Below are 72,089 nucleotides of genomic sequence, written 5' to 3'. Positions count from 1 at the left end.
TGGAGCAGAAGCCGTGCCTGGGGAAGTGGGGGTCCCCAGCAGGGCTTCTGTCCTGGTGGACATTGATCATATCCTGCCTATTAGAGCAGGAGACCAGAAAAGAGGTTTGGAATAGAAGTGCCGCCCACACTGTGCTGCCTGACAGTCGGAGCTGGCTGGCAGGTGGCATGCTGGTCTTGAAGATATTTTTGAATCGGCTCATGGAATTCTGAATAGAAATCAAACGTGCGCACGTGAGTGCTTTGTCTCCCGGCGTCTCTGGCCCCCAACATTTCATCCACCATCGCGATTGTCAAAACATGTTGGGAATTTCTCTTGTCGTGACTTGCTTTGTTAAAGAGAGCGATCTCAATGCTTGTCATTTCACGTGCTCCAGTTCTCCTGTCCTCTCCCCTCCATCGTTGTGTCTCCAACAAAGCCATAACCAAGTCACACTGAATTAGTCAGCATTGGCTGCCAGCCCTGGAGCAGGACCTGCAAAGTCTCGTGACGCCAGCCTGCTGGGCACTGTCTCCAAGGCAACAGCGGTGCTCTCTCTCTCTCTCTCTCTCTCTCTCTCTCTCTCTCTCTCTCTCTCTCTCAGCTTAGGAGAATCTGGTCCTGATGTGGCTCTTCAGAGAGCCAGTGTTGGGTTGGGGGATGGTCTATGAATGAGGAGACTTTGCCTGGTTTGTTTATTTCTCCTCACTAAGAATGTCTCATTCACATTCATTTTTCCCCTCTCTGGCATAAACATTTCGATTGAACTGTTTCTAATGAGCAGTTAAAAGCATATTCAAAATGTACCACCAAGACACCAGTCTGAAATGCCCGGGCCCTTGTCTATATTAAAAAAAAAACAAAACAGATTCAGAATTCTCTCAGGAAAAGTCCTGATGAGGTTCACATGTAAAAAGAGGTGCAAATCTTCATCCCCAAGAACAAGGCTCCCCTGCAAGGCTCCTCCTGCTCTGTGGACTATAAAGTTTATTGTCCAAATCATGACACAAGTGGAAGAGGAAACTTCACACAATTAAGCCACATGACAGACATACACGGACCCTGCCATCCACCTGTTTTTTACTCTCCTCTGCCTCTCAGTGGGAACACTTTTGAACAAATGCTTTCTCAGCCAGTGGAGTTTGGAGACAGCTGAGCTCAGGTGATAAAAGACTCTCCTTTGGGCTGTGGGATGCGTTCTACTCAGGAAGGAACAGAGAGGGTGCCTCAGCAGCTCTGAGCATCAAACAGACAGAATGGAAAAAGCTTTGCCGTGCTGGCTCTAAGGAAGGAAGGCTGGCTTAGTCGGCAGGCTCAGCAGCATGGTGACTCTGTCTAGTAGAGAGTAGTCGTTTTGCTTTATGTCTGATCGGAGTCATATGAAGCAAACCCAATACAATAAATAAGACAAGAAATGTGTCGTCAATGACAAACTGTTTCCTAAACATTTGCTGAAGGTAGACATCAGCCAACCTGGGAAATATGTTTAGCTTTGACCAGTGATGTAAGAGAACCTGGGAGGGCTCTGTATAGGAGTCAGGGTTTTCTAGAGGAACAGAACTGATATAGAACAAATATATGTATGTATGTATGTATGTATGTATGTATATGTGTGTGTCACACACACATGATTATAATGGCTCACGGGCGATAGTCCAGCTAGTCCTAACAATGACTGTCTGTCATCAGAAGATCCAAGGATCCAGTAATTGTTCAGTGCACAAAGCTGGATGTCTTAGCTGGATGTCTTCAGTATGCACCAGAATCCCACAGAAGTAGCTCTAATGCCAACGAATGGATGGACTTGCCAGCAAGAGCGAGGGCAAGCAGGCAGAGAGCAAGTTACTTCTTCCATGTCTCTATGTAGACTGCCAACAGAAGGCATGGCCCAGATTAGAGGTGGATTTTCCCACCTCAAGAGATCTGGATTAAAAGTGGTTCTTCCCACCTTACACGATTTAACTGAGAAAAAAAAAAGTCCCTCACAAGTGTACTTGGGTTTTAGTTAATTCTGGATGTAGTCAAGGTAGCAACCAAGAATGGCTGTTACAGTGTGTTTTCACACTGTAAATTATACTGATCTCAGGTATAGACATGTGCTGTCTCTAACCTTGGGCTTCCTGGTAAAAATGATCTTACAACTCTTATAAATTACCCAAGAAATGTCCTTAGCTGTACCTGTCTTAGTCCAGGTTTTCATTGCTGTGAAGAGACACCATGAACAAGGCAACTCTTATGAAAGACAACATTTAGTTGGGGCTGGCTTACAGATTCAGAGGTTCAGCCCATTATCATTATGGCAGGAACATGGCAGCATCCAGGCAGCATCCAGGCAGCATCTAGGCAGACATGGTGCTGGAGGAGCTGAGAGATACATCTTGATCCAAAAGCATGCAAAAAGGAGGCTATCATCTACAGGCTTCCAGGAGGAGGGTCTTGAACTAGGAACCCTCAAAGCCCGCCTATATTGTGACACACTTCCTCCAACAAGACCACACCCATTTCAACAAGGTCATGCCTCCTAATGGTGCCACTTCCCATGGGCCAAGCAAATACAGACCACCACAGTGCCCAAACCAGAGTGAGGATCCAGGTCTACTCTACCCCAGGAGTTCTCATTTTACACGAGTCCTGGGTTCAATGCCCAGCACAGCATAAGCCCAGCATGCTGGTGCGTGCCTGTACTCTAACATTAGGAAACATAGAAAGGAGGACCAGAAGTCCAGGTCACCCTTCACCAAGCAGAGAGTTGGAGGGTACCTGGGATGTAGGAGATCCTGTCTGATAAGCAAGCAACATGCAAATGTAATGGAGATAGAATAATATGAACCCCAAGAAGCCAGACACAACCACTAAGAGTATTGGGTGAGCATCCTTCCACAGTTGCCCATGCGCTTTATTTACAGACAATTAGAAAAGGCAGCTGGCTGCATTTTCTGTACTGCGTTATGGACAGTTCTCCGTCTCACCCAATATACCCTAGCTGTCCGCGGGCCGCAGTGGCATTTCATAGTATCGTACAGTTCTACAAACTGAACTCCCAGCATCAGGCTTCTGGCTCCTCTCAAACCATTCCTGCCACGAGTGAGGATGCATGCTCATGCTGGAGTATACACGGACGGTCGGGTTGCGTGGGTTTGGAGGCGTCCCGCCATTGCTCACTCTGGTTTTGTTTATGGTTTGCTGGTGGGATGGACACACAATAAAAGGCAAAGGAGACACGTGCTCCTAATTGTCCTTCAGACAGGACCCTAAGCGACGGCTCCAAACTCCCTGCCAAGTTTTCTTACTTGTCACGTTGCAACAGTTAGAAGAAATGAAGCCAGTTTGTTGGATTGATTACTGAAGGTGTGTGTGTGTGTGTGTGTGTGTGTGTGTGAGAGAGAGAGAGAGAGAGAGAGAGAGAGAGAGAGAGAGAGAGAGAAATAGAGAGAGAGAGAGAGAGAGCAGTTATAAGGCAACTTATTTCTATTAGGATTTGTTATTTTCTTTTCAAAATGATGTTAACAATTCTATGAAAGACAGACTCTCTATTTATTTGTTTGTTTGAACCAATCAGTAAGTCATGGGAATTCAAGGTTCTTGAATGAGCACTTCTGGGGAGATGTTATTAGGAAGGTTTGGGGTTCATCAAACAGCTTGTCTGTCTTCTGATGGTCACAAATGGAAGTCAGGGGAGCAAGTGGCTTGCAAAGGTCCCCTTGGAGGGGGTGCCATTGAGCTTGCTGTATGATGGTGGTGATGGGTGGTCTGCTGGCTCTTTTCCCTCTCCCCACGACCCTGGAGGAGTCTGTGCTAAGGGCAGCCCTCAGACTGTAGTGAGTGTCAGGTCTGATGCTGTCCAGCCCTAGAGACAAAGGCCAGCTAGCTGTCAAGATAAAAACAGCTGTTGGAAGTGGAGTCTGGGAAAATATTCCAGTAAAGAATCCTGGGAATTCTCGTCTTACACGGGGGGAGGTCTGGAGGGGGTGATAAGAAGGGGAAAGAAGGCAGCCTGTACTAAACCCCAGGAGACAGCTGTATAGCTGGAACTTCCTCTATTCCAAGTACCTGTGCCTTCTCAGTGCAATGAGAAAATCATGGAGGAAATACCATAGACCACATATAAAGGGGGCTGATGTTTTGCTTCCTTCCAATGCCCCTCATGAGCTATCAGTGTCTGATTTGAGTGCTAGGACATGCTGGGGCACCATCTCTATGGTGCCCCTGGGAGTGAGTGCCTCAGTATGCACACATTGGGATAGGTTCTGAGGAACCCTCTTTTTTAGTTCTGCTGAGCACAGAAGAGATCAGCCTGAGTAGAGGTTACCCTCACCAAGTACAGAAATAGCCATTGTTGAGTCCAGAGAGAGGAAGCCATGAACTATACCGGTAAGCCATGGGAGATCTGACACTACCGGCTTGCCAGCAGGAAAGCTTGTAGGACTTTCACAGTTCTTAAGGCCTCAAAGTCAAATGGTATCTCTTCCCATCCATGTAGGAAAGTATTTTGAGTTAAAAGGAGCTAGAAATCCAAATTAACAGAGACAAGAATTTTTGAGCTTTTCTAAAAGATAAAGAGAATATATTTTACTTTCCTGACAAGGTTAAAAAAAAAATGAGCTCAAAGTCCAGGGAGATGGTTCTGGGGGTAGAGGCACTTTTGGCTGTGCGAGTCTGGTGACCTGGGTTAGAGCTCCAGAAACCATACAAAGGATGAGAGGGAATGATCTGCAAGGCCGTGCTCTGGGTGAGAGGAGCCCTGTTGAGAGAAGGAAGGCATCTGTCAGGCCAGGGTGAGCTGGTATGATGGTTTGTGTATGCTTGGGCTAGGGAGTGGCACTATTAGGAGGTGTGGCCTTGTTGGAGTTGGTGTGTTAATGTGGGCGTGGGTCTAGTATCCAAGTCCTAGCTGCCCGGAAGTGACTCTTCCACTAGCTGCCTTCAGGTGAAGCTGTTGAACTCTCAGCTCCTCCTGCACCATATTAGCCCGGATGCTGCCCTGCTCCTGCCTTGATGATAATGGACTGAACCTCTGAACCTGTAAGCCAGCCCCAATTAAATGTCCTTTATAAGACTTGCCTTGGTCATGGTGTCTGCTCACAGCAGTAAAACCCTAACTAAGACAGTTGGCGTTTGATGGGGCAGAAACAAGACTATTCTGCTGGAGCAGAGAAGGTCAGGGAGCCGTTCCTTCACTGGGGACGGCTGCCTCACGGTCATTCAAAGATCTTGAGTGATTCTAAGTTTGCCGTGATGCTCACCATGAATCTGTACCGAACGAAGCGCTTCCACTAAGTTTGGAACCATGTTGGTGACAGCCTGGAGAAAGGATTGGGATTAGGAGTCACCTGCTAGCACTGATCAAGGGCTCAAAAAAGGCTTCTAGCATCTGCCTAGAGGGGGGTGGGCAGTGAAAGCAGTCTGTCCTTCAGTAAGGAGAACCTGGAGAGACACCAGTGATAGCAGCCTCTTGCCTTGGCTTCGTTGTGTTAGGTGGCAAGTCATAAAGAGAGGGGTGTTCAGTTTGTTCTCCAGTGTGACTGGTCTGATGAGAGATAGACATCCCATTTGTGGGTGTGGAGGGGTAGAGGTCAGGGTTCTGATTGGAACTTCCTGAACTCCAGCTTTCGGGGCTTTGGGTGGCAGGCGGGGGAGGGGCCCATGTCAGTTTCTTATGGGGAAGAGCTAGTGACTCATCAAAGATTAATGATCATGAGGGGAGGGAGGGTGGGAGAGAAGGATGATGTGGATACAGAGAGAGCAGGAAAGGAGGGCGGAGCTGAACCGGCCATGTAGCACCCTCAGTGATTCTCTGAATCGACATCTCCCAGCGGGGTAAATGACGACAGTCCTCGGGCATTTCTTTCCGACCTTCCTTCTCCTTCCCTGCTGCTCCCAGGACTCTTGATTCTTGCCCTGAGACTATGGTAAGAGGAGGGAGGACACCCAGTACTCTGTCAGGCCAAGTGGGAGAGAAGCCAGACTTGTTCAACATCTGTCCCATCAATCTAGACATGATGCTCCTCCCAGAAGCTCCGAGGAAGCTGGAGGAGACAGAGGCAGCCACCCCCGGGTCACAGGAAGGCCTCTGTGAGTGAGACCCCATCAGGGATGAGAGAGATGGGAGGTCCAGTGTCTCAAGGGTAGGGTTGGAGTCTGCAGTGAACCTCGGAGTCTTGGTCAGTCAGGGAGTCTTAACGACAGTGATGCAAGTGATCTTGGGTTTCCTTTGGGGTCACTCCAAAGCAAGGCAGAAAAGGTAGCTTTCTTAGTTTAAAGAAGACTGAAATTCACTGCCCACTGTTTTCTTTCTGTTATTTTCCTAGTTTCTTGATGCCTGTAACCTCCTATTCTCTGGGACTGCTCCCAACAAAGGAAGATCTACATGCTTTGACTGTAAGAGAAACTAGAGAGGGAGAGAGCCATCCAGAGCCCAGACCTCTCTTTCTAGAGAACTGCAAAACTCCGAGGTGGAAGCAGCTGCCAGTCAAAGGTTAAATAAACATCACACAGATGGGAAGAGTTAGAGAGGGCTTGGGAATTTGCTGGGGTCAGAACCATGTCTTAAAGGGCACACAGAGTGAAGCAAAGGGCTCTATGCAGAGACTGGGTTTAGATCTCTAGCCTTGTTAGGACTGGACATAAAAGGAGCAAGATGAAGTGTTTCTGACATTGCTTTCATCCCTCTTCAAGTCCCAGTGGTTTGAACAAGCAGCAAACCCATTGGCATTTGGCTATAAATGGAACGTGTGCCCTCATCCTCAGTTACATTTAAGAGAGCATCACTGAGCACCCCAGCCTGCCTGGTTCTTAGCTCAGCACAAGGCTAGCACCGAGGCTAGTGTCGAGAGAGGAGAGAGCCTCAGTACGAACTCCAGGGCCATCACCCTGGGAACTCAGGCTAGCAGCACCCTGTTGGTCCCCTTTGGCCCCATGGCAGGTGCCTCATCTAAAAGCACAGCAAGCTGGTAAGTGGCTGGCTGTCGTCATCTGCTAGGCTGCCATAGGAAAACGTCATGGACCATGTGACTTGGGTAACAGCCACGTGTTTGCTTGAAGTCCTAGAGGCTTTAAGTCTGAGGCTAAAGGGAACTCATCTGTCTTTGCAGGCTTAGCCATCTTCCCAGCATGTCCTTGTGGAGGTCTGGATTAGAAACATCCCCCATGGTCTCATGTGTGCCAATACTTGGTCCCCTCGCTGGGGTGCTATTTGGAGAGGTCTTGGGACCTTTGGAAGGTGGTGTCTGCTCACCTCATGTTACACATGAGATACTACCTCCAACCCTCTTGCCACGATATAGACTAGAACCCCCAAATCCTGGAAAGGCTCAGAGAAAGGCACTTCCTGACAATCCAGCCACCAGCCTTGGCTGGCATGGCTGCTGCCTTTGGAATTCTGTAGACCTGTACCCAGTGATGGAGTTGGAACAAGAGCCACATGCTCACACACACATGCAATGGCACCCAGGTAGAGATCACAGGACAGCTAGCTGGGGTCAGTTGTCTTCTTCCACCATGTGCATTCCAGGAGTTGAACTCAGGTTGTTAAGCTTGGCAGCAGGCACCTTTACCCACTGAACCAGCTCGCCAGCCCACATGGATGGGTCTTGAAACTTTTACTATATACTTTGAATGTCTTTTTTTGTGACTGAATTATTCACATTTTCTTACCCTGGCCAAAGTCTTATGCCAAATGAATGGTAGAACCAAAGAGAGGAAGACCATGCCTCAGGGGCCCAGTAAGGAGTTAACAGAACCGTAGAAGAAGATAGAAGTGGGTATAACGTGTTTGGAGGGATACCAATTCAAACAGCATGGTCCCAGATCTAGGTCCAGTTGGACCTCAAAGAGGGGACAAGAGGCAAGATATGCTGGCACAGTCGCTCATCCTAACAGATGGGAGAGGGGTGACGGCTATGGTTGGAATGTGGTTTGTTCTCCAAATCTGTGTGCTTGAGGCTGAATGGTACGGAAGCCAGACATTGGGAGCAGATCTCCTGCCTGATAACCAGGTGGAGTATGGTTCCTTCCATTGCTGTGGGTAGATGGAAGGGGACCCTTCTAGTTTGTCCCTGTGTAGTGTGTTGGGAACTGTTGATGCAATAGCTCGCACACGTCAAAGCCAAGGAGAGCTCGCTTATTTCCCCCTGAGTCAGATTCGAGTGGCCAATGGCTCAAAAAAAGCAATTCAGGTCGTCCCAAAGACACAGTCTACTGTGGAAATGGTTATATGTGATTTTCTTACTTCCAAAACACGGGAAGCCAAAAAAATCAAGACAGTTATCAAATATACCAATGCCAACACAGTGTTGGTGCAGTGCAGCCCAGTGGGGAAACTCCGCCATTGATTGCAGACATGATTGTGGAAACAAGTGATCTGAAAGGATCCGTAAGTAATGGTCTAAGACCAGTCAAAGGGCTGGGCCGTGAATGGCATCAGAAGGGACTGAAGTAAGCCAAGAGAATCTAATCTGCAACATTCTAAGTCTTCATAATCATGAATTCTAATCAGTCATTTAGCTTCGTAGAATCTTCAACACAAACATGGTTACGTGCCTCCCCTCCTCCCCCCAACTGTGGTGATTTGAATATGCTTGGCTCAGGGAGTGGCACTATTCAGAGGTGTGGCCTTGTTTGAGTAGGTGTGGCCTTGTTTGAGTGGGTGTAGCCTTGTTGAAGGGGTGTGGCCTTGTTGGAGGAGGTGTGGCCTTGCTGGAGGAGGTGTGGCCTTGTTGGAGGAGGTGTGTTACAGGAGGTGGGGCTTGGGCTTTGGGGTTTCAGATGCTCAAGTCAGGCCATGTCTCACTCTGTCTTCCTGCTGCCTGTGGATCCAGACATAGAATTCTTGGTTTCTTCATGACAATAATGGACTGAACCCCTGAACCTGTTAGCCAACCCCAGTGAAATCTTTTCTTTTATAAGAGTTACTGTGGTCATGGTGTTAGGCCCTTGGATGTCTTGCCCCATGAGGGGAGATGGGATTGGAAAGAAAAACCTCCCCCCAACACTGCTGATCTCCTCAAAACTATCCGTAGGTGAGATACTGGATGAGAAGTAGTTACTGACGGTTTGGGCACTCATACCACAGGAAGCCAACAGTTTAACCTTGACGATCAGCCATTAACAATCCTTGTCTTAGGTAGTCCGTGGCCTTGTCTGCTGTTGGTAGTTCTTGATCAGACTCCTTCCCAGGCTTCAGTTTCTGTTTATAATGCTGGAAGTCCTCTGAGGACTGAGAGACAGAATTTCAGCTTTATCCCTCTTCTATGGGACATCGAGGAACAGAGAGGCCTCTCTGTTAACTCAGGACAGACCTCTGCCTACTTGATTTCCACTCACTGATATCCCAGAAGGACCAGCAGGAGCTTTGACATCTCCGTGCTTCCGTTCGCTCCTCTGCCTGTGTGGGTGGAAGGGCGCGATTTAGGTTTTTATCTTCCCACTGAGATAAATGATGCCATTCCCATTAGAAGGTAGCGGTGACTGCAATCAGCTTGGCTGGCAATAGCGTTCTTTTCTTTTATAGTAAAATCTGAACAGAGGGTAATCAGCGGCCCCCTAAACACCGAGCAGGGTTAGGAAATGAGTAGTCTGAGCCTTCACAGCTAGGTCGAAGATTAGATAATTAATTTTCTATTTTTGAGCATGATGAGCCTGTGAAGATAACAGTCCTTTTTTGAATGAAATCCGGACTCGATCTGTACACACAGAGGAGTCCATTTTGCCCACTCGCTTAAAACACCATTCACCAGTATATTATTCTGCTTTGGGACTCTTTATGACGCTAGGGCTATTTGTCTATTGCCATACCGAGTGCACTTGGAAACTATGGTAACTCACAAGGTACAGAGGCTCATTTCTGAAATCCACACTCAGGAGGCTGAGGGGTAAGACTGCCAAAAGTTTGAGGCAAGTCTCAGTCACAGAACGAGACCCTAGCTGACCAATACAAAAGGATGACAATTCTACAGTTTATTTTGATACCTTCCAGATCAAATTATCTAATCATTGTGTTTTCCACAAAGATCTTGGCTTCATGGTCCCTTCCTCCTTCCTTTTGACAACGGGCTTGAACCTAGGGCTTTGTGCATGTTATATAAATGCTCTACCACTGAGCAACAGCTTCAAGTTCTTTTCACCTGTTTTTGTTTGTTTGTTTCAATTTGAGATAGGTCTTACCAAGTTATCCAGGAGAGCCTTGAACTCACTCTACAGCCTAGGGAGGCCTTGAATTGGTGATATTCCTGCCTCTCAAGCAGTGGGATTACAGCTTGCATTACCAAGCCTGATAGAAATCAGGTGTGTGTGTGTGTGTGTGTGTGTGTGTGTGTGTGTGTGTTGCTAGGAATCGAACCCACAGCCTTCAGCCTGTCAGTAAGCTGTATAATATGTATATACAAGTATATGTATATGTAATATATATATTATATGTATATATATATGCTTTTCTAAAGCATAATTCACATACAAGAAGATCAGTTAAAAAATGCACCTAGTGAATATTTTTTATTTTTGACTCATGGATATCATGTGACTACCCTTCCAGTATAGCATATCACATTTCCATCATTAACAAAAAATAAAAAATAAAAATTCCTTCATGCTCTTTTGCCGTCAGCCTCTCCACAACCCTGGCTCCAGGCAGTCCTTGTTCTTTTTCCGGCTCCTATTCTATGAAAGAAATCGTACAGCACGTCGTCTTTTGTGCCTGGCTTTTTTCGGCAGCATGATGCTTTTTGAAACTGTAGGAATCACTCATTTTCTCCCTTTTACTGCTGGTGGCCGGCCACTCACGCTGGCGCGGGTACACACAGTCTGCTGGCCATTCACCTGATCATGGGAGTTGAGTCATTTCCAGTCTTTGTCCACCGTGATAGAAACTTCTCCAGCACAGGCTTCTGAGGAGACAGACACACTCATCGAGCAGCCTTGCTGGCTCGCATGGTCAAGTTTAACGTCATGGAAAATGTGTGGGTGCCTCAGTTTCTCTAGATCCTTACTGGTGTTTGTCAGTGTCACAGTTTTAATCGGTTCTGATAGCACTTCACAAGTGACAGATGATAAACATCTTTTCACGTGCTTGTCACCTGTACAGTTTTGTCAAAGTGTCTGTCCAAGTGCTTTGACCATTTCTCTTTAAGTTGCTATGTTTTTATTACTACTAGGTTCTTTTAAAAAAATTTATTGGATATTTTCTTTATTTACATTTCGAATGTTTTCCCCTTTCCAGGTTTCCCATCCTCCCTCCCCCTGCCTCTATGAGAGTGCTCCCCCAACGCACCCACTCACCCACTCCCGTCTTCCCTCCCTGACATTCCCCTACATTGGGGCATCGAACACCCTCAGGCCCAAGGGCCTTCCCTCCCACTTACTGCTAGGTTCTTATGTAAGTCTTTTGTCTAGTTTGTAATGTTCATACACAGAAAGTGTGTTATACTTCAAATGTTTGAGGCTATGCCTTAAGCTAGCCTAGCAGCTGACCTGGGCAGCATCGTCCATACAGTACTGGTTTTGCAGTTATGAAAGATGCAGGAGAAAGGGGGTCATGGGGTCCTATACTAAGGTTCCAGATAGCCACCAAGGCCAAGTAAGGTGTGGCAGTGTCAGATTCCCTGAAGGAACCCCTGCCACCCGGGGCTGTTGTGTTAAGCCATGAAGGTAATGTAAGTTACAGTGGAGACCTCAAGATGTTGGAGTCAGGGAATTCCGCCCAAGGACAGCTACAGGCAGAGTGGAGGCAGCCCAGGACAGAGGCAACACGTGCTGTAGATGGCAGAGCTGGAGGAGTGCAGCTGCCCAAGACCCCCGGAGCTCAGATGATTTCGCCACAGACCTCAGATGCTTGACCTGGGGCTGCGAGCTCTGGTGTTTGCCTTGCTCAGTTTGGTCTTGCTATGGCCTGATCATTCCATGCTGTGCCCACATGGAATGAGAATGTTTGCCCTGTGCCTTTCCACACTTGGGAATACATTGGTCTCCCAGTGTCTCATTTTGAAGGGTTTGCCTCAAGTCTCCTCAGAAGAGCTTTTGGCCTTTTCAGCAATGTTGAGACTGTTATCCACTGTGGGGACTTTTTAAGTTGGGTTGAATGCGATTCGTATTGAGATGACCATGGGCCACGGAGCCAGGGGTCGGGGGTTGTGTTTTGAATGTGTCTCATGTATTTGCACACTTGATCTCTGTGTGGCCTTGCTTTAGAAGGCTGTGGAATCTTTAGGGGGTGGAATCTCACTGGAGAGGGTAAGTGAGCGGGGGCAGACCTTGAAGTTTCAGAACCCAGCACACTTCTAGGCTGCTCTCTGTTTCTGGTCCTCCTGATATATGAGGAGAAGATGAGGCCCAGTGGCAGTCCTGCCTCCAGGGAGCCTCCTGCCAGCATACTTTTCATTCCATGACAGACTGTATGTTCTCGAACTTAGTAATTCTTCCTCCTTGGAGTTGCTTCTTTTTAATTAGTTATTGTGTGCACATGATGTCTGTATGTAGATCTGTATCATGTCATGGTGTATATATGGAGGTCAGGGCAACTCCGTGGGATACGTTTGCTTTTTTCACCTTCGTGTGCGTCTTGAGGATCAAACTCAGGTGGCTGGGCTTAATGGCAAACATCTTTACCTGCTGAGCCGTCTTTCTGGCTCTGTCCTTCCTTCCTTCCTTCCTTCCTTCCTTCCTTCCTTCCTTCCTTCCTTCCTCCCTTCCTCCCTTCCTCCCTTCCTCCCTTCCTTCTTTCCTTCCTCCTTCTTTCCTTCTTCCTTCCTTTCTTCTTCCTTCCTTTCTTCTTTTTTCTCCTCCTTTCTTCTTCCTTCCTTCCTTCTTTCCTTCCTCCCTCCTTTCCTTCTTCCTTTCTTTCTTCTTCCTTCCTTTCTTCTTCCTTCCTTCCTTCTTTCTTTCCTCCCTCCCTTCCTCCCTCCCTCCCTCCCTCCCTTCCTTCCTTCCTTCCTTCCTTCCTTTCCTTCTTCCTCCTTCATTCCTTCTTCCTCCTCTTCCTTCCTTCCTTCCTCCTCCTTCCTTCCCTCTTCCTCTTCCTTCCTTCCTTCCTTCCTTCCTTCCTTCCTTCCTTCCTTCCTTCCTTTCTATTTCATTTTTTTATTAATGTGTATTTTGTTTGCATGCACTTCTACCATATTTGCCTAGCACCCACAGAAGCCAGAAGGGGGCATCCAATCCCCTAGAACAGGAGTTACAGATGGGTGTGAGTTACCTTTAGGTGCTGAGAATTGAACCTGGGTCCTCCAGAAGAGCATCCGGTGCTCCTCACCTCTGCACTCATCTCTCCAGCTCCCTGAGTTGTCCTTTTTTGGTCACAGCAATAAGGAAACTGAAAAATCCAGTCAGCTTTTCTCTTCCTTTCCAGCTTACCCATCATCCCTTCAGCTTTTCACAGAGTGGAGACTGTTGATGTCGGTGAGGTCCAAACCAACTGTCTGGTTTATCTTTGGTGTTTTGCCTAAGAACTCTTTACCTGAGCCATGCTCACAGATATTTTCTTCCCTGCTTTCTCTAAGTATGTCGAGAGTTTCCTGTTCTTGAGTTAATGATCGACCTGCATCAGGTGTGAGGTTTGGGGTAGGTGAACTATTCCTGTTGTGGCTGCTGGTGGTGGCCCAGCTGCTCCAACACCATTCTTGGGTGGGCTGGCCCTCGCTCATCTGCTCTCACTCCTGGCTCCTGTGGGAGTCTGTGTCTAGGTCCCCGGTTTCATTCTGGCTTTGCCATGGAGAGGTAGATGCAGCAGAGTATAGTTGAGTCACGTCTTAGGACTCAGCTGGTAGCAGGCACTCAGTCTTCCACCTCTGGGTCTTTGCTGCCCATGTGCATCACAGCACCACAGCGCAGCAGCTTCAGGAGGCCGAGGACTCGGTGTTTCTTCTTCTATGTGGGCCACATGGCCCTCTGCCTAGCAGGGACCCAAGATTTGTTGCCTAAAATGAATAAGGGTTCACTGGCTGCATGCAGCCTGCATTCTAAAGGAGTCACAAGAGAAAGTTCTTTGCTCCCATGGCGACTATTTCACAAATGAGGGGCCGAGACGTTTTTCTATGCTGCGCTGGTGGGGAGTTTTTTTTTTCCCCTCTCTTTTCTTTTTTGTATGGCACAGTTCTAGAGAAAACAGATAGTCCTGGGCTGCATTTCCTCCCCCTCCATCAAAATGAACTAATTATGTTAAGTCCTATGGGGAAAATAATATATTTTTGTACCTAAATTTACCTATTCTATTCTATTTAAAATGCTGTGAAAGGCAGAGTAGGCACTGCTTCCACAGCCAGGCATCTCTGAGGCATTCTGTGGGATGGGGGTGGCCGGGTTCTGGCCTTTGTTAGGAAACGGTCCCTATGAGGTCGCCCTTGCAGCTGTGATGCGTGTTCCTGCTAAAGAATTGATAAGAAACCATCCCTGACCTTCTGTGGGTCATGAAAGCAGCAAAATAAGGTGGGTTTGGAGAGAGAGAGAAAAAGAGACAGAGACAGAGGGAAGACAGAGAGACACAGAAACAGAGAGACACAGAAACAGACAGAGATACAGACAGAGAAAGACACAGACACACACACAGAAACAGAGACAGATAGGGACACAGACACATACATTAGAGACACACACACACAGAGATACAAACACACACAGACACAGAGAAAGAGAGACAGAGAGACATAAACACAGAAAGAAACACAAAAAGAGACACATAGAGAGACAGAGATATACAGAGAGAGACAGAGACATATCGATAGGGACACAGACACACAATGAGAGACACAGAGAGAGAGATACAAACTCACACACAGAGACACACAAACAAAAAGAGAGAGACAGAGAAAGACAGAAACAGAGAGAAGGGGAAGGAGGGAGGGGGAGTGATTTTGAATCCAGGAATCTATGCATGTTAGACTTGCCCTTTACCGCTGAGGCACCTCCCATCCCACAGTTAACTTTTGCTTCTGATAGTACTGAGCTGCTGGAGTTGACATGTGTACGTCTCATCTCCTCCCCATCAAGGGGAGGAGGGGCACCAGGAAGCCATCCGGAGAACTCCCAGTTCCTTCTCAGATGTTCAGTTTCTCACGTCTCTGCTTCCGACAGTCTGGTGCAGTAGACAGTCGACAAGATTGGAAAAGCTGGCCCCGAGTCTAAATTCTCAGAAACCCCATGTTCTTTCCTTTTAAAGTCAGGGGAACGTGGTGGTGTGTTGCTCAATGACATAAACATGTTCAGCAAAATGCTGAATTAGGCGATTCCACCACTGGGTGAACATCAGAGTGCTTGCACGAAGATATTACCACTTTACATGGTGAGGTGGGGCAGCGAGCCACCCCCACCCATCAGCTCGTCACCAACGTTGATATGATGGGTGCTAACCTCACTCGGAATATAGCACACAGTCTAGCCCACTATCTTCAGAAGACTGAATCATAGAGAGCGATGATTTTTAAGTTGCCACTTGGTGCCCATCTGTGGTAACTGGCTCTCTTATCCTTTCTCACTACCGCCACCTACAGGGCATCGTGCAACTCAGCTTGACCTTTGACCGTAGACTTGGTATATGGATGGGGCTGGCCCTGAATGTCTGATTACTGTGTCTGGCCTCTGCCCCTTTCTTGAGTATTTCTGTCAACCAGGTAGATGCTCTCTTTCTCGAGGAAGGTGGGACTCCACTGAAACCTTACCTGCAGTTTAAATGTATTTCCTTTGTGTGGTGAAGAATTTGACATTTTACTTTCAAGACAATCATACCAAACTATTTACCTAAACCCAAACCCAATTATCTCTATGCTTAATCTTCAGAGCCACAAAACTGCGTATAAAAACAGTGAACAGATAAATGCTGTGTGCAGGAACTTTGAGAACAACAGTGTTGGGTCATGAAGCTCTGGCTAGACGTGTATCTAACGGTGGACTATTCAAAAGTCAAATACAGCTGCAGTGTTTAAGTGTGGCTTCAAGGGATTATTGCATAAGGAACAGGACTACATTTTTAGCAACATGACAGGCCTCCATTTAAAAAATAAAAAGAAAGAAAAGTCTAAATATTTAATGGGCATATGTCAAGCTTCCCAGAAGAGCCATGCAAAGCTTCGGCGTCCGGTGTTTATTTTAAATAGGTTTTATGTAGCTCAAGGTGGCCTGGAACTTGCTGTATAGTCAACAATGGCATTGAACCCCTGATTTTCCTGCCTCTATCTCCTAAGTGCTGGGCTTACAAGGATGTCCCACTATGCCTAGTTAGTACAGTACTGGGCACCGTACTGAATTACTAGGCAAGCACTGTGCCAAGCGAGCTACATCCGGAACTGAACCATGACTAAGAGTTCGAAATTCTGGGTATTACAGCAGCTTCGAGAAGAACTTGAACAATAAATAAATCCAAGGAAGACGGGTGTAAATATACTTTGTTGTGGCAGTTCACTGAAAAGTGATAATGCACATTGTCTTGACTACACAATTAAAAAAGAAACCTAATAACGAATGGCATTTCCAAGCATCTCGGATGGTACTTCGTCCTATCTACTTGCATATGGAGTGTGTACAGACCACTTACAGACAGGATTGGGTTCCTGGAGCAAAGAGGACAGAAGCAAACATTTACTGTACACTCAAGTCTTACTTAACCCTCACAAGTACCCATATGCCCTTGCGGTCATCATGTTACAGGTGGTGAAACCATCTCTTTCTATTCTTTGGCTTTGCCCAAGGTCCCTGTCTTAATCCTTTTGGGCTGCTATTAAGACACACCACCATAGGCTGGGGGGCTTATAAACAACAGCAAAAATTGTTTCTCTCTGCTCTAGAGGCTGGAAGTGCAATATCCAAATGGTGGAAGATTCAGTATCTGGTGTGCGCCCACTTCCTGATTCATGGAAGACGTTGCCTTACTGTGGCCGCCATGATGGCAGGTCAAACTGTAGTCTTCCAGGCTCTCACAAGGACACAGAGCCTTCGGAGGGCTCTATTTTTCAGCACAATCACCTCCCAAAGGGCAGATCTCTTAGTGCCGTCACGCTGCGGACCAGGTGTCACCCGATGGATTTTGGGGGACAATTTAATTCCCATGTAGGCACAGTACTGGCTCATTTCTCTCCACATCTCGCCATGGTGGCATAGACATCTCTGCGTGCTTCCCACAGACCGGGGCCTCTTTTTTTCTCACAGGTCCCCAAACAGCTGGACCACAGCTCTGGCACCGTTACAGACGTTCATTTCCCCAGCTGCGGCTTCCTTTCTTTGCGCATTGTCAAAAAGAAGCCCAAGTCCGTGGCTCGGGAGGCACAGTGGGACTAACCCGAGAGTCCCTTTCAGTCAGCTCACACTGTAGTTCTCTTTGAAAGCACTGAATATTTTCTCCTCAGGAAAGTGCCCTCAGCATGTCACTGCTGTGCCCGGCCCGCAGAGCTTCCCTTCCACAGAGGGCTCTCTGGAGCTCCTGCCTTCTTCCTCTTCTAATAGCAGCAGCAACAAATGCCAACCCCGAGGGCAGACTCCAGCTGGGCTGTGTCCCAGCCTGTATTCTTTCTCTGTGTGGCTCTTTTGGGGCCAGAATATTTTAAAAGCCTCTGGTGACTCAGTCAAAGATCTCATTTCTATTTCAAGGTGGCTCCCACATGCCAGGCAGTGCCAGCCCTGTCCTGGGAGCCTTTCACAGTGAGAGTCTTATGAATAACCCACAGGACAGCTTTAAAAGGTCTTAGCGATGGGATTCTACTTTCTAATTTGACTTTTTTTTTGTTGTGTTTTAACATGCAGAGATTTTGTTTTGATTTTTAATTGTGAGTGTTTATGTGGGGGTGTGTATGTGTGAATGAGGGGTACCCCTGGAAGACTGACAAGGGTGCCAGATGCCCCTGGAGATGAAGTTATGAGCAGACATGAGTCTTCGGACATGATGCTGTGAACCAGACAATGATCCGTTGCAAGAGAAGTACAGGGTTTGAACTGTCAAGCTATCTTTCCAACCCTTGTTTTTGAGATGGTGTTTTGGGCAGACTATCCTGAATCCAGGAGGTTTAGGCCATGCTCCTGCCTCAGCCTGCTAAGTACTTGGTACTGTGGGTGCCTACCACAACCCTGGGTTCTTCAGTGTTCTGTCCATGGCTGAGAATGATTACAGTCTGTCTGTCTGTCTGTCCGTCTCTTTCTCATGGAATGCTCTATGGATTTTTGCAGCATCTTTGCATAGAGGACAGGCTATTTTCTGGATGGTTCCAAGTTTTAGTCTATGTGCTACCAAAGTTAACACAAAGATTTACTCAGTCCTATTGTATGAGTTTTACTGTATGAGTATTAGTTTTGCCTACACATACGTATGTGCAACACATTTGTGCCCGGTTCCCACAGAGGAAAGAAGACGACATTAGATCCCCTGGTGCTGGAGGTACAGGTGGCTGTGGGCCACTACGTGGGTAATCGGAGCAGAGTCTGGATATTCCACAACCATTCCTAACCGTCGATCCATCTCTCCAGCCCCGGCTTTTATATTTTTATCTAACCTTATTGGGGTGAGCCAGCCTCTGAAGGATTTAAGGTAACCTTATTTATGTAGCCTCTGAAGAATTTTTTTTTAGGCCAACTGGAAAGCTGTCTCTGGGAATCAAACATTGCATAAATGATTTCAACTTAATCTCAAGTAAAATATCCTTCTCCCTGTTCTTGGCTCCCCCCTTTTCATGAGAAAAGATAAAAAGTAAAAAGCCAATAACACTTAATACTTGGTTCCCGGAAGGAACTCCTCTGGGTGTGCCTGCAAGCAGCTGTTACACTATCATCCAAGGACTCCATCTGTGCCCCAAGAAGAAATTGAAGATAGGGACTCTTCACAATGGAAGATACGGCTCTGCCACACACTGCTGCGCTGTTATTAACCAACAGTCTGGGAAAGGGGGAAGCATGGTGTCCAATGTGCACCAGGCTCTGCTGGCTAGTTGCAAACTCAGGACCACACTGACCACCATACTAAACTCTGTGAGACATGAAACCAGAACCAGTGACTAGGAGAAAGAGATTTATAGGGAGGAGTGTGTGTGTGTGTGTGTGTGTGTGTGTGGCACTGATGGGGCTAGAGGGGAGCTGAAGAGGTAAGAGGTACTGAGTGAACGTGTATGAAAGCGTGAAAGAACAAAATTCACTGACAAAAAAAAGAATTATTCATAACATCATTGCACTATGTAAATGTTAATTTTGCTAAGCCTTACTTTCAGGTTTTCTCCTTTCTTTTTTTGGTAAAATGTTGTCTTCTCACATGAAGACGGTAGTTAGGGCAGTGGCAGCCTTTCTGTAGCTGTGAGAAAAAGATCATAAAGATTGAAGTGCAGGGCTGGTGAGATGGCTCAGTGGGTAAGAGCACCCGACTGTTCTTCCGAAGGTCCAGAGTTCAAATCCCAGCAACCACATGGTGGCTCACAACCATCTGTAACAAGATCTGACTCCCTCTTCTGGTGTGTCTGAAGACAGCTACAGTATACTTACATATAATAAATAAATAAATCTTTAAAAAAAAAAAAAGATTGAAGTGCATGAATGTGAAAGGCAGTAGTGTCCCCAGGGACTCCTTGAAGCCACTGGACAACCACTTAAGGAATCGATGTGGCTGTTTTCCTCTCATTCACAAAGTCTTCCCACTGTCCATCTAATCGGAAGTCGGATATTGTCAGTAATATCATTAACATTATGGGATAATGATCAGGAGCATCTTGGGTGGTTTTTTTGTTTTTTTGGTTGTTTGTTTGGTTCTCCATTTGTGAAAAACTAAAGTTAGAAAACGCACTAATGCACACACTTTAGTGCCCTGAAATGCCTTTCTTATATACAACTCCATCAGACAAGCTGCTTGAAGTAACAGCAGCTTCTGTGCGTCTGTGTGGCCAACTTTGAAGGAAAACCGTGGGAAGCATTCTCCAAGTGAGGTTGAAATGATTTTCATTATGTTAAGTTATTAACGGAATGGGCTCACTGCAAACATTCAGTAAACACCAACGACTTAGTTACGGTTCTATTGCTGTGAAGAGACGCCATAACCGAAGCGACTCTTAGAAAATAGAGCATTTAATTGGGGCTTGCTTGCAGTTTGAGAGGGTGAGTCTATTATCATGGCGGGAAGCGGATCAGCAAGGCACTGAGCAGTAGGAGAGAGAGAGAGAGAGATGAGAGAGACAGAGAGAGAGAGAGAGAGAGAGAGAGAGAGAGAGAGAGAGAGAGAGAGAACACTTTACATCCTGATCCACAGGCTGCAAGGCAGAGGGCGGTGCGTGTGTGCGTGTGTGCGTGCGTGTGCGTGTGCGTGTACGTGTGTGTGTGTGTGTGTGTGTGTGTGTGTGTGTGTGTGTGTTGTGGGGGTGGGCAGAGACTAGGTCCCTTGTGGACTTTTGAAACTTCAAAGCCCACCCCCAACAACACACCTCCTCCAACAAGGACACACCTCCTCCAACAAGGACACACCTCCTCCAACAAGGACACACCTCCTACAACAAGGACACACCTCCTACAACAAGGACACACCTCCTACAACAAGGACACACCTCCTACAACAAGGACACACCTCCTACAACAAGGACACACCTCCTACAACAAGGACACACCTCCTACAACAAGGACACACCTCCCAATCCTTCCAAACAACTCAGTTGGAGACAAAGCATGCAAGCGTATATGCCTATGGAGGGCATTCTCTCTCAAACTGAGGCAGACAGCCCCTAGTACTAGTGTGCTTATGATAAAGGGATGCACAGTTTGAATAAAGATTCTACCATCAGGCTGCTGGCAGAAGACGTATTACTGTTGCTGGCAGGCTAGGCTTGAGTAGGCTATGGGCACACCAATAACCAGGCCAAAACAACACAACCTATCCATCATTCTTGCCGATGCCCATCCGGGTCAGTGTAGCTCTGTACATAGCTCATCTGTAGCTCTGAGATTGATAGAGCCTGTCTGCCATCTTACGGGATCCCTCTCTGGTTTCTTGATCAGGGAAGAGACTATGAGCCATGTGCCTGCTTTTATAGACTCTGCCTGAAAGTGACCTGCATCATTCCTGCTGTGATTTCATTGGTCCAAGCAAGTCGATGGCAAGGAAGGGGACATCATAAGAGGGAAGTAGGATGTGGAGATCTCCATGGAGACGCTATTTTTCACCATCATTTGCTGCATATTGCTGAGATAGGAAGCAGTACAATCTGCCTCCCACTAGCTGGTCCCCTATAGCCACCATTTTCTTCCTTCATAGCAGTAACATGTTCAATTTGTGGACAGACTGTAGCTTCCAGATAAAACCCCTGTTCCTCATCGTTCCTTGCAAGGATGTATGGCAACATTTAACCTTTTAGTCATTAAAACCCGAGCTAAAGCAATAGATGACCCCGGGTGGCCCTCCCACAGGAAGGGACACTCTTTCTCTTTTGTCCCTTCCCACATGCTGCTGGTCGAAGCCTTGATTGACATACAGGTGAATCTTCCAAAGCTGGAAAGCATCACACAGTAGGGGTGAGAAGGCCTGAGGCAGTAGGAGTGTGTGCCTCCATCAAAGACCTATCATTGATCCAAAGAGCAGTTTACATTTTTACATAAGAGATAGAGTGTTATTTATTCTTTTCGGTTATGGTTATTCTGAGTTTTCATCAGTCCTACACAGTTCCTGCCCAAACCTATTTTTCTTTTTAAAAGGGACTCAGCTGGCATTAAACAATACCAGAGGCAAAGAGCCAGGCTATATTTAGTAGCGAATATGCCCGACTGTGGGATTGTTCCTTGGTGCCACTGATAGAGACTCTCTTCAAACAGCACACCTGCTCCTACAAGCACACTCAGCGGCAAAGAAGGAGAGACACTGTCTACTGTCACAAATGATGCTGGCTTCAGGAAGCAGGGCCACATGTCTTTAACATCGCCTTCTTCCACATGGTCCCACAGACATGATTCCTGTGAATAGCGATGGAAGCTATCCAGTCTAGTGGTATATGGCAGATGGACAAGTATCTAGAAAAGACCTGGATCCCGAGTGTGGGGGATATTTTCGAGAGCAATGGATAGACTGGGAGGCCATTCTGGACTTCTAGCTTCTTCCTTGTGGTGGCTGATGTTGTCAACTCGACAAAATCCCATGGGAAATGGACCTCTGAGCATTCCCTGAGAGGGTTTTCTTAACTGGGTGAAGCAAAATCTGTGCTCAATGTGAGCTGTTTCATAACAGCATATTTCATGGGCTGTGTCCAAACTAAATAAAAAGGAGAGACAGAGTTGAGAGTCGCACATGTAGGAACCCACTGCTCAATGCTCTTGACTGTGGGTCATGTGACCCGCATGTCCCTCTCACGTCCCTCCTATTGTTGCTCCCTCCCTTGATGGGCCGTGGCCTGGAGCTGCTGGCCAAACAAACCCTTTCTCCCATAAGTCGCTTTTGTCCACATAATTTATCACAGCAACCGGAAATGAAACCAAGACAGCTTTGTCCTTTTGTGCTGTTATAAACTTTCCTGTCTCCATGGTGTTTCCCCGAGCTGAGGCCAAGCAGGTCTTATGTCATGTGTCACCTCTTACATAGTGCTAGTGGTTGCATAGGCCACTTTGCTAGGATGGTTTGTGCAGTTACGCAGAAGAACATGGAGTGATTCCGACCAGAACCAACTATGTGACAGCTATGTTTTATTCTCTTTTTAAATGACGCTTATTTATTTAGGGTGTGCATGCATGTGTAGGTTGGATGACATCACGCAGGCGGCATCTCTTCTCTCCTTCCTCCATGCAGGTCCTGGGGCTTGAACTCAGGTGGTCAGGCAGCAAGCACCAGTCTGCTGTTTTGTTCCCTTAGACCAAGCCTGCACGCCTGAAATTCCTCCTACGGCAAGTCATTTTGATTACAATATCACTTCACAGAACACGACAGAGCCCCAAATTATGCTTTCCTACCGATTACAGGAAAGACTTGATTTGGTATTTCTTTTGTTTCTCTTCCCCGACCCCCATAGACTGCAGGACAATTAATGCACAGAAGCCTTGGTTTAAAAACCACTGAGAAAATTCAGAAATGGGTCCGTTTTGAATAGGTTATTTACACAAGCCGAGAACTGCAGCGTTCACTCAGGAAACCCTTACTTAAGAGGTCAGGAGTCCACCCAGGAGGGCTGTTCAACTCTGGCTTTGTGTTTACAGAAATCTGCTGTTCCTTGGAGAACTGGACCATAGTTTGGGGCTTCAAGGCTAAGTGAGCTTGGAATGCTTCCTCCTTGTGGCCATGTCAAGTTTTCAGACAGAAACTCCTGCACAGGGTACACCAGTGGCAGGCAGGACAGAACTAACTCTCTCTCTCTCTCTCTCTCCCTCTCTCTCTCTCTGGTTCCTGATGATTCCTGGTTTCGTACCTCACAGTGTCTGACAGCGCATAGAGAAGGGAGGAGGGAGACAAAGCCAAGGGCGACTGCTTTCAGCCTGGCACCAGCTTTACTGAGGCATAATTCATAAGTCTTAGGATCTACCTATGCCGCGGTCGGGCTTCATCCTCAGAACTGTCATACCACGACGCCAGCCAGTTCTTAGAACACTCTTGTCACCCGTTCTCTAAGGCAGACTCCTGTACTCCTCCCTCTCTCACAAGTTTTCAGACATAGGCAACCATCAATCTTCCTTCTGCTTTTATGACTTCACCTGCTTGGGACATTTTGTGCAAATGGATTATATAAAAATGTGTCCCCATTCGTTTAGCACAACATCTTAACTGTCCGTCCCCATTGTATGCTTTATTATTTCATTCCTTTTTATTAGCAAGTATTCTTTCATAGTGTACACGGCAGCAGAGCCTTGCACTGAGGCTGTCTTTGCTCAGTTTTATTTACTAGAGTTATCTACAGTTCAAAAGTAACAAAGGAAAAATTCCAGAAACAAGCAAGTGACGAGTTAAATTTTTATTTTATTTCTATTGTTTGGTGTATACGGGTATTTTGTCCATCTGTATGTCTGTGTGCCACATATTTGCAGTGCTCCTAAAGTCAGACGAGGACATCAGATCCCCTAGGACTGAAATCACAAGAAAATAGTGAGCAACCTTCTGGGTTCTGAGAACTGAACCTGGGTCCTAGGAGAACAGCTAGTGCTCGTAACTGCAGAGCTATCTCTCCACCCCCATTCATGAGTTTAAAACTGTGTATCTTCCTTGTTGGGTGAGGAATTCTCATAGCATCTGGCTCCATCCTGCTGGGGCTGTGAATCCTTTCTTTCTTCTGCCTCCCCATGCAGCACTCACCATGCTATGCACTCGTTAGTCAGGCATTCACCAGTTGTTCCATTGTTAGAGCAAGCCATGGCATTACAATGTTACTGTTTTACCTAAGGCTCTAAAGTGCTGCTGGTCCAGATAATCCAAGGATAAGCTATAACATACAACCTCCATGAAGAAAAGACTGATGTCCCCAACTTAATAAGAAAACAATTGTGAAGAGAGGTTGCTAAGACCAATAGCAAGACAGGAAGACTATGCAGGACTGGGTACCATGTACATTTCTAGGTATACACTGGTTATCTTAAGGTTTTTGTTGCAATGATAAAATGCCACCACAAAAAGCAACTTTGAGAAGAAAGGGTTTATTCTGTCTGACACTTCTACGTAACAGTAGGGTCATGAGGGAAGTCCAGGCAGGAACCCAAGCAGGACAGGAACCTGGAGGCAGGGACTGAAGCAATAGGCATGGAGGAATGTTGCTTACAACCTACGTTCTTTCTTTTTATTTTTAGTTACTTTGTCTTCCTTCCTTCCTTCCTTCCTTCCTTCCTTCCTTCCTTCCTTCCTTTCGTTCTTTCTTTCTTTCTTTCTTTCCTTCTTTCTTTCTCTTTTTCTTCCTTCTTTCTTCCCTTCCTCCCCCTCTCTGTCCCTCTCTCCCTTCCTCTGCCCTCCCTCCCTCTCTCCTCCCTCCCTTCCTTCCATCCTTCCTTCCTTTCGTCTTTCCTTCTTTCTTCTGAGAGAATGAGAACATGACATTGGGTGGGTAGAGAGGGAGGTGGGTGCTTTCTTACACCACGGAGAACCACCTGCCCAGCAGTGGCACCATGCACAGTAAGCTGGGCCCTTCTACATCAGTCATCAATCAAGAACATGCTCAATGGGCTTGTCCACAGCACAACCCACTGGGACCATTTTCTCAGTTGAGGTTTTCTCCTGTAAAATGACTAGGTATGTTCTGTTCGCATGAAACGAGCCAGCACACTGGGGATCTTGAACCGCATCCTCAGCCAGCTCACATTCTATTTAGCCATTCAGGTTTTAATGATTTCTTCAAAGACCCATGGGCTTTTCGGAATAACAGCACTGGGAACATTTGTATATGTGTTTCTGTGTGAACATATGGTACCTTTTCTTTCTGAATGGATCTTGAAAGTTATACATATTTAAGGCATATAAGTGCTGTGTGTACAGGAAAAGCTCTAGTCACATCAAATAAAGACAGCCCTTGGGAGATCAGGGGATTTTACATACGTGTATTGAGATATCACACTGAGCCCCCATTAGTATGTACGGCTGGTCTACCTCAGTTTAAAAAGGGCAATCACATACAGAGAAGTACACACACCACAGCAAGCACACAGAGAAATACACACAGTACAGCAAACACACACAGAGAAGTACACACAGTACAGCAAACACACACAACATGATTATTTACAGAAGTCAGTCTTCTACCTAATCAATCACAGTTGACCCAATCACATCACTCAGCAATGTGTTTTTTTTTTTTTTTTTTTTCCTACTTGATGAGACATCACAGCCAAACAGGGCTGATCCAGCTCACACCAGGGACAGCTCCAGTCCTGACAACACACAGCTTGGATTCAAACCCCTGCTCCGCCACTAGCCATAACATCTATAAAGTACTTACCGCTGTCCTTAATCTCTACCATTAAAAGGGGAATCCTACCTATCTCTTAGGGTTCGGAGAAGCTAAAATACAAAAGCCTGTGTGAAGTACTTGCCTCAGTGTGTGAAGGGAGTCAGCCCTGCTCCAGGGTCTGTTCTGTGTCCTTGTTGGTTCTGGTTGGCCTAGCAAGCCATCCTGCTACAACCGTGAGGTTGTACAGGACTACCCTCTGAGACAATTTGCACCAGTCTGACAAAGATTACCTCAGCTGGGCTGCTTGACGGCTGACTTCCCTCAGGGGAGGGTAGGGGGAGGGTCATGGGAGCCTCACTTGACTATTCAGCCATGCCTTCCAGTCAGCTGCATGTCACTGTACGTCTGAATTTTGAGTGGCTTTCTCTGGGAAGGACTGGGGTATATAGGTGGGGTAGGATGAGAGAGAAGGCTCCACCTACACAGTCGTGGGAAGCCTTCATCCCGATGGGTAACGGGCCTTCTAGTGTGGTTGCTTTAGAGTCACCTCCGCTCCTGTGCAAGAGCTCTCCCACTGCTCTGTGGCCCAATAGACTCACTGGTTCCCCTGGTGTGTGTGTTTATGAGTGTGTTTGTTTGTGTGTGTGTGTAATTTGGGACCCTAGGAGGAGGGGTGGGTGTCGTTTATCTTTCCCCAGGGAAAGAATTTTAGCAACATATGTATACATATCTTTGAGCTATACCTGCATAACCCCCCCACCCATTACCATGTTTCTTAAAGCAGAATTAGACACTTAAGTGTCAATCTTGATAGACACCCCCAAAGGCTGGTTACTAATTGTAACCTTTCCGCTTCCAGGGAATGTTTGTTGTCTCTTTGTTGTCTTGGGAATGTGGGTCTGGATACTGCTTCTGCAAGATTTGATGGAAAATGATTCGTCTCAGCCAAGGTGAATGTGGGAAAAGGGGCGGGGCGAGCTGGACATCATGGCAGCCTGAGCAGGAGATAGACCCCAGGCCCTGGCTGTGATCCTCAACTACTGCAATTCTTTCAGAGGCTTTCAGATCACATTAGGCGCTGGCTGTCACTGACTTGATACCCAATGTCAGAAGGGCCAAGAGCAAGAGAGCTTCTGCTTGGCTCTGGCCCCAGGGAGTCACTGTTGATTTATCTCCTCCCCCTCCAATAGATCCACCTACTCTGTATAGCCTACGTCTTTCCTGTCTCAGTCCTAGGTAAGCACTCTGGGCTCCCTGGACCTTACTCCCATACACAATCCAAGGTATTCTCAGGACATATGCAGCTGTGATGGTTTGTATATGCTCAGCCTAGGGAGTGGCACTATTAGAAGGTGTGGCCCTGTTGGGGTGGGTGTGTTACTGTGAGTGTGGGATTTAAGACTTTCATCCTAGCTGCCTGGAAGCCAGAATTCTCCTAGTGGCCTTCAGATGAAGATGTAGATCTTTCAGCTCCTCCTGCTCCATGCCTGCCTTGAGGCTAATGGACTAAACCTCTGAACCTATAAGTCAGCCCCAGTTAAATGTTGTCACATTATAAGAGTTGCCTTGGTCATGGTGTCTCTTTACAGCAATAAAACCCTAACTAAGACAGCAGCCCATGGTCTCATTTCAGGCCTTGCAATGAACTCACAAGAGAACTCAAAAAGAAATCTCATGGTTTGAATCCCATTCTGGAAAATTAAGTGGGAAGTTCAGAGAAGGGGTTGTGACTATAAAGGGCCCCATATAGGCGAGCAGCATCCTAGTTCAGGTAGCCAGTGGATGAGAGCAGGACCACAGACTTCCTTCCTCAGTCTGGCTTTTGCCTCCTAATGTGAAGCTCACTGTCTTCGGGGTGTTGGTTTTAGGACTACTGCTGTAGGAAAGCTCACAGCAGCTCTGGTTCCATCCATAGACTTAGTATTTGTGTATACCACACATATCCTTTGCACACTTAAAAACATCTCTACCTTACTTCCAATTCCACATGCGATGTAAATTCCATGTGACTACTTGGTATATTATCCTGTTAAGAGAACAGTGACGAGAAAAAGAGTTTGAGCATGGTCAGTAGAGATGGAGTCACCCCCAATATTTCCCACTTGCTGTTTGTAGCACGGGAGACTGCACTCACAGAGGGCTGACTGTATCTGCTGCAGTCACTGCAGTTGTTTCTGCATCCAGGTTTCTGGGCCTGGATCCCTCGGACTATCAAGAGCCCATCCCTTAACATGGCAGTGTGGTTGTGTGTGCTGTTTTGTTATTTTTAAAAGCCAAATGGAAATTATGCCTTAATGTGTGATTAAATTTATACATAGGAGGTATAAATGGCTTGGAAGACAAAAAGCTTCTAACATCCAAGAGACCATGAAAGAAAAATGATGTCATGGGTTTGTCTTTCATTAAAACAAAACAAAACAAAACAAAACAAAACAAAACAAAGCAAAACAAAGCAAAACAAAGCAAAACAAAACCAAAGGTTGTGAAATGGGACACTAAACCCCATAGTGGTGGGACCAATGTGCCTCTTGGGATACTCACTGTCTGCTTCACCAAGTGTCTGGCCAATGGGAGTGACTTTTTCAGAGCTGCCATGGACTGGGGCTGACGTATCAGGCAGGTCTCACACATGGACAAGATGCAGAACTCTGAGGGATGCTCTGGGATCACGGTGGAGGCTCAGTGTCTTTCCCGTGGGGAAGGCTTTCAGGCTTCCGCGGGTGGACCTGGTCACCAGGATCCTCAGAGGTGGGGAGTGTGGGGTCAAGGACAGGAGTACTCAACAAAATAAGGAAACGGGTCCTTCCACACAGAAATCCCCACACTGGTGACTTGGCAAAGGTCAGAACCATCAGCTAGCCCATTCCTGTCTCCCTGGGGCATCTGGAATGAAAATTGCTCAAAATGTTTCCTTCCATACTTCCTGCGTTAAGTCGAACAATGGCCTTCAAAGATGGCAACATGTCAGACCTCAGAATCTGTTACTTGCTGTAAATTTTATTTGAGGGTTTCTACCCCACCTTAGGTCATTTAGTCCCCAAATAAAAGACACAAACCATTATATTTATAAAAAGTCTTAAAGCACTAGAACTGGGCAGATATCAACGGTCTGTGCTACTTTGTCTTTTTCCTGTCCATAACCCGGAGATGTCCCTTGCCATTCTCACTCCAACAGGCCAGAGCTCACAGTCACGTGCTCATGATCCACCGACCCCATGGTAGCTTCCTTCTTCCCCTGCATCTGTCCTTTCTTCTCCTCTCCTCCTGGTCTCTGCCTGAGACCCCAAGCCCAGGAGCCTTCAACTAGCCTCCTTTCTTCTGCCCAGCCCAGGCTGGAGGCATCTGTATTAACCAATCAGGGATAATTTAGGGGGGGTGGTGGTGGCAAGGTTTATACAACAAAAGCTGGCATACAGGAGGGTCTCCCTGTCTTGGAGGAACCAGATCTTGGGGTACAGAATTTAACATTTGAATTCAAGCAGCACCCAGCCAACCCCTACAGATACTTATCCTGGATTGTGTTGGTGGACCCAGGGTTGTCACATTAGTCTTTAAAGGGAGTCAGGAGGGCCAGCATCAGTGGGAAGGAGTGCAGTGGCCACAAGCCAAGGGAGGCACGAGGCCCTTCCCAGTTGGACAAAATAAGGAAATAGTTTCTCTTTTGGAATTTCCAGAAAGAACCTGAGTGATTGAGACCACAGTGTGTACCCCGGGAGGGTGATTTTGAAATTCTGGATGTTAGGAAAACTCCTGGCCACAGACTTCACAACATCATTTCTATTTTTTCCCAGTTTTTAAAAAATTAATACTTGAATATGGTCTGCATTTTGAAAGATAAAAACTGCTGTAGTTTAAATCTTAAATGTCTCCCCAAGGTCCCTGCAGTCTGTGGCACTGTCAGGAAAGTTTAGGAAGCGAGGCCTGGGGGAAGCAGGGACTTGCCTGTAAGAAATGCTCATGCAATAGTGACACAGAACCAACCACCATCTGATTAGCATTAAGTCCACTCCATGATACAGAACCTATGCCTGACCCTGTCTGGATGACCAAGAACTTAAGACTAGACAAGCCAGGGACCTACAGGAAAACCAAGTACTGCTCTGCTATAGGAACACAGCAATAAAATAACTCCCAAGGCTATCCTGCTGTACTCTTAGATCAGCGCCTTGCTCAGCCACCATCTGAGAAGCCTCTTCCTGCAGCCGATGGGAACAAATGCAGAAACCCCCAGCTGGACACTGTGCAGGGACCGAGAGACCTTGGAACACGTCAGTCTTAAATAAGATGTCTCCCTTAAATCCCTCCCCTAAGGGCTCAGGAAATCCTGTGGAAGAGGAGGCAGAAAGAGTGTAAGAGCCAGTGGGGATGGAGGACGCCAAGGGAACAAGGCCTCCTAGACACAGCAGGGCTGATGATACGCATGTGCACACGACGTCACAAATATGTGAGATCTGCGCATGTGTGGCAGCGTGCGTCATACGTGGCAGCACGTGTAGGCCCGCATCGCTTTGGGCCAGATGGGATCCCGGTGCTGAGAGGGCCAGCAGACACAAGCCCTTAACCCTAATCCAGACGCTGTCTCCAACAGATAACCGTTACAAGGGAAAAACTAGTTTTCTCCCAGAGTCTCACTCGTTACACAATCTCCACTTAAGGGCAGTGTGCAATGCAAAAATGAACTCAGTGGCACTTTTTGGGAGTTTTTTGTTTCACAATGTTTTGTCTGGGCATTATTAACTAACTAACTAACTAACTAACTAACTAATTTTCCTTACAGATCTTTTGCTCATATATTCTGATTTCTGATTTTATTTTGGGGGTTTTTATGTGTGCATCTCAGCATCTGTGTGCATCTCAGCATCTGTGTGCATCTCAGCATCTCTGTGTGCATCTCAGCATCTCTGTGCATCTCAGCATCTCTGTGCATCTCAGCATCTGTGTGTGTTTCTTGTGCTTTTCTTTTGGCTCTTTTTTTTCCTTCTGCTTGCTTTGTCCTATTCAGGTTTGTTTGTTTGTTTTTTTTTTATCTTACCTTATTTTATTATTATTATTCTCGATGTATGTTTATCTCCAATGACAGAAAAAAGGTGTGGATTTGGGTTGGTGGGAAGGTGAGGAGAATCTGGGAGAAGCTAGGGAGGGGAAAACCATAATCAGAATATATTGTATGAAAAAAATCTATTTTCAATAAAAAACAAAACAACAACTAGAACATGTGAGGCCATGTGGAAACATGTTGGTCAGTTGGAGTGAGCCCTCACTGGGATACTGAGATGCTAAACTCTTCTGCTCACTTCCTTCTCTGTGGCCACCATGAACTCAACAAAGCTCCTCCCCTGCGCTATGCCATGACGCCCTGCCTCACCACAGACCCCGCAAGAATAGAGCCAAGAGAAATGAATCCATGGGCCATATTTGCCATTTCTACCTGAATTTGATTTATCACAGCTATCCTGCCATGGACAGAAAGCTGATTAACCCGGGTTACAATCTTGTTCTTGCAGAGGACCCAGGTTCAGTTTCCACTAATTATGTAGGCGCCTGTAACTTCAGTTCAAAGGGACATGATGCCCTCTTCTGGTCTCCTTGGGTATTGCATGCACAAGATGCACATAGATAGGTGGAGTCAAGTACTCATACAAATAAAGACTAAACAATAAGGAGGGTTATAATGTAGAGGCTCTTCTTGGGTTTGTTCTAGCCACTACCTTTTCTCTAGAACAGTGGTTCTCAACCTTCTTAATGCTGCAATACAATTCTTCATGTTGTGGTGACCCCCACCCCCACGATAAAATTATTTTGTTGCTACTTTGTAACTAGTTTTGCTACTGTTATGAATCGTAATGTAAATATCCGATATACAGATTATATAATATGTAACCCTTGTGGGGTCGCGACCCACAGATTGAGAAACATAGCTCTAGAGGCAATCACATTTAAGCCCCTCCCTAGGAATACTCCAGAGACATCTGTGTACACACAGGCACACACATGCATAAACATACACATTATCCAAAGAGCAGCACATTACACATAGTGCTGTGCACGCCATTTACTCCCCATTATCTTGGAAATACTCCCATGTCAGCGTGCAGTACAAACTCCTTTTTAACAACAGTATTGCTCACACCTGACCCCATTTGTCATCAGTGGCACAGCCTTTCATTTAGTGATGAATACTTGGGTTGCTTTCTGGCCTCTTTCTGGGTCAAACGATATTGCAGCTAATATACTACATTTTTATGTGTGTAAGCCCATCTACAGGGTTGAACCCTACAAGAGAGATGACTCTGCCAAGAGGTTTGTGTATCTCTTTTAAAGTTTTATTTATTTTATGTATATGAGTACACTGTCTCTATCTTCAAATACACCAGAAGAGGGCATCTGATCTGTTACAAATGAGTGTGAGCCACCATGTGGTTGAGTGGGAATTGGATTCAGGACCTCTGGAAGAGCAGTCAGTGCTCTTAACCGCTGAGCCATCTCTCCAGCTTGTGTGTATCCTTCTTCTTTGTGTAGAGTGAGCTGAACTGCCCGATTCATACTCTCATCAGAAAATGAACGCTCCCACCAGGGAAGTGTCTATCCAACAGCATTCTAGTCGGCTCCCCAAAAGGAACTTAGCAAAGACAGGGTTTATTTGGCTTACAGGTTACAGTCCATCATTGAGGGCAGCCAGGGCAGGAGCTCAGGCAGGAACTGGAGGCAGGAACTGAAGCAGAGACCATGGAAGAAATGCTACTTTTTGCTCTGATTCCAGCCTCATGTCCCTACTTACCTGCCTAGGAATGGCACTGTCCATAGTGGGCCCTCCTATATCAATGAACAATAAAGACAATGTCCTAAAGACACGTCCCTAGGACCATCTGATAGAGGCAATTCTTTAAGTGGGGGTTCCTCCTCCCAGGGGTGACAAATTGACCACCAAGATTAGCCATCACCCCCAACTTCTGGACACACAGAGCATTATATTTTATCTCTTCTACCAGTTGGTGGGGACAAGCTTGTAGACCCAGACTAACTCAGAAGTTAGAAGAGTACTGCCAGCATTCAGTCCCAGAAGGCCTCCCGTCTCGTGTCCTTGGCACAGCTGAGACCAGCACACTGGCTTCCTGTTTGTCCCTCAGCTCTCCTGGAAGTGCAGCTGTGTGAGTCATTTCTCTGGTTCCCTTTTTAACAGCGTCCTCCGAAAATTGGATGAAGTAACTCACAGCTGGGAGGGTAAAGCCTGGGCCATTCGAGGACAGGACTGCGGCCATGAGCTGCTGCAGGGTCCCGCTTCTCCCCGAGAAGTAGGGCGAAGGCATGACTGCATTTTCAGGGCGCATTACAGCCGCGCCTTCTGATCTCTCTGCCTCTGACACTTGTCAAGTCTCTCCCAATAATCCGAGTAACAACATCCTGTAAGGGGAAGTCATCCATCGATGTAGAAAAACAACCTGTGCCAGGGTGCTTTGATGTTAGTTTTTTCCCCCTGACTTGACTTGTCACATTACACAGATTTATGTCCCCAGTACCAACTCAATCCGCCTGGACAAACAGTTCCCAACCTACGATGGTTCAACTTCATGATTCGGCAACTTCACCATGGGGCAAGGAAATAGTCTTTAGTGGAAACCACGGTGGCGAGCTGACAGCTGCATTGCTAAGCGATGGTACAGAATAACTGTGAGGTATGTATTTGGGGATTTAGCCCCTTGTATACCAAGAGCACCTGTGGTCCGAATGTGTCCATTATGCTAAACCCGGCGTGTGCAGGATGTGCAGGCATGGGACTTTTTTTTTTTTTCTTCTAGAAAACAGAGGTAAAGAGGAAGTCTTGGGTACTAATGGATACTTAGTCTCAAAAAAAAAATTAAGTGCTTTGCTAAATGCAGGCGGAGATAGAATCACATAGTTCAAGGTATGTCCTTTGTAAGTACTTGTCTGAGTGCTCTCTTTCCTTTCTTTCTGGGATGCTTGGTCAGCAAGAGGAGATGAAAGCAAGCCATGTGAAGCCTCTAATCTCTTGTCCAAAACAAATCCTAGCTGGTGATTCCCATCCTGGGTTGCTTGCCTAGGCTCTGCTTTGGACGCTAACAGAAAGATGTATGTAGGGAAGGAGCTCTGAGGGTCTATCCTCGGTTACTGCAGGTAGTTCCAGGAGTGGGTCCTGCTAGTGAGGGGTGATACCTGAGGTCCCAGGGGAGGGTTGTAGCTTGAGGTGTGCCCCTGATTTCCTGACAAACCGAGAGGGAGAGGAGTTGTGTCATCTGGTGGCAGGGTCACATCTTTGCTTTTCTCTCATTTCTCCAGTGACAAACCCTGCCCGTTGGTTGGCCTGCCTGGGATGCTGACCCACTAGACAAACAGATATTAGGATGAACTGAGATACCTCAGGAGGAAGGCTTAGAGGGCTCTCTTCCTCCTGAGATTCATTTACTTGATAGAAGACACAGATATTGGTCAAGTAGGTGGGGGATAAAGCTTGGTTAGAGGGTAGAGGAGCTGTTGATATGGCAAATCAGCAGTGGATTGCATGGGTTGAAGGGTCTGCACTCTGGAATAGCCGTGGTCTTCCTCCTAGTGCCTCTGCTGACAACAGGAGAGTCACACTGCCATTCTTTCTAACAGTCAAAAAAACCTATACATTCTCTCAGTCACCCATGCAAACAGCTCAACTCCCCAACATTGTCCCAAGTAACCAATACATTTAATTTTCAGAGAACCTTTGTGCTGTGACCTCATTGAGAGGTGGACTGTCCAATCTGCAGATGGACGAATGCTGTAGTTTGGATGCATCCTGTCCTGCAGGTTCTTGTGTTTGAACACTCAGGCCCGGTTGGTGGTTCTGCTTTTAGAGCGCTATGGAAACTTTAGGAGGCAAAGCCCACCTGGAGGAGGTGGGTCACTGTGGGGGGGGGGGTGAACCTTGAGGGTTTATAGCCCGACTGTGGCCCAAAGTCCTGTTCACCCATTACTTCCTACATCTCCTACCACAGTGGCCCCACTATAAGAGGCACATAGTGTGGGGAGCCGCCCTCACGTTCACCGTTGCAAGATGGCGCTGACATCCTGTGTTCTAAGTGGTAAACAAATAATCTGCGCATGTGCCAAGGGTAGTTCTCCACCCCATGTGCTCTGCCTTCCCCGTGACGACAACTCGGCCGATGGGCTGCAGCCAATCAGGGAGTGACACGTCCTAGGCGGAGGATAATTCTCCTGAAAAGGGACGGGGTTTCACCATTCGCTCTCTTGCTCTTGCTCTCTTGCGCTCTTGCGCTCTGGCTCCTAAAGATGTAAGCAATAGAGCTCTTGCGCTCTTGCTCTCTGGCTCCTGAAGATGTAAGCAATAAAGCTTTTGCCGCAGAAGATTCCGGTTTGTTGCGTCTTTCCTGGCCGGTCGCGAGAACGCGTGTAAGAACATAGGTTCGTGTGCTCACAGATAAGCATGGGGGATAGGGGCGATCAGGAATGTTAAACACACCAGGTTTTCTCTTCAAAGAGAGCAATGCATCACCTGTTGTCCACCCAGAAGGCTGGGAGCAGACATGGTGACTTCTGTGTCACTGAGACCACCCCAGATCCCTTATCGTGAGCTTGTCAGCCAATAGAAACCATCTTTATATAAAGTGTCACATGTCATCAATTTATAGAATGTATCTTTATGGGAGATGCCGCACGTACCTTACACGGAGTTCAGTGTAATTGTGTCCTAAGCTTTGCTGTGTACATGGGATTGAGTTAATTATCACCAAACGGTGCTGTTTAAATACACCTAAAATAAACAAGTTGGGGTCAGACTCTAGAAGTTGATCCAACACTGGCTACTGAGTAGTGTCAAACTGAACTATCTTCTTACTCCTTTCGGTTACCTCTGTTGTTGTGGTCTCCAAGATCCTGACACCACCATGCCTTCCTCTCCAGTAGAATTATCCTCTCAAACTGTGAGCCCAAGAAGATTTTTTTCTACCTTTAAATTGATTCTTGGTGAAAGCAACGAGAAAAGTAGTGTCGGGATGCAGCTTAGTGGGAGAGGGTTTGCCTAGCGCACAGAAGACTCTGGGTTCGATGCGCAGCATCAGAGAGAGAGAAAGTAACAATACAGGGGGCAGAACATGACTCTTGCAAACCCGACCGTGTGGCTCATAGGTCTTTGAATCTGGTTTGCAGATGAAGTGTGGGAGCGTTTGGAGCTGTGGGTGAGAGAGGCCCCAGAATTGCACGAGGAACTTACGGGACCACCGTTGTGGTGGGAGTGTGGAGGACTGAATGCCTAGGGAAGCAGACAGCGGAGGTCTGGGTCTTGAGGCTCAGGAGGGTTCATAGGGAAATGAGGGTTCTGTTGGGAACTGGGCCAGAGACATTTCGTCTTACATTCTGATACAGAGTGTCTGCAGACGTTCTCCCACTACACGGAGAACCCGAGTGAGGCTCCGCCTCCTGTTCTGCTTTCGAAGGGGGCGGGGCATTTGTTAAGCAAACCAGTCTATGGGTTTGGGACAGAACGATCTCAAAGGGTCCATTTAATTTATCGCGATCATAACACTATGTAAACTGGCAAAAGCTTCCTGAAGTGCAGCCCGTCTCCAAGAGCAGGCCTAACGTCCTGAGAGTGCTGCCAGGTTTAACACTGGGTGGGTGAGTCTTGGCTTTCAGAATGTACTGGTGCTGAAGGATTCGGCTACAAAAAACTCTTAAAGCCATACTGTAGTAAACGAATTTCCTTTCTGATGCTCTGGCCTGCATGACCAAAGTGTCTCGTTTTAGACAGAGAGCTACAGTGTGGAGAAATTTGCTGGAAAGCACTCACTACTGGGTCTGAGAACTCGGCCAACAGCCACATCTTTCCAGCCATTTCTAACAAAGGGAGTGTGCTGACTGCTTGGCGCCCTCTTCTATGGCAAGGGACACCTGGTGTTGAGAAATGCAAGCACATGGCTCAGCCTACAGAGGGCCCTTGATGGAGTTATAATTAATGTGCCATCTGCCACCTTCAAGATTTAGTGGCACAGAAAATGCTCACCTTTATGACGAGTTCTGAAAGAAGAAAGAGAAGGTCAAAGTTCCTGGCACGTTTGAGGGTCACAGAACGTTGTCCCTGGGTTGCAGATAAAACCCAGGGCCCCGGCAATGCTGGTACAGTGCCCTATTGCTGAGTCACCCACCCTGCCCTTAGAATCTGGAGACCCTGCTAAAAACAAACCAGGAAGATTGTCTTCAGAAAAATGCATGGCCACAGCTCTACAGAAATGTCGGTAAGCAAGTTCAGGAGTATGAGGAGGGGATGGTGAGAACAGGAAGACATGAATTCTGGCACAAGCCTTAAGCAGTGAGGCCTGGCACTCGCTGGGTTATGTGGGAGTGGCTGTCCGATTCCCCGGACCCACTGCCAAATGAAATCACTGGGGTCCTTGGTTCAAAAAGTACTAAGACTTTTGAGAGGACAGTAACAGAGTATGGAACCAATCTTGGGTCCACCCCGATGCTCAATAAGGAAAAAGCCACAGTGAACTCTCAGGTATTTCTAAAGCCATGGCCATACCAAATAGAAGTCCTCCTTCATAAGTGTCTATGACCTTGATACCTTGGTATTACAGTGCTCTTTTATGTCTCAATATGAAGCTCATATTTACGGTAGATTAGGGGGAAATAAAGAATGTGTTATGAAGTTTTTGACCCCTGGGAAGAGATCATAGACTCTTAAAAGGGGAAAACCACATGAAGATCATATATATATATATATCAAAAAAGAAGACAACAACAGAACCCAAATAAACAAGTGCAGAACACCCAAAGCCACTCCATGTCCCTCCCTCCTGATCTGACACTGATTGTTAAAGTCTATGGCTGCCCCTCACCACAGACAACTGTGGACAGACTGTGGACAACTGGACAGACCATGGACAACTGGGATAGAATGGCAGAACACAACTTATTTGTCATCCGACCACGTATCTTGGCAGGTGGCTCTATACAAAGCCACCTGCGCAGGGCTGTCTCTCTAAGGAGAACATAAAATATGATCTCTTTAACACCTTTATATTTATTTTAAAGTTATATTCATCACCTGCACAGCTATGAAGAAGACACTTTCTAAGAACTGTGAAACATAGTTTGTGTCCTTGACTTACCTCCCTGCCCCCACGTGTCTTCCTGGGACTTTTAACCCCAGAACAGTTCATCCTGTCTTTACCATCATCTTTCTAGGTGAAATGCTGACCTGCAGTCTGGGGAGTGTCCCATTTCCACCATCTGCTGGCTTTGACAAAGACACTCGTTATTTGTAGAAGCTTGATTTTTTTCTTTTCTTTTCTTTTTTCTTTTTTTCTTTTTTTTTGAACATGCCTCACATCTTGGTAATTTCCTCTGTGGTTTCCAAGATAGAAACTATGAACACCATGTTCTAGGTCTTCCTTGCTGTTGAGAAGTAGCATGGGATTTAGGCCTCACCCACTAGGTGCACATCCGCATTCAAGAATGAGTCCATGATGGAAGGGGAGAAGGAGAGGGGCCATCCTGTGGCCATGTGTGTCTGGTTTGTGAGTTTGGAGGGTAAAGCCTCCACCTGATACACGGTCCAGGTCTCAGCTGTGATGTCTTGGCTGCCCTGTGGGTTCTGGGCCCTAGGACTGGGAGGAAGATTCACAAGTGTAGCCTCCTCAACATGGCTAGGAACTTCCTGATATCCTCCAATGATGTCATGTCCTGCTTTATAAAGCCCCAGTGGACCCTAGAGCTCCACCCTTCAGACTGGCAGGGGCAGCTAGGGTCCTGTCTCCCTAACACACCTCTTGAAGTGTGATGTCACCATCGGTTTTGATCACTTGTACAATGTTATGATAATGTAAGTATAGTTTAGTGTTGAGACAAGTTTACATATTATGTGTAGCAAGGTGTTAAAACAAGAGTCCTCACACTTCCAATTCCACGATGAAACTCCAGGAGAGATGCAGATGATGTGACCATCCTGGGGCAGGTCTTGCTATAGAGAACCCAATCATCAGATTCTGTCACGTGTTAATTAGCTTTCTGTCAATGTGAAAAAGATCCAAGGAAAACAACTGACGATAGGAAAGGTATATGTGAACACTCAGAGGTGTCCATCTGTGATTGGCAGGCTCTGTTGCATTTAGGTTTGTGACGTGGCTTTCCTGGAGGAGGAGGAAAGCCATTGGGAAGTTAAGAGGAATCTCAGAAGGGGTCCAGGGCCAAGATAACCCCCCCCCCCAGAAGCTCACTTTCAGCTGTCTGTAAACCCACTGGCTTCCCATGGTCTGCTCAAATCCTGGCTCCATCAATGGGTTACATCATCAATTAGAGCCCTCATGGTCAAATCCGCTCTGAAAGTGTCTTCATAGACACAACCAGAAATGTTCCTATTCATGTCCTAGGGGTCTCGTGACGCAATCAGATTGATAGGCAAAGCAAGCCATCGCAGGCGCTCGCCTGGCTACCCGGCTGTAGCCTATAAAAGACGCTGGAGGAGCATGGGGTTGGAGATGGGGGGAGATTGTTAGAGAGAACCCAAACACCAATTATTCCACTCACAACATCTCTCAACAAGCCTGGGGAGTTAGGCTTTCATGGGTGCCACCTGATAGAAGTTTGAAGGGCCTAAGTGACAGTGACAGAATCACTCTTAAAGAATTCGAAAGCTTGGGGCTGGAGAGATGGCTCAGTGGTTAAGAGCACTGACTGCTCTTCCAGAGGTCCTGAGTTCAAATCCCAGCAACCACATGGTGGCTCACAACCATCCGTAATGAGATCTGAAGCCCTCTTCTGGAGTGTCTGAAGACAGACACAGTGTACTTATAATAATAAATAAATAATAAAATAAAAATTGAAAACTCTGAAGGTGAGGGTCCGAGTCTTGTGGGCAGCGTAGGGTGAGAGTATCTTAGTTCTCAGGACAGGGACAGGTTACTGCCCAGGAGCTCAAAGAGGAGTAGTCTGGGGTAAATCACCATTGAATATTTACCCAGATGAAGAGAATCACAGTGAGACCCCCAAGAACTGCCTGAGAACAGCCTCACTTCATGAAAGTCCTCACCATGGGTCTCTTGTCACTCCACACTCTCATTTCTGACCTCTTCTTCCACCTCCAGGGACCAGAGAACCCTTGTTCAACACTCTGAGGGCAACTCTGAGGGTTCAACACTCCAAGGGCAGCGGCTGGTTTAATGCCCCAGAGGCAGCCTGCTTGCTTCTGTAGTATTCTTCAAACTGAAGTAAAATTTAGGCTAGCAGGCAGGTCTGGAGATTTTAGTTGCCAGAATGAGACATTTTCTGATTTTTGATGACAAGAGAATATCTCATTTTCATAAGACAGACCCCTTCCCCAACACGCACGAGTGCATTCTGGAATTTTCTCAGAACTGCATTCAAATGGGGCTCCGCAAGTTAGAGGCAGAGGAGATTCAAAATGAGTTTGGTTTTAGTGCAGGAAGTTTATTTGTGATGTGAGCCAGAACAACGAGACGAAGAAGGAGAACCTCTTGTGAGGGTGTGTTAGTGAAGCTGCCGAGGGAGTCAGAGATCTACTGGAGTTGGAAAGATGTGCAGTGATCCCCATTGTTGCCTAAGTGTGAGAAATTGTGTCATTAATTTTCCGACAACACTTCTAAAGTTGTTTTTTAATTACACATGCATTGTGAGTTTAATATACAAAGAACACCCACCTGTTTCCTTCCCCATGAAACCTTTACTTCTGCCCCAGAGTGAGCTGGTGCTTCTCTTTCTCTTTCCCGTCTTCCCTTTCTTCCTTCTTTCCTCCCTTTCTTTTTGGTTTTTCCAGACAGTGTTTCTCTGTGTAGCCCTGGCTGTCCTGGAACTCACTCTGTAGACCAGGCTGGCCTTGAACTCAGACATCTGCCTGCCTCTGCCTTCCGAGTGCTGGGATTAAAAGCGTGTGCCACCACACCTGGCTCATTTCATCTCTTTCATCACTTCAATAGAGTCTTCTAATTATCCATCTTTCTACTTGCCACTTTACAATGTTGCAAACATGTCCTGTAGTTGATTCTTTTCCTTCCTGCTCACTCTCAGCGGGACAGAAAACTCATGCTCCAACTACTGCTCCCATGATGCTTCTCTTCTGCCTGTTACTTCTTTCTTGAGTTTCTCTTCTGCAGGAACGAACCCATCTATCCCACAGAGCAGGCCCTTGTCTTCCTAGTTCTCCACTCATCTTTCCTTTGGGAGGCAGAGGCAGGCAGATTTCTGAGTTCGAGGCCAGACTGGTCTACAGAGTGAGTTCCAGGACAGCCAGGGCTATACAGAGAAACCCCTGGAGGGTAGGTTTTCTGGGTATGGCTTTTCCCGGAGCTAGCAGGATGGCTCAGTGGGGTAAGTGTTTACCCACAGCCTGGGTGCTTGAGTTCACCTCTGGAATCTGCGTAAAGGTGGACGAAGGGAACCAACTCCATAAGGTTGACCTCTGACCTCCATATGGGTGACTGTGGCATGTGCCCCTACCCCACTTGCACATGCACATGCTCACAAGCACATGCACACACACAGAAAAAGAAAATTTCTTTATCCCATCTTTATATGAGACTAGCAACCTAGTTGAGTGTGTATCTTAGGTTCAATATGTTCTTAAGCAGGATTTTAACCCTGAAATTGTTTGTTTGTTAAAAGATTTATCTAATACACACACACACACACACACTGTAGCTATCTTTAGACACCCCAGAAGAGGGCTTCAGATCCATTACAGATGGTTGTGAGCCACCATGTGGTTGCTGGGAATTGAACTCAGGACCTCTGGAAGAGCAGACAATTCTTAACTGCTGAGCCATCTCTCCAGCCCTGTTTTTGTTTTGTTTTTGTTTTTAAACCTTCTTAGGATAGTTTCAAGAGTCAGGGGTCATTCATTCTAAATAATGTGAACTGATTTTTTCTCACCCCCTTACAGATGTCCATATTTTAATCTCCGGAGTCCTGAAATTTCACTATCGGAAGGTGTCACTCACTTTAGAATCCGGGAGGGGATGTCTGGTTCCTTCACCTGAGGATCTCAAAACCTCAAACCGTTGGATGTATTTTCTCTTCAGAATCTTGAGGTTCTGGGAACAGGAAAGGAAGAATGCAGTCCCACTATTTACACAGAGATGTCACTTGTCGCTCGGTACCTTCAGCCTGGTCCCCAATCTACCCTGAGCTTATTGAGTTTTCTGAGAAGAACATCTTTGTTTCAGTACCCTGGAGAACAAGACTCCCTGCCTCAGGTCCAGGAAGCAGTCGGGCACAGACACTTTCCACGCCCTCTCAGCTGAAGCCTGCTCCCACTTGCTGTGTTTCCTCTGCCTCCTCTCTTCAGACATCTTCGTGGTTCTGTGGGAACTGAGTTAGGTCTCTGTGTCTACCCTGCAGCCTATCCTAATTTTTTCCTTGTCTTAGTCAGGGTTTCTATTCCTGCACAAACATCATGACCAAGAAGCACTTGGGGAGGAAAGGGTTTATCTGGCTTACACTTCCATACTGCTGTTCATCACCAAAGGAAGTCAGGACTGGAACTCAAGCAGGTCAGAAAGCAGGAGCTGATGCAGAGGTCATGGAGGGATGTTCTTTACTGGCTTGCTTTCCCCGGCTTGCTCAGCCTGCTCTCTTATAGAACCCAAGACTACCAGCCCAGAGATGGTCCCACCCACAAGGGGCCCTTCCCCCTTGATCCCCTTGATCACTAATTGAGAAAATGCCCCACAGCTGGATCTCATGGAGGCACTTCCCCAACTGAAGCTCCTTTCTCTGTGATAACTGCAGCTTGAGTCAGGTTGACACACAAAACCAGCCAGTACACTCCTCATTAATTATGTTGTTTTTTTAGGCTTTCAAGTTTCCCTCACTGTCGTTTCCATAGAGTCTTTGGGAAAGTGGGAAATTTGTGATTGATGCATTTCACTAGTGTGGTGGTTTGTATATGCTCTGCCCGGGGAATGGCACTATTAGAAGGTGTGGCCCTGTTGGAGTAGGTGTGTCACTGTGGGTGTGGGCTATAAGACCCTCATCCTAGCTGCCTAGAAGTCAGTCTTCTCCCAGCAGCCTTCAGATGAAGATGTAGCTCTTCCTGCACCATGCCTGCCTGGATGCTGCCATGTTCCCACCTTGATAATGGACTGAGCCTCTGAACCTGTAAGCCAGCCCCAATTAAATGTTGTTCTTTATAAGACTTGCTTTGGTCATGGTGTCTGTTCACAGCAGTAAAACCCTAACTAAGACAACTATTAACTAAAAACCAAGAGACTTTATTAGAGAAGCGTTATTCTTGTTTATGATACATACACAGGGAATCAATAAATCTCATTCCATTTATGCTGCTCATTCCTATTCTACCTCCAAATTTTCAAGGGGAAAAGGGCTCAGAGGATGGTTTAACCATTAAGAGCACTTGTTGCTCTTCTAAAGGACCAGGGTTCAATTGCCAGCACCCACATGGAGGCTCACATCTGTTTGTAACTTCATTTCCGGGTATGTGATGCCCTCTTCTGGCCTCTGTGGGTACTAGGCACACACACAGATGTACATGTGCAGGCAAAATACCCATAACCACAAAAATAAAGAAAAAGAAAAATAATTATGAAAAAGGTCATTTAGTCAACCAGCAAATGCTAACATGTACAGCACCCTAGCATGAGTTAGCTGTAGGGAGCCTCTGTCTTGCTCAGATTAGATGTCTCCCCTTTATCCTTAGCGCAAACCTTATGTAGCTTTCAAGGGTTTCCTAAGCTATGCGCTTTGCTTAAGTAACTTGTGTGTCAGTGTCACAGTGTGTGCGTGTGGGAAATGTCACGTGGCAAAGATGGTTGAGCTCCTACCCAGCATCTGCCCTTGATTTCTTCTTTACCAAATTTTGTTCAGGGCAGCAATGTGTCCAGATTTAAAATTAAACCTCTGTTTTCTAGTCTCCTTATAGACAAGCTCCACGTTTGGATAAAGATGTGGAAGCTGGAGTTCTGGGGAAGGACTTATGGAAGGCTATCATAGAGTACGCCAGCAGGAGTCATTTGCCCTTTGCCCTCCTCCTCCTCCTCCTCCCCTAAGAGTGGATGGTGCTACGTGCTGGAGTGACCACCCTACCAGTGGGCCAGCATGAGGCTGGATGACTAACTGGAAGACGGAAGGCGAGCCTCTCTTCTGAAGCTGCAGAATCTCCCAGTCAGACCCTGTATTCTTGTTTCCTGGTTTTTGGCTCCATGAGAAAACAAAGCCTCTAAATATATTTAAAGTGCTATTTAGTCACATTTTCAATTCCTTGCAACTGAGTGCAACCCACGCCGACACAGATTCCCTGGGTCTGTTGTGAGTCTACTCAGTTCTGTGTTCAGAGAGGGTGAGGAGAAAGGGCAGGGGACCCCTCCATGGGCACCATTTTTCTGTCACCAAGTCGATTTCCCATCTTCTGGCTTCTACAGTGTTACCAGAGGCCATTCTCCAGTCTCAGGGCTCTGCTGCATGTTACACATGAGACAGGTTAGAAAAGAAACCCCAAGACATCATCTCCCTTCTTCTTTCCACCGGTGGGAGCGAGCATCCACCCTTTGCTCCCTGATCGATGGGGCTGGCATGTAAACTCCCAGCTTCTGCCTTCTCCAGCAAGGTAATTCTAAGATAAGTTCCCCACTAGCTTCCAGGATACCACAGTGGCTCTCATTGCCTGTGGCCCTGCTACAGGATGGTCTTTGCTGGCTTGCTTTCTTGCTTTGCATCAGGTCCCCATAACCTCACCAGCGGCTGACAGAGTTACTTCTGCACTAAAATCTCAGGATCTGCTCCTGGAGATCCACCCTAAGGCAAGAGAATGTACTGTGCTTTGCTTTACAGCACAAACTTGAAATGTGATCTTTGGACTTCGACTTCTGGCAATGAATGCCTCTTGCAGAAGTAGTGTTGCAGGACCCCTTGCCTGTTAGTCTTTTTATTGAGTCTTTTGCTCTTCCACAATTCCAGATCCCCACATATCAGACTGGCAGGGAGATGTGTTGGTGCAAGTCCCAAGATGGTGGACAGATAGATGGGGTTGCTATGGCGATACAGACAAAAAGCAAGGAGAGAAGCCACCAACACTAGATCTGCCATTTACAGTCTTTGCTGAGCTGTATGTCTTACCAGTTGAGGGCTGGTGCTATCCTCTGGTTCTCAGAAGATAACTGAGAGTACCTCAAGTCACACTTCCTGATTAAGAATGCTTCAAGTAGACAAAGAGATGAATTTGTTACAATTTCGAGACTAAAGAATGCATATGAGAAACGCAGCTAGATCACATGCCACTGAAGAACAAGACGAATTCAGTCTAGTTGACAGATCTAGTGACTTCAAGTCTTGGGATGAAGTGGAGTCAAACCCATAGGCTGTCTAGATTGTTCTATGCTGCACAAAGACACACTTGTGTTCTCAAAACAGAGGCCAGGGATGCTACTACTTATGAGCCAAGGCAACCTTATGTCTGCTTTTGGACATAAAGTTTTACTGGATCACAGCTCTGCTCATTTGTTTGCATAATGCCCGTGGCTGCCTTTGTGCTGTAGTGGGAGAGCTGACTGCTTAAACAGAGGCCTCAAGGCCTGCAGGGCACAAATAGTTGCCATGAGAACTTTATAAGGAAAATGTACTGACTCTGCTGTAGGCAAGTATCGAACCCCCACCCAAAACCTGCCCTTTCTTTCAGTCTCAGTCCACTCCTACCATCCCAGTTCAATCCGTTCTCCTCCAGTCCCTGGAATGCTGCTCTAAGACTTCAGTGTGTCTAGAAGTCATGTAGAAGCCCATTGTTAGACATATAGGCTCTAATACAGCACCTCCAGGGTGGGGCCCAAGATGTCAGTCATCTCTGACAAGCTACCTGGGCACGTGCAGGCTGCAGGGCTGAGGTCCACACTTTGAGGAACAAGACTGTGGATGACTAGAATCTTCTTATTAATGTTATCATTGTTTGGCATTGCCAGACAAAACCAATCCCTTCCTGGACTCTCTACTTTCCCCTACACACCCACCCACCCACCCACCCACCCACACAAGCACAGAGGCATTCGTGCACATACACTTGCATGCACACACCCGAATGTGAAACCACAGACTCCCCTTCCAGTGAATTCTGTCCATTTCTAGGAGAGGCATCTCAAGGGTTAAAGAGCTAGGAAGCCAGCAGCCGGAGGCATGCCAGGACGCTAATTAGACTCCTTTTATATATATATATATATATATATATATATATATATATATATATATATTTAGTTTGCTATTAGATAATGCGCAGCACCTGTTCACTAGACAGAACTGCTTTTAATCTCTTCTCGTTCTCTTTCTTGGCTAGGCAGCAGCAGACATGTTGTGCCGCATGAGCAATAGACTTAAAGCCAAATAAAATAGCCATTTCTCTGGAACTGGAAGCACAACGGGCTGAAAACAAGTGTAGCTCAAGCCATGCAGGAAGCACTGGTGGAGAACACAGCGCTGGTGTCCAGCGTTCACCTCCCGGAGAGCAGTGCAAGTCTGGGCTGTTTTCCATCTTCTTGCCTTGAAGCTCCAATACATCTCTGAAATCTACTTCCCACCCCCAGGATGAGGAGGGCCAAGTTACAAGAAAGGTTCCCTTTGCTGTGCTCTCATCAGAGAGCAGGCAGACAGCCTCACAGACGTGATCTAAATAGCTCTAATTTTGATGTGATTATTTCATCAGCTTGAAGTTGCTCCAAACATTCATTCACTTTCAGCCTTAGGGGTCCGCAGACCTTTTCCCCAGATGTTTCAGGTGAACCAGAAACAATCAGACCCATTCCCAAACCTTTCTTCTGGTCCTCGGGCTTATTCTCTGCCTGAAAGTGGCTGGAGCTCATGGACGGATGTGGACATTCAAACTCGAGAATCGCACAAGACCTGTAGATGGACAGCACATGTCAAAATGGTATCCACCTGGGGGGCTAGCCGGCAGAATCTCAGGGCTTTGTCATGGGGTTAATTTCACTGTAACAAGGAAGTGCTTCCCTGTGAGGTCTTTTTTGAACTAGCAAGGACAGACACTGTGAAGAGAACACTCAGCTTTGAAGATTTTGTCCTTCCAAACGCTGGTCCAGTGATAGCTCGGTGCAAGAGCCATTCGGTGGCTTTTGAGGTATTTAGCACAACTCAACGGTTTGCAACAGCAGTGCTTTTAGCAATTACACCTGTTCCTTAACAGTTTTGTTTATGTATATAATGCACTGCTCTTCGGCTTCTCTCTCTCTCCTTCTCCAGTCCCTGCTTCCTCCCTTCCACCTGTTCTCAAAGACACAATGTTCTTAATACCTTTAGCTCTTTGCTGTTCCCCCTGCCCCTTCCAGAACCTCAGGCTAGCCTGACTCAAAACAGAGAGGTCCGGAGGAGACAGGGGAGCCTCAATACCCCAACTCTGTTTTCAACAAACTTAAAGAGCACATTGTCAGTTTACCAAGAGGCTTTGCACCACATCAGTTTACGGCATTTGCCACGTGGGAAACCCATGTTAATTTACACCATAGAGTAGGTTCAGGTTCCCCCTCATCTAGACTAGTCAGAGAAGGATCCTGGTTCTCCTTGCCTGGAGTTAAGACGTTATAGATGACAGGTCTCTATAATGGGAAGTAGAAATGTCAAACTTTGTGTCTGTGTTCTATGCCAAGGTTACACTGTTGCAAGTGTACTAAGGGTGTCAAGCTTGGGAAGTGTTAAGATGCCTCTGCCTGCCTGCTTGTCTGTCCGTCTGTCTACCTCTCTACTTGTTATAAGGTACTGGACCATATAGCTATGGGGCTTAGGGCACTGAAACCTGTGGCTGGCAGGTTGTGCTATGCTATAAGACCACCATACTTTGAGCTAACCTATGGTTCGCTCCTGTCCACACCTGAAGACTCCAGAAGCGGGAGAGCCCGTGGGAAAAGCCACAGTCTGAGTCCCTGTTCAATGTCAGGAGAAGATGGGCGTCCTGTATTCAATGTGACACCCCGTGCTGAGGGCATCTGGCTTTATTCAGTGTACTGATTGCAACATCAGCCCCCAGCTAGCCACCCAGACAACCCCAGAACACAGCTAACGCACATCGGACCACCCGTGGTCTAGATAAGGTCATCCGTAGAAGTCACCTGCACACTCAGCATAGGGGTTTGAGGCTCTGTGCTTCTAATTAAAAGTAAATAGTCTCACAGTAGCCTCTGTTCAAGGGGAAACCACCTTGAGACTTTTGTCAGAATGTTCCAGAAAAGACACTGATTGATCTGGTTGCGACAAAAATGCTCATCTCTGAAAGACCTACTAGGTTTTGTGACTGGTCAGTTTGAGGCACCTGCTGGACACGGTGCCAAGGGAGGGGGAGCTCTTGCCCGGGGACACAGACTCTACACTGCTTCAAATTCCAAAGGCTTGGCTACAGAATCTACATTTTCATTTCAAACATCCTCTACCTGGAATTGAATGCTTTCCTATAATAGCATACATATGATAAACCCTGGAAGTAGTGATAATGCCTGTGTCTTTGAAACCAACAAATAAAAATGTGTATGTATCACATTATAGTGAAGGCAAACTTCCCAGAATGACATCACCCGTTTTTATTATAGCTTAGAGTGGAGTAATTATGAGACCTGACCCTGTGAGTTAAGCATTAATAAAGGAACAAGAAAGCTAGGTGCCATGATGTATACTATAATTCCAGTACTCAGGAGGCTGAGGCAGGAGGATGCTGAGTTGAAAGTCAGCCTGGGTTGTATATAGAAAGACTCTTGATGAAGAGAGGGTGGGAAGGTGGGAGAGGAGAGAAAGAGAGACAGAGACAGACAGGCAGAGACACAGGGAGAAAGCGAATATAGGAAGGAGAAAAGGAAATATGAATTTCTGAGGAAGGGTGCTGTCTGGGGCAGGTGGGTGGGGGGAGGTGACACTCTTGTAAGGGAGGCATGTGGCCTCACACATGGGGATATAACTGCACCTGCTGCCAGGATGCGAGTGCTGTGGCATTGATTTATCCTGTTCCGTGTCCACTTCAGCGCCTTTCAGATCTCAAAGGTTGTTGATTGAGTGTACTCTGTCTCTTTCAACTTTTGGCTGTCATCAGAGAAATCCGGTATTTTGAACAGAGAGTTTACCTTTTAGGTCAAGGGTCTCTAAAGCATTGCTGTCATGTTGGGGACAAGAGTTTGAAGCTGGGGGTGGGCCTTCTTCCCTTGATGGAGAAGGATCTTGAAGCTGGGGACTTGAAATGGCCTGCTATTGGTGGGTCCTTCTCTGCCTGTTCTAGATGCACAAACGGGTGTTGAACTTTGGTTTTCCTAAAGATAGTTACACAAAATTGGTGGCCTCTCCATTTTCCTGTACAGATATCAGGAGGACCTCCATAGAAAACAAGTGAATTTCTCTTACTTCTGGAGAGTTTAACCATACTTTATTTAACATTCAGTAAGAGTGACAGGGTTGCTGTTGTCACAGCCTCATCTCCCAACACTGCTTTTTTAACTCAAGTGATTTTACCCTGCAGCCAGCACTGGACAATGCCAAGAGAACCAACTGGCAAGGGGACAGACTGCCAACCATGTACAGGACAGAGGCAAGGATGTCACCAGCTAGACTGTACAGGACAGCTAAGACTTTATCAGATGCCAAATATCAGTGCAGTCATGTGGAGAATCCATTCACAGTTTGAGGACAAAACTGTCACTGAACACCTGCAGAGGCACATGCTAAAATATCAGACAAAAAATAAAAGCAGTGATAAATCTGAAATAAGGAATGGTAGAGAAGTTAGAGCTGAGAATAGTAGTCCCTTAAAATGTAATACAGTTCTTAAAGAGAGAATGGTCATTGTCTTCCACAGATTTATATTCTCTCTCTCTCTCTCTCTCTCTCTCTCTCTGTGTGTGTGTGTGTGTGTGTGTCTGTGTATATCATCTCATCTCCTTATCACTATTATCTATCTATCTATCTATCTATCTATCATATATCATCAATCAATCATCTATCAGTCAGTCATCCATGTATCATCTATCTACTTATCTATCATCTATCAATCAATCATCTATATGTCTATCTACATATAATTTATCATCTATGTATCTATCTATGTATCTATCTATCTATCATCTATGTCTTAGTTAGGGTTTTACTGCTATGAACAGACACCATGACCAAGGCAAGTCTTATAAATGACAACATTTAATTGGGGCTAGCTTACAGGTTCAGAGGTTCAGTCCATTATCATCAAAGTGGAAATATGGCAGCATCCAGGCAGGCATGTTGCAGGCAGAGCTGAGAGCTCTACATCTTCGTATGAGGGCTGCTAGCAGAATACTGACTTCCAGGCAGCTACGATGGGGGTCTTAAAGCCCAGGATCACAGTGACACACCTATTCCTACTCCAACAAGGCCACACCTTCTAATAATGCCACTCCCTGGCCTGAGCATATATAAACCATCACCATTTATCTATAATCTATCTATCTATCTATCTATCTATCTATCTATCTATCTACATATCTATTTGCCTATCTATCTATTTATCTTTCTACTTATAAAGTCAAGGAGAAGTGCTTGCACTTCAGTGAAAAGGAGCAGGATAGCTCTTCTGAGCCCCTGTTGACATTGCTGGTGTGGGACTGGCTGTACATTTCTTGGTAGAGTTTGCTGTGACCCGATGTCCTCACAAACAGACCTTCATCCTGAAGCTGACCAGGATTCAGAGGCGTGCTCTCGGCACTGTGACGGGCAAACTGTTCCTGGGAGTAACCCATGCTGCTGTGGCCTGGCCCTCTCACGCCCACTCTCCTTAACCTGCTGGCTCAGGGGACGGACATGGCTAGTGACAAGATGACTTCAGCTTGGGTGAAAACAAAGCATTAGTCTGGGCTTGGAGCTTCACATCTTCCTTCACGGTCCATTATTACGCATTGACTTTTATTTTCTCACATGCCCACAGGCAACCTTTGATGTTGATTTTAATCTGACTTAATCAGGTAAATGGGAGATGGAGACCGGGCCAATCTATAAGCCAGGAAATAGTTGTCTGCTACATGGCTCTGCTAGAGCCTAGAAACAGCCAAGACCCCTAGGGTATCTCAGGTGGGCTGAACTGTTTGTTTCTGCCTGCCGGGGGTTGGGACGGGAGGGCTGTTCAGTTTAAATCACGTGTGTGACTTGGAGTCAGGAGGCAGCAGAGCTGGAGCAGGGGGTAGAAGGCTCAGGGCTTGTGGTGATGGGAGGTTAGTGTTTCTGTTGCCCCCTCCAGGAAAGAGCTGTATGCCTCGGATTAGAGGGTGGAGCCAGGGCAAAAGGCCGAGGGATGCAAATCCAAGAGAGATCACTCAGGACAGTGAAGCAGAGTTAAGGAGAAGGCTTATCAACCTGCTGCTGTGGCATCCCCAGTACCATGAAACTGAGAGCCAAAAGAACCTGTCTTCCTTACATTGCTTCTGGTTCACAGTGTTTCCTCTCAAGCAACAGAAAGCTAATTAATACAAAGACCAAGGTAGCATCCCTCAGCAGTTTCAGTGGTGGCTTGGGATCCAAGATCATCAGCAAACTGGCCACACTACCGAGGTAAGGGAGAAAATGGCTATAAAGTGATCAGGTGTGGTGACTTGAGGGGAGACATGGGTGAGTCTGTACCTTGGCCTCAGGGAAACATGATCATCCTATGGAGAGTCAAGGGTGGGGTTGAGTGACGGACATGCGGTTTGACATAGGACCATTGTCTTAGTCAGGGTTTCTATTCCTGCACAAAACATCATGACCAAGAAGCAAGTTGGGGAGGAAAGGGTTTATTCAGCTTACACTTCCACATTGCTGTTCATCACCAAAGAAAGTCAGGACTGGAACTCAATCAGGTCAGGAAGCAGGAGCTGATGCAGAGGCCATGGAAGGATGTTGCTTCCCCTGGCTTGCTTAGCTTGCTTTCTTATAGAACCAAAGACTACCAGCCCAGGGATGGCACCACAGCTGGATCTCACAGAGGCATTTCCTCAAGGGAGGCTCCTTTCTCTGTGATAACTCCAGCTTGTGTCAAGTTGACATACAAAACCAGCCAGTACATTCATTAAAGTCACATCTGCATAAGGCCTGTGGGATTGGCAGATAGAAGACTTCCTGTTCTGCCTTGGGGATGTCCAAAGAGGTCTGAGGAGGGGCTTTATAGTGTTACAAGTAAAGAATGAGCTGTGAGTGACATCTATCAAGTTTGGGGGTGAAAAAGAAAGAGAGAAGTACACGGTCAAAGGGAGGGGGTGAGAGAGCCAGGGCCATAGTGGTGTGGCCAGGCATGAGGCGGGGGCTGGGCAAGGGCAAGCTATAAACTCTCCATTGAGATGCAAGTGTGTATCTAGGAGATGCCACCACTGATTGTCTTCCAGGGAACTAGACAGACAGACCAACCAGAGAGATCCAGCTCTGAGACATTTCTCCTTCCGTAGTTAGGCGTGGTTCAGGTTTTGTAACATCCTCTGGTGGAGAGTTGACCTCTGTACGCTTGGAGGCCTTGGTTGGAGACAGTGCTCGGGGATGTCTCACAGGGGCACTCCATAACAGGTTCGGGGTGCCTAGGCTGAGGGTGCCTCTCTTAAAATGAACTCTCACTTGTCCTTTGTCTCATCCTAGAAATCAGCTATACAACAACGGATGCTCCTGCACTGCCGTGGCTCTGAGCAGCCACCTCTCTGTGTGTCTTGTCAGCATCTATGAAACTGTTGCTGGCACTCCTAAGGATCCTGGGCTGCTGTCACAAATGTCACAAAAATGCCATAGACCAGGGGACTTAGAGAAGGGATATTTATTTATCAGAGTTCTGTAAGCCGGAAGTTCAAGATCAAAGTACCAGCATGCTTTGATCTTGGAAAGAGCGTTCATCCTGGCCTGCAGAGAGAGAGAAAGAGAGAGAGAGACAGAGAGACAGAGACAGAAACAGCGACAGAGAGCGACAGAGAGAGCGACACAGAGAGAGAGACAGACAGAAAGAGAGAGAGACAGAGAAAGAGACAGAGAGGGACAGAGAGAGACGGAGAGAGATTACTCACTTTCCTGGTCTGAAGAGAGAGTGCTTATCCTGGCCTGCAGAGAGAGAGAGAGAGAGAGAGAGAGAGAGAGAGAGAGAGAGAGAGAGAGAGACTATTATGTACTTATTTATTCCGTACTTATTTTTGTATACATGTGTAAGTATATGTGTGGGCGCATGCATGCTGTGCTGTAAGTGTGGAGTCAGAGGACAATGTCTCAGAATCAGTTCTCTCCCTCTACCACGTGGGCCCCAGGTATTGAACTCAGGTTTTCAGACTTGGCAGCAAGTGCCTTTATTTGCTGAGCCTTCTCACGGTCCCTAAAGTCTTCTCTTTTATGTCCCTAGAATACATCATGTTATTGGGGAGTTGATGACCTGTGTGTGTTGTATCCACGAGAGACAGAGACTATACATACTGGTTCCGAGAAGAGGTGATCACGGGTGGGTTTCCTTCACCACACGACGTCTGAGATGACTATCTGATCCCATGCACGTGACCCCAATTCCAAGGTCACCTGCTGAAGTCTCTGCCCACTTCCATTTTCTACAGACATCACTGTTAAATCACCTCCAGCCAGCCGGCCATTGTCAGAGCTGGCTTCAAGATGTGAGACTAGCAGGGGACAAGTGTTCCAAGTTCAAGCCCCAGGAAAATAAAAATAAGTAAATAACTGGACGCCAGATGGCCTGAAAGGGCAGAGCTGGAGCGCGGGATTAACTGGATGGTAATAAAAGCTGTCCCGGCAGCGTGTCATCGTTGGTGGGTTATTTATTAGTTCTTCCCTTTGGATACCAAATGTCAAACATGTTAATGAGCAGAAACCGAGCCTTCCCCTCCCAGCCGCTCTGGTGCCGGCTGCCAGCTCCATTGTCTCCCGCAGAGGGCCTGTCGGAGAGTTCTGCGTTCATATGTCGTGGTATGTGTACCATATTGCGCTTTAAAAGGCCAGATGAGGCTAACCGGGCCTAATAACCAGCCTGCCAATCATTGGGCTGTGTGGTATGTGAAGCCGCTTCCTCTGGAACCTTTGTTCTCACTTAGAATGGGCTTTCCTTGAGGCCTGAAAAGCCAGACAGGGATGTATGGTTTATTTCATCGGTGACTGCCTTGAATGGAAGAGGAATTTCTATCCATTTAGTGCTTATAGGGGCTTAGGGTGTGACAAAGGACAGCAATGAGAATGATGTTGCGTGTGTCAACGGTACTTTGTTTAAAACTAGTCTATTGACTGATTTACTCTCTCTCTCTCCCTCTCCCTCTCCCTCTCCATCCCTCTATCACACACACATAAGTTACTTTTAGCATGCATCAGACCCGTCTTGTTTTAATCTGGAAACTAAAATATAATGTTTGCCCTCACAAAACACCGTACAGACAATCCGTGACTTAGGATCGTTCCACTTACAGTTCTTTAGCACGGCGAAGGTGTAGACAAGATAAACACTCATCAGAAATTGCACTTTGAGGCTAAGAGGTGGTAGCCCTGAAATCCCAGTGTTTGGAAGGATGAGGCAAGAGGATCATTACTTCCAAGCTGTTCTGAGCTACATAGCAAGTCCCTGATCATCTAAAACAAAAACTGGGCTGGAGAGAGAGAGAGAGAGAGAGAGGGAGAGAGAGAGAGAGAGAGAGAGAGAGAGAGAGAGAGAGAGAGAGAGAGAGAGAGAGAGAGCTTGGTGGTATTGTACGTGCTATAGTCGGATGCCACAGCTGACATCTGAAACCTCGGCGGGTCTGTAGCAAGGCTGGCCTATTGCTCACGGTGTTGTTAAGGTAGCGGTTAGTCTGGTGTTTTGTGGGAATTCTAACAGAGAAGGTGAGTGTGTCTCTGACTCTTTTGCCTGCTCTTGGGCCTCTTTTCCTCCTGTTGGGTCACCTCGTCCACCCTCAGTATGAGGGCTTTTGCCTTGTCTTATAGTATCCTGTTTTGTCCTGTTTGGTTGTTGTATCTTGGTGGCCTGCTCTTTTCTAGCGGGAAGTGGAAGGGGAGTGAATCTGGGAACGGGGAGGTGGACAGAGCTTGGAGGAGTGGAGGGAGGGGAAACTGAGGCCTGCTGTATTGTATGAGAGAAGAATGTATTTTCGATAACAATAATAAAAAAGTGCTACCTCAATGTACATAGTGGGCCACAGGGGACCCAGGGGTCTTAGGCCTCCATTCGCACTGTGCTTCCTGACTGTAGATGTAGTGTGACCTGAGGACTCAGTCTCCTGCCACATGCCTACCCCATGTTGGTGTACTATACACCTCTAAACCATAATCCAAAATAAATATCACTTCTTTTAAATTGCTTCATGCTAGATATTTGGTCACCATGAGAAAAATAACCAGGACAGGAAAGCTGTGTGACCCTCCCAGTCAACGTAAGAAACACAACTAACTGGGTATGTGCGGCACAGGCTTGAACTCTCAACCCTCAGGAGGCTGAGGCAGGAGGACTGGGTGCTTCAGACCAGCCTGGGCTACAAAATCAAACCCTGATCTCAGAAGGCTGAGAAGAAGAGGAGTGATTGGGCCAAGATTGCAAATGTTCCATTTTTCCAGAGCAAAGCCCACGGAAATCCCTCTCTGGCATGCTCTAGTCGGTGGCTGGCAGAGTTTCCGGTGAGGGAGAAGACAGCATTTGGGTTATTTGTCATTTCCTTGTTCATCCTCTCAGTATGGAAACAAACTTCTAGTTTCTTAGCTTCCCCTGCTGATGTCTTTTAAAATGTCCTGTGAGTGGGCGTACAAACAAGGCAATCATGTTTGGGGGAATGACATCAGAGTCCACAGACTTCTAGAGTCAAAATGATAGGTTGGTGGACTCCCGAATGTGGCCTCCATGATGCTGGGGTTTTCTGAAGTGACAGTCATGATGCAGCCAGCTTTCATGGGCGCGAGGGAGGTGAGGCTGAATAGACGCAGACAGACAGACAGACAGACAGACAGACAAACAGGGGCTTCAAAGATCAAGTTCAGCGGTGGTTCAGCAGTTAATGCATGCACTGATCTTGCAGAGGACCTGAGTTTGGTTCCCAGCACCCATGTCTGGCAGCCCACAGCTGCCTGTAACTCTAGTTCCCGGGGCCCCAATGCCTCTGGCCTTTGCAAGTTCCTACACTCGTGTGCACACAACTCTGCATATACAATTAAAAATTAATCTTAAAAAATATCAAGTTCAGAATACACACATGTTGTATTCTTACACATCTTTGTCTATAAACCTCGAAATGAATGTTAGCACTGCACACATGGCTCCTTTAGAGACATAACAAGTGTATTTACTTGTTCCCTGTCCTGAAGCATATTTGACATTGTTCATGAGTGAGTGCCCTCAGATTCTGAGACGTTCTCCTCTCAGGAGCTTGAACAGTGGTTGCTTTTCTGTTGTAGAAGGTGGACTTGGTTTCTGGAAAACACTTATGTTCCTAAGGAAGTCTCCATAGATGGCTTTGGAACTTAAATCAAGTGAGTCGAGCCACTGTGATGGCCTAAAACACTGTCTTGTGTCTAGAACACCGCTCGTCAGCAGCTGTGGTCCAGTTTTCCCCCGAGACTCCTACCTGGTCTGATAATCAGATTCTGGGGAGAAGGGCTGAAGGGAAGCGCCTCCCCCACATCAGAGGAGCCAGTGGCCACTGTGGCCACTTTTATGAATCCCAGTGAGTACTTGCTTAGTTTACAAGGCTGTATACGAGGAAATCCACGCTATTGCCAGCTCCTGGTAAGAGGAATTGTATATTGTGTTACCTTTCTCAATGCTATATTACTAAAACATACCATGTTCCAGTTTACAAAACAGCAAGGCTCATCTGGTCATGCGTATTGTTACCCTTTATGGTGGCAAAGGCAACGGTTGTCTCATCATCCAGTACCCATGAAACATATTGATTTATAATGTCTGCCTTTGGGTCAATGGGTTGGAACTTGGTACCTGTGAGTTTCTGTGTGTGGTAGGAGGAGAGATAAGGATGGTTTAGCCTTGAACATGGAGCAGGCTTCCCCCTGAATCCACTTCTCAAGGTACCTTGCTGTGCAATCCTTCCTAACGTGCAGTCTCATCTTTGATTCTGCTGACTTTCAGTTTCTCCTTGTGGAAATCTCATCTTCAGTGGGAAGCAGGGATGGAGAGCCATCTCGTCATTTGTCAACCTAGGAAAACGCGGGGCAAATCTAAAAGCAAGCCATGCCTTTTAGATTTTGTGGTAAACTTCTACTTTCAAAACCAGTATAGACAGAAAAGATGCCGCCTTGTAAATGAGTAGCTCATCAGAGTGGATCTTACTTCCACGGGCCTGGGCCTCCTCTACTGCACAGTTGGGCCACATCACTGCTTTGGGAACCCAACTGTGAAGGCCCAGTGTCTCTCCTTGTGAAGAGTTCCTCTGAGGGCCATCCACCACTGCAGGGGTTAATGGGGCAGAGAAATCAGGGATGTGAACACAGAATCCTCTACAGAACTCACAACTGACAAGGAGACTGTGCCTGCTTCCAGTGTATTTAAGAAAAGATCCGTGTGTGGTTGCCTTCCTTTAGAAACATGTCCTTTTAGAGGGGTTGTGATGGTTTGTACGTGCTCATCCCAGAAGGTGGCACTGTTGGGAGGTGTGGCCTTGTTGGAGTAGCTGTGTCCCTGTGGGTGTGGCTTTAAGACCCTCATCCTAGCTGTCTGGAAGCCAGTATTCTGCTATCAGCGTTCAGATGAAGATGTAGAACTCTCAGCTTCTCCTGCACCATGCCTGCCTGGATGCTGCTATGTTTCCGCCTTGATGATAATGGATTGAACCTCTGAACTTTGTAAGCCAGCCCCAGTTAAATGTTGCCGTTGTAATAGTTGCCTTGGTCCTGGTGTCTGTTCACAGCAGTAAAACCCTAAGACAAATTGTCTGCCTAAAGTCACGGGTTATAGACCCAGGTCAGCTACCTTCTGAGGTCGCAGTCACTCTTCTGTCCTTACTTTGGACACTGACATGCGGGGTGATGGGAAAGCACAAGTCTCAGATCCAGGTACTTAGAGAGATCTCAGGACATTCACCGGTGTCCTTCCTGCTCCCATGTCACCTCTTTCCCTAGATTCCTCTTGATTGTCCCTGTCATCAATATGTCAGTTACCTATCAGGACCTTCCAATTCCCTTCTAGATGTCCTCTCAGGAGATCAGAGGCGAGGGGTCCTGGGAAAGCTGTTTCATTGACTCAAGAGTCAGGCTACTGCTGACCTCACCTCAAAGACCTCGGCAGAGTAGCCACAGGAGTGGCTGTCCCAGACACCCTGGCTAACAGAGCCTCGGCTCACCTCTTTCTTACAGAGCCTGTGTATTTTTTTTAAATTTATTTTTTAATTTTTTGTATTGGATATTTTCTTCATTTACATTTCAAATGCTATCCCCAAAGTCCCCTATACCCCACCACCACCCTGCTCCCCTACCCACTCACTCCCACTTCTTGGCCCTGGTGTTCCCCTGTACTGGGGCATATAAAGTTTGCTAGACCAAGGGGCCTCTCTTCCCAATGATGGCTGACTAGGCCATCTTCTGCTACATATGCAGCTAGAGACACGAGCTCTGGGGGTACTGGTTAGTTCATATTGTTGTTCCACCTATAGGGTTGCAGACCCCTTCAGCTCCTTGGGTACTTTCTCTAGCTCCTTCATTGGGGGCCCTGTGTTCCATTCTACAGATGACTGTGAGCATCCACTTCTGTATTTGCCAGGCACTGGCAAAGCCTCACAGGAGACAGCTATATCAGGATCCTTTCAGCAAAATCTTGCTGGCATATGCAATAGTGTCTGTGTTTGGTGGCTGATTATGGGATGGACCCCTGGGTGGGGCAGTCTCTGGATGGTCCATCCTTTCGTCTTAGCTCCAAACTTTGTCTCTACAACTCCTTCCATGAATATTTTATTCCCTATTCTAGGGAGGAATGAAGTATCCACGCATTGGTCTTCCTTCTTCTTGATTTTCTTGTGTTTTGGAAATTGTATCTTGGGTGTTCTAGGTTTCTGGGCTAATATCCACTTATCAGTGAGTGCATATCAAGTGACTTCTTTTGTGATTGGGTTACCTCACTCAGAATGATAGCCTACAAATACATCCATTTGCCCAAGAATTTTATAAATTCATTGTTTTTAATAACTAAGTAGTACTCCATTGTGTAAATGTACCACATTTCCTGTATCTGTTCCTCAGTTGAGGGACATCTGTGTTCTTTCCAGCTTCTGGCTATTATAAATAAGGCTGCTATGAACATAGTGGAGCATGTGTCCTTATTACCAGTTGGAACATCTTCTGGGTATATGCCCAGGAGAGGTATTGCTGGATCTACCGGTAGTACTATGTCCAGTTTTCTGAAGAACCACCAGACTGATTTCCAGAGTGACTGTACAAGCTTGCAATCCCACCAGCAATGGAGGAGTGTTCCTCTTTTTCCACATCCTTGCCAGCATCTGCTGTCACCTGAATTTTTGATCCTAGCCATTCTGACTCGTGTGAGGTGGAATCTCAGGGTTGTTTTGATTTGCATTTCCTTGCTGATTAAGGATGTTGAACATTTTTTCAAGCGCTTCTCAGCCCTTCGGTATTCCTCAGTTGAGAGTTCTTTGTTTAGCTCTGTACCCCATTTTTTAATGGGGTTATTTGTATTTTTGGAGTTCAACTTCTTGAGCTCTTTGTATATATTGGATATTAGTCCCCTATCAGATTTAGGATCGGTAAAAATTCTTTCCTAATCTGTTGGTGGCCTTTTTGTCTTATTGACAGTATCTTTTGCCCTACAGAAGCTTTGCAATCTTATGAGGTCCCATTTGTCGATTCTTGATCTTACAACACAGGCCATTGCTGTTCTGTTTAGGAATTTTTCCCGTGTGCCCATATCTTTGAGGCTTTTCCCCCACATTCTCCTCTATAGATTTCAGTGTCTCTGGTTTTATGTGGAGTTCTTTGATCCACTTAGACTTGAGCTTTGTACAAAGGGTTAAGAACGGGTCAATTCGCATTCTTCTACATGATAACCGCCAGTTGTGCCAGCACCATTTGTTGAAAATGTTGTCTTTTTTGCACTGGATGGTTTTAGCTCCCTTGTCAAAGATCAAGTAACCATAGGTGTGTGGGTTCATTTCTGGGTCTTCAATTCTATTCCATTGATCTACCTGTCTGTCACTGTACCAATACCAAGCAGTTTTTTTTTTTAAATCACAATTAGAGCCTGTGTTTTTGCTCGGAGTAAAGCCGTCAACTCCTTTGTATTAGCAAAGGTTCTCAAGAGAAACATAGCCTCTAGGTTATCTTCTGTCTTAGTCGGGGTTTCTATTCCTGCACAAACATCATGACCAAGAAGCAAGTTGGGGAGGAAAGGGTTTATTCAGCTTACACTTCCACATTGCTGTTCATCACCAAAGGAAGTCAGGACTGGAACTCAAGCAGGTCAGGAAACAGGAGCTGATGCAGAGACCATGGAGGGATATTTCTTATTGGTTTGCTTCCCCTGGCTTGCTCAGCTTGCTTTCTTATAGAACCCAAAATTACTGGCTCCAAGGTGGTCCCACCCACAATGGGCCCTCCTTCCTTGATCACTAATTGAGAGAATGCCTTACAGCTGGATCTCGTGGAGGCATTTCCTCAACTGAAGCTCCTTTCTCAGTGATAACTCCTGCCTGTGTCAAGTTGACACACAAAACCAGCCAGTACATTACCTATCTATAATCTATCTATATCTGAGAAAGGTATTTGCTATAAAGATCATTGGTATTTACTATATTGGCTCATATAACATTCAAAACTGAGGACCCAGCTTAAATAGAGACCCAGGAAAAACTGGTGAATAGTTCAAAATCCTGAGAGCTGGGGAGCCAGTGGTGTAGGCGTGGATCCGAAGGCAGGATACTCAGTGGGACCGAAGGCAGACGATGCTTCGGCTCCACCAACTGGGGCTCATTTACCCTTCCTCTGTCATTTTTTCCTTTTTAGACCCCGAAGAGTCTGCATGATGTCCACCTGCGTTGTGGGAGGGCCATCTTCTTCTCCTTCTGCTGATTTGAGTACTAAATTACTGGTGGAGGAACTCCCACAGACACACCTACAAGTAACGCTTAGCCAGCTCTCTGCACATCCCAGAGCACAGTCAAGATGACATATAAAATTAATTATCACTTGTCCTCCTACAAAATGAAGTTGATGGATCTCAGTCCACTTTTTAGGAAGGATTGCAGATGTCTGGTCTAAGGTCCAATATCTAGAAAACTCCAGAACGATGGAAGTGTTCTGCTCATTACCTACCAGCGGGTCAGAGGGAGGGATCAAGGGAGGACATCCTAAAGAGTCACTCAGACAACAATATCACCATCTGCCAGCGATAGGGAACAAATGGCCTCCTTCATCCCCTGTAGACAGTAATGAGACTGGTAATCGCTTTGCTGATACCTCAGAAGATAGAATGTATCTTGTAACTCAGCAATTCCATTCTTGGGCATGTTTCCTGGACAAATTTGCACAGGTGCCCCAAAATGTTTATCCCAGCATGTTCTGATGGTGAAAACGTAGAAACAATGTATTATAATATAAGGGAGAGGGTTATGGGAAAGAGTGGGTGAGTGGGAAACTCTAATATTGTAGGAGAGGAAGGAGGAGAACTGCATTGGGTGGGAAGGGACATGGAGCAGAAGCACTGGAAGATGAATGAGGTCTGAGGGGATCCAACAGTGGAGGCCTTGGCTACAGGGCTTCTGCCTTGTGTCCCTGAAGAAGAGGTGTTGTTCTCAGTGACAACATAGTCCCTCTAGGAATGCTTCGATGGCCAGTCTTGGTTGTTGACTTGACTACATCTAGAATTAACCAAAACTCAAGCATCCTGGATACATATTCCAGATGCTGGATCATCAAAGGGGAACAAAACCTATGTATCTTAAATGTTTAATGAAATAAAACCAAGAAATGAACTGCTGAACAAGACGCGATCTTAACGAGTCGGGAGATTAATACAGTTTTACATGTAAGTAAATATGAGAAATGGCATTAGGAACTCAAGTGGTTGGTGTTATTGTTTGAATGGCAAGTGTGCCCACAGACTCATGGATTTGAACTTGGCGGCCACTGGTGGCATTTGGGAGAGGTCATGGGGCCTTAGGGACCATGACCTGTGCAGTAGAAATGAATCACCATGGGTGTCCCTTAAACATGCTGTCTGCCGCTGGTTCCAGCCTGAATGGAATGCCTGTGAGAATAGACTGCATGTCTGTGTCATTGGCTATCAATTGGGTATTTTTTCCATGTCACTGAAGTGAATGTGTCAGAGTTATTTGCTGAAATCCTTCCCTTTTTTTCTTCCCTTTGTTCCTTTGTCCTACTGACACCGGTTACTATGGAGAAATTTTTCGGTGACTCATTTCTGCTTCTTTACCTTTTATGTTTGGAATCTGTGTTATTTAACTCATCTGAACTCAGTTTTATTATGTCTTCATAGATTAACCTATCATTGTCCATTGAGAAATGTTTTTCTTTGCCTCTAGCAATGTTTCTTGCCTGGAAATCCACCTTGAAAGCTACTCTGTCACTGATAAGTGGATATTAGCCCAAAAGCTTGGAATAGCCAAGATACAATTCACAGACCACATGAAGCTCAAGAAGGAAGACCAAAGTGTGGATGCTTCAGTCCTTCTTAGAAGGAGGAACAAATACTCATGGGAGAAAATATAGAGACAAAGAGTGGAGCAGAAACTGAAGGAAAGGCCATCCAGAGACTGCCCCACCAGGATATCCATCCTATATGCCACCACCAAACCCAGACACTTGTGGATGAAGTGCTTGCTGACAGGAGACTGATGCAGCTGTCTCCTGAGAGGCTCTGCCAGAGCCTGACAAATACATACGCAGATGCTCGCAGTCAACTGTTAGACTGAGCACAAGGTCCCCAATGGAGGAGTTAGAGAAAGGACTGAAGGGGTTTCCAACCCTATAGGAAGAACAACAATATCAACCAACCAGACCCCCTAGAGCTCCCAGGAACTAAACCATCAACCAAAGAGTACACATGGAGGGACCCATGGCTTTAGCTGCATATGTAACAGAGGCTGTCTTATCAGACATCAGTGGGAGGAGACGGTCCTTGGTCCTGTGAAGGCTTGATAGATGCCCTAGTGTAGGGGAATGCTAGGTCAGGGTGGGTGGGGGAACATAGAAGCAGGAGGAGGGGGATGGGATGGGGTGGTACTGGGAAAGGGGATAACATTTGCAATGTAATTAGAGAAAATATCCAATAAAAAAAGAAAGCTACTCTTGTACTCTTTGAGTGTGAATATAATGTATTTTTCATTCACTTACTTTCAGCTTGCTTATATTTATTGTATATTGTAACTACAATGTATATATTTAAAATTAGAATATGACAATATTTGATATTTTAGATACTTTTATTGAAGTATGTTCCACATACCACATAAAATTCAGTTTAAGTTGAAAAACTTATACCCACAGGATTTTGCCACTTTCAAAACTATCTAAATTTAGGTCTATTCTAGTTCTCTTTCTTTTGCTCTGATAAAACAGTCATATCAAAAGTAACTTAGGAGAATAAAGGATGTATTTGGTTTGCACTTTCAGGTCATAATTCACCATTGAGGGAAGTCAAGGCCAGAACTGAAGAAAGAAACTGAAGCAGAAACCATGGAAGAATGCTGCCTACCTGCTCACTCGCAGACTCCTGATTAGCTAGATTCTTTGTACATCAGGATCACCTGCCAAGGGAATGGTGCTGCCCATGGTGGGCTGGAGCCTTTCTATATTATCAGAATAGACAACCTCCCCACTGACGTGCTCACAGGCCAATCTGACATGGGCAGTCCCTCAACTGGGACCCCTTTCTCTCTCATGTGACTCCAGGCTGTCAGGTTGACAGTTCAAACCTCTCACATGACTCCAGGCTGTCAGGTTGACAGTTCAAACCAGCCAGAAGCAGATCACTTACATAATTTCTTAAACCTCATACCCTTTAGCACCCACTCTTCACCTCCCATCATCCCTTAGCACTGACCTGACATGCTTTTCTCTGGGGTGGATTTGTTTATTGTGGCTATCTTGTATAAGCGTGACCCATGGATCATGTGACATGCTCTCAAGGGTCGTCAGTATTTCACTCTCGTTGTCACCAAGTCATATTTCAAAGTATCCATATTTCACATGGACATCTGAGTTGTTTCCCCTCTTTGGCCAGCATGAACAATGCTGCTAAGAGCATTCAAATGCAAATTTTGTATGCGTGCCTGTTTTCACTTATTTTAAGGTGTGTATTTGGATGGACCTGCTGGCTCCTGTGGCCAGTCTACGTGTGCCATTTTGAGGAACCTCTGGGTAGTTTTCCAAAGTTACTGCTCCATACCATAACCCCATCTGCAGCCAAGTTCCCACATCCTCGCCCACACTTGGTATGGGCTGTCTTGATTGTAACCATACTTGTGGGTGTGCAGTTCTGTCTGTTGAGCTTCGGATTTGCATTTCCCTAATGACTAATGATATTGAGCATCCTTTCGTATGCTGATGGTCCCCTTCTGTGAGTTTTCTTCCCATGTCGCCCAATGGTGCTCTGGAAGCACAAAAGGTTTTATTTTGGTAAAATATAATTTTCATTATTTTTCTCTTGTTATCTTTTTGGTGTCAACTCATAGAACTCTGTCCAACTCAAGACCAACCTTTTCTAAGTTTATAGGTTTAGCTTTTGTGTTGGGGTAGATTGTCCATTTGAGTAATCTTGGCTATGATGGGAAATTGTCCTTCAGGGGGTGTCTGGTTATCTCAGAAGTGTATTGAAAAGATAACTTCCCCATGGGGTAGTCTTTGGCTCTGGTTATGAGCAAATTGATCACATATGTGCGTTTTTATTTTTGAGTTCTCAGTTCTGTTCCATTGATAGGTTGGCCTCTCCTTATTCAGTAGCATCCTGTTCTGAAACTGGGTATGGGATCCTCTCAGTCTGTTCTTTTCTAACTATTCCATGTCCTCTATCTTCTGTTCTATGTCCTTTAACTTCTCATACGGATTTTAGAATCATACCAAATTCTGTTTAGAAAGAAAGAAAGAAAGAAAGAAAGAAAGGAAGGAAGAAAGAAGGAATAAAGAAGGAAAGGCAGAAAGCTGGGTTCTTGGCACACTGCATCATATTGGTAGATCAATTTGGTTTTAACTATCATGCATATTTAACATGTATAACCCAATGTACACCGTGAAATGACTGCCCCAGTAAAGCAACACACCCGCATCACACAATTTCTCTTTGTGTACATCTGAGAGAGGTAGGGGCAGTTAAAGTCAAGTGGTGCAGTCAACTTCCAGAACCCAGAACAGCAGCTGCAACCCTGGTGCTGGACATCAGGTACCCACTTACCATACATGCCTGCATCTTTGTTCCCTCCAAGCTGCATCTCTGCTCCTCTCACCCACATCACCACACTGTCATTTCCTTTGTTCTGTATTCTGTATTTTTGTCAAGACTCCATCTGAGGGAGAGAGCTTAGTTCTTCTCTTTCTGTGTCTGGCTTAGTTTACCTGACAGTGTCTTCAGTCTCAGTAATGCCTTTGGATAAGGCAAGACCTTCATTTTAAAGCCTGAACAATATCATGTCATGGACACGTATCACAAGATCTATACCAATTCATTCAGCATTGTTTTTATATCTTGGCTAGAGTGAAAAATGCCGCAGTAGATGTTGGAGTGGAGCCTTGCCTCCTTGTTTGAGGATGGTCTCTCTTGTTTCCACCATTGTGATGGCCCTGAGCCTCTGGTCTAGCAGATCCTCCTGGCTCTGTCTTCCACCTCACTGTAGGAGTGCTGTGATTACAGATACATGCCACTGCCTGAGCCTTTTATATGACTTTAGGGAACCAAACTTGACTCAGTTTCCCTTACTTCCATGTCTTGCAATACATTTTATTTACATGCACAGGAACAACGAAACTGATTCTTTTATCTAACGAATAGGCATTCAGTTTTACCATATAGCTATCATTTCTGTGGCCCTTAATTTGTTCATAGATTTCCCCCGCCCCAAAGAAACCCCTTTAGCATTCTTTTCATGTAAGTATGCTGGCAGACATTAGAAAAATCCCTTCCTTTCACTCTTACTTTGAAGGAGTATTTTGTTTTCTGGGTGTAGATTTCTATGTTGACATTATTTTCTGTTAGTACCATAAAGATGACACATACCTTACTGTGTTCAACCAACATAACACAATGTCATAAAGTGGGTGGTTTAAATGACAGACATTTAATTTTCATAGCTCTGAAGGCTGGTGAAAGAGGCTCGGGGTGCTAGGCAGTTTGGTCCCTGGTGAGGGCTCTCTTCTCCGCTTGCAGACAGACTCTTGCTGTCCTCAGGTACTGGAGAGATAGATGCTCTACCTACCGCTTTGTATGGAGCCACTTACTCATGAGCACTACATTCCCAGTGCCTAATTGCTTCTGAAATGCCACTGTGTTGGCTTCAAGCTATGGATTGGAAGACACACATTGAGTTCAGAGCAGCATCCTGCTGTCTTCTCCACGGCATCTGTTGCAATAATGGATTGATATATTGACTCTTTGGAAGGTTTCACATTGTTTTCAGGGACACTTTAAACAGTGTTTCGACTGGTCTTTGATCTTAGCACTTTAGTCTTGTGTGCCAAGATACTATTGGCTCTTCTGTGCTCTGCTCCGAGCTTGTGGTTCCTAACTCACGGTGGGAGCCCTTGTCCTTCATCCTTCCCTAGTGCTCTCCTTATGTGCGTGTGGAAGCCCGAAGCCCTTTCACCGAGGGATGCACCGTTTATTTCTCCTTTTGACTTTGGTGCTTCCTGTCCGTGTCTCACAGTAAGGATGCCCTTTGATGACCTAGCCTACTGCTGCTCATTTAACCTGTGTTCCTTCTGGTATCCAACTCATAGCATGGTTTTAATCTTAGTCATTATAATTTTTAATTTTATATTTCCAATCTGTGCTTTTAAAGTTGATTCCAGTTCTCTGGCAACTATCTCCATGGTATAGTCTAGTTTTTTTTTTTTTTTTTTTAAATAAATGAATGAGGTATTTCAAAATCTGTGTCAGATAATTTTAATCTGGGGCTACTTGTCACCCTGCTCTGGTTGCTTTTTGGTGCTGGCTTTTCTTTACTTGTTTTTTTGTTTTGTTTTGCTTTGTTTTGTTTTTGATTGTGTGGGTTTTTTTTTTTTTTCCGTAACTGTAGAGTGAATGATGGATGTTGTAGATAAGTATTACAATAAGTTATAAAGTTCTACATGACATACTTGCCTCTGGAGAGGGTCCACTTTACTCTGCTGTCCAGAGAAGAAAGAAGAGAAGAGAACTCCATCCAACTGAAGTGACCTTCGTTAGGATTAGTCTAGAGCTAAAGCAGGCCTCCTCCTCCTCCTCCTCCTCCTCCTCCTCCTGCTCCTCCTCCTCCTCCTCTTCCTCCTCCTCCTCCTCCTCTTCCTCCTCCTGCTCCTCCTCCTCCTCCTCTTCCTCCTCCTCCTCCTCCTCCTCCTCCTGCTCCTCCTCCTCCTCCTCTTCCTCCTCCTCCTCCTCCTCCTGCTCCTCCTCCTCCTCCTCCTCCTCCTCCTCCTCCTCCTCCTCCTCCTCCTCCTCCATGAGTGTAAGCCTTGTGACACACACCATGGCAAACTTTTGTCTCTTTTCTGGTTGTTTTAGTTTAGCCTCCCCAGATCTCACCTGTGGAGAAGAAAGGGCCCCACAACCGAAGCTCGGTGCTGGGAACTGGGGAGATGGCTGTCAGCCAGGCGTTTGCCTCTCAAGCACTGAGACCTGAGTTTGATTCCTAGAACCCACATTTTGAAAGTCCTGGGCGTGATGGTCCAAGCTTGCGATCCCCGTGCTTGGGAGGCAGAGACAGGAGGATTCCCTGGGGCTCACTCACCTACCAGTCTGCTCTATGTGGTGACTTCCTGACCTGATCTCAAAAACAAAAACAACAGAAAAAAAAAAAAAAAAAACCAAAAGAACAAAAACAAAAAACAAGGTAGAAGGCACTGGAGAAACAACATCCATTCTGCTCACTTCCACAGGTGGGTGCATGCGCGCATGCGCACATGCTGGCTCCCATACAAAAGGGCACATAGTGCTGGGGTGGTGGGGTGCTGGGGTGGTGGGGTGCTGGGGTGGTGGGGTGGTGGGGTGGTGGGGTGGTGGGGTGGTGGGTGGGAGACAGGGGTCAGACACAGACTGGTGCTAAATGAATCCCGCTCCTCAAGACCTGTCTGCTCTGTGTCCACAAAACCCCCCAGCTTTTGTCTCACACAGACTGCTGTGCTTTAAAAAGCTCTGCGGCTTCTTCAGCCTCATGAAAAGACTTTGAATGCTTCGAGGAAGGGGTATCACGTGAAATCCGGGGTTCTTCCTTTTGGGGTCAGCTGGCTCAAGTCCCGCCAGCCTTCAAAGCTCCTTCAAAGCCCTGCACATCTTCAAGCAGGTGATTTTTTTTTTTTTTTGGGAAGCACATCTTTTTTAGTGTTTATTTTTGGGGGAGCACTGACCTGCTAAGTTACTTAGCCGCAAGTAAAAGTTTGCTGGCATTTATTATTAATGACTTAAATCTTAAAGAAGTTTTAGGCTTATAGCAAAATCGAGCAAGAAAGTATCAAGAATTCCCAAATGGCTCCTGTCCTGCAAAAAAAGTGCCTCCCATTATCAGCCTGTGCTACCATCCAGGAAGATTCACTATGAACAACACACTTTGGTAAGCACAGCCAAAGCCAAACCCTTGGTGTTCTGCATTTTACTGTTTTTTGATAAATGATGTCACTTATTTGGCTATTCATTTATATAAAACTTCTCCTTCTAAAGATGTTATTGATTAGCTTATTTATTTATATGCGTGTTTATCTGTTTGAGTTTATTCATACGACTTGCACGAAGGAGTTCATAAAGGCCAGACGTTACAAGTGGTTGTGAGATGCCATGTGGGTGCTGGGGACTAAACCCAGGTCCCCTGCAAGAGCAGTAAGCACTCTGAACCACTTAGTCATCTTTGTCCCCTAGTTTTATTTTAAAGTTTGAGTATTTGTTATGCTTCTGCGAGGTTATGTGCATATGAATACAGGTGCCTGCATAGGCTAGAAGAGGATGTCAGACCCTTGCAGCTTGTATTACATGCCTCTGAGAGCCGCCTCATGTGGGTGCTGAGAACTGAAGTTGGGTTCTCTGGAAGAGCAATAGATATGCCTAAACCTGAACCATGCCTCCAGCTCCCCAATCTAATTTTTTTTCCAAATAAACTTTATATAAAACTAAGTATCAGGGGCTGGAGAGATGGATCAGCATTTAATAGCATGTACTACTCCTGCAGAGGCCCCAAGTTGGGTTCCAAGATCCCACATTAGGAGGCTCACAATGTCTTATAATTCCAGCTCAAGGGCACAAACCCACCTTCAGACATATGCATACACACAGGCACGCAGACATGTATACATGCACACACCTGCATGCATGCAGACACATACACAGACATTTCAGACATGCACACAGACATTCACATGCATGCACATGCATGCAACACATACACACAAACGCATGCATGCACACATATGCATGCATGAGCACGTGCACACACATACACGCACATGCACACACTTTCACAGAATTTAGAAGGACATGAAATTTGCAAAGACAGCTCTGAGAGTTGCCCACTGCATGACAGCAACCTTCCCCAACACTGACGTCTTACCACTGAGGAACATCCATCCATACACACCAAGAGCAACGACAACGAACTATGCGCCTAAGGAACCTCCAGACTTGACTTGCACTTTTTTGAGTTTTATCTTTAATATTGCTCATCTGTTCTAGGATCCAGTCCAGGACCCTACCTTGTATGTGGCTGTTGTGTTTCAGTTGGCTCTCTCAACAGGACACAGTTTCCTACACTGAGTCATGTTGAATCTGGGGGTGGAGGGGGATAGTGCATTGATAGTTGATAGACCAAACCTCAGTTTGCCTTCGTTTGATATTTTTTTCTTACGTCTATAATAAGGTTATGATATTTTGGGCTGCCTTTCCAGCACAATCAGGTCAGAGGTACATGTTATCAGCACATCTCCCAACCAGTGATGTCAGCCTTGACCACGTAGCCAGAGTAGCATCCAAAGGGCGTTTCTACCACAAAGTCACTCTCTCTTTAATTCCTTTACTTCTTGTTGGAAGAAAGCCCTGAGGTCCAACCCACACCTCAGCAAAGGAGCTGATGAAAGGTAACTATTATTATTATTATTATTTGTTTTGGATGCTGATACAAAAAGGACACCCAGGGCCAAACCCCTTACCTGGGTTGACCTGCCAAGCAAGGTTAAGGCTCCAGACTCCTTAGAACTGGGTCTAAGAATTAGTCTCCCAGTACTAAGAGCCTCTTCCTTCTTAAACTGTTTTCAAGAGTGATAAAAAAGAACCAGACGGGATAATGGAAGATGTGGGGTGCTTTCAAGATGCAGGAGGACTCACCAGGAGAATTGGGCAATTCACTTGTAAATGTATCTATTGCCTCAGGGTGCTATCTAGCCAGCAACACAGTGAAGTGGAAATTTGGCAAACATGATCATTAATTATCTAATTTGGCTGTTTATTCCAATCAACTTAATTGGTTAGCTGCCAGGTTTCCACTCCACTTTAAACTGCTCAGGGACAGTAAGAGGGAAGGGGATTAAACCATACCACCATCAGATTCTTTAATGCAGAGCTGATGAAAATCGCTTCAAGGAACTGATGTTTAGCCTTTAAGGTAGTGTGAGATAAAACGAGATAAAACTTCTCCTGTATTTTCTTTGCAAAATGACAGAAGAGGCTCAGCTGGATTTCTGGGTCCATTAACTCTCCTGGAGTCTGAGATGAAGCTAATTCTCCACTCACAGATCCCCGACGCCATTGTCCAAGGATTCCACTAGATGCATTTAGTGGCAGGATCAGAACTCCTGGAGGAGTGAGTGGGTGGCATCCAGCACACTCCAGGATCTCCGTGTCCTCGTGTGGAATCTTAGTATGTCTGTCTTCCCATTCCCTAACTTATTCATCCCTTATGGTGATGTGCCAGGCGCTGTACTACTAAGTACGGCAGACGTAATTGCGAGGGATCAGGTCCCTTCCCTAGAGGAGTTCCATGTCTGCTTGGAGAGTAGGTACTAGAAACTTAGAATGCCATTGTTGTACAATTGACATGACGATAGAGACCATAGAAATCATGAGTGTGAGCAAAGCCGGGGGAGGGGCCATTTGCTTGGATGGGTCATATAAGGGTTAGTTGGGAGTTAAATGCCAAAACTGGTAGAGCCCTCTGTCTTTGAGAGCTCTTGAGAGGTTGGTAGGGGAAGGTGGTCTCGGCATGCTAACAGTGCCTGCAGTGACATAACAAGCAATGAGTCCTTTGGGGTGCCTGCTGTACCCGGAATCTGGGATGTAGGAGGGAAGGTGGGATGGGGGTGCAGACAGAATCTTCCTGGCAGTCTGAGGAAAAGCCTTGGAAAGAAGGGAAATTAGTTATATTTGAGCAGCCACTGCCAAGGCCACAGAAGGGCATCCATACACACCTCTCTCTCTTAAACTATTTCTTCCACATAAGAATACTACAATGCGGATCCTGTGCCACAGCACTCCATACTCAAATACCGTTGGGAGAGAGCTGGTCCCCCAGGAGTGCTCAAATTTCTGGCCCAAGAGGGACCCACCCAGAGCCATCAGGACACAGGAAAAAAGGAACAGCCCGGGACAGGATCCTTCTGGGTTCTGTCTGCAACCCAGAGCTGACACTGTGTCACAGTTCTCCATACCCAAATTCCTCCTGGAGAGAACTGGTCTCCCAGGAGTACTGACACACAGGCTTGCAGGAGGGACAAGCCACAGTCAGAGACAGCAAGACCAGCTAACACCAGAGATAACCAGATGTCAATAGGCAAGAACAAGAACGTAAGCAACAGAAGCCAGGGCTACTTGGCATCATCAGAACACAGTTCTCCCACCACAGCAAGCCCTGGATACCTCAACACACCAGAAAAGCAAGATTCTGATTTAAAATCACATTTCATGATGATGATAGAGGACTTTAAGAAGGACATGAATAACTCCTTTAAAGAAATACAAGGAGAACACAGGTAAACAGCTAGAAGCCCTTAAAAAGGAAACACAAAAATCCCTTTTAAAATTACAGGAAAACACAACCAAACAGGTGAAGAAATTGAGCAAAACCATCCACTATCTAGAAATAGAAATAGAAACAATAAAGAAACCACAAAAGGAGACAACCCTGAAGATAGAAAACTTAGGAAAGAGATCAGGAGCCATAGATACAAGCATCATCAACAGAATACAAGAGATAGAGGAGAGAATCTCAGGTGCAGAAGATACCATAGAAAACATTGACACAA

The 72,089-nt window shown here is 46.2% G+C and overlaps 1 long non-coding RNA gene across 2 annotated transcripts; it reads left to right on the top strand.

The window, feature by feature from the left end:
- Positions 1–32,880: 32,880 nt before the first annotated feature.
- On the top strand, positions 32,881–34,833 carry Gm36169. 2 transcript variants are annotated; one of them, XR_385041.4, is made up of 4 exons: positions 32,881–33,427; positions 33,551–33,657; positions 34,458–34,636; positions 34,736–34,833. It is a non-coding gene; the product is annotated as a predicted gene, 36169 (long non-coding RNA). The 2 variants fall into 2 exon arrangements; XR_876236.3 differs by lacking the exon at positions 33,551–33,657 and having other exon boundaries at positions 32,882–33,427.
- The last annotated feature ends 37,256 nt before the right edge of the window (positions 34,834–72,089 follow it).

Source organism: Mus musculus, chromosome 16 (assembly GCF_000001635.26).
Source record: "Mus musculus strain C57BL/6J chromosome 16, GRCm38.p6 C57BL/6J".
In the NCBI taxonomy this organism is placed as follows: domain Eukaryota; kingdom Metazoa; phylum Chordata; class Mammalia; order Rodentia; family Muridae; genus Mus; species Mus musculus.
The sequence above is the reverse complement of the archived record's forward strand: the minus strand, read 5'-3'. Positions and strand labels throughout refer to the sequence as shown.